This window comes from Carcharodon carcharias, chromosome 20, assembly GCF_017639515.1.
Source record: "Carcharodon carcharias isolate sCarCar2 chromosome 20, sCarCar2.pri, whole genome shotgun sequence".
Classification (NCBI taxonomy): Eukaryota; Metazoa; Chordata; class Chondrichthyes; order Lamniformes; family Lamnidae; genus Carcharodon; species Carcharodon carcharias.
The window spans coordinates 63,936,463-64,008,551 of NC_054486.1; the positions used below are offsets into that span (position 1 = coordinate 63,936,463).

Consider the following 72,089-nt stretch of genomic DNA (forward strand, 5'->3'; position numbering starts at 1 on the left):
CTCTCCTCCCCCCACCCGCACAGGTAGCGCTGAGCACTTCTGGATGTGAGACACGCTGGGCAGGCCTTAATTGGCCCACTCACGTAAAATGGCGGCACGCGGCCGATCACGGGTGGCGATTGGCTGCATGCCCACCCACGCCCGCTCCCATCCAGCCCCCATGACAGGGAGAAAATTCTCCCCCAGGAACCTCTGAGTCGGCTCCTGAAACTGCCTTTCCATGAGAGTTGCCATTCTCTCCATGGAGGAGGCTGTGTGCTCGGTGTTAAGGGTCAACGCAGAACTCATGCTGTGCATGAACTCCTCCATGACAGACATCATGGTATGCAGACCTCATGGGTCTCCACCATATCTCCCCACGCATCCCACTGGACATCCAGCGTCTGCCCCCGATGGACAACTCCAGAGGCTCCTCATCTGCCTCGGATGCAGCATGGCCCTGCTCTCCAGCTGTGCTCCCAGTGTCGGCTCCTCGGGACCTCTCTAACTCTGCCAGTTCCTCATATGAGTATGATGTCCCCTCACCACTGTGCATTACCCACGGAGCCGAATAACTAATGCCCACCGACGTGTGAGTATCTACGCCGGTGCCTGGTTCAGAGAGACAGTGTGATGCTGGTGCAGGTGTGATGTCTTCCTTGGAGCTTGATGGGGGTGGTTTTGGGGTCTCCAACAGTTCCTGCAGATGGGGCATCTGCAGAAGGAAGGCAAAAGATCAGTATATTCAATCATCATAGTCACTATGCATGCTAGGTGGGCTGAGGATACAGTGGAGGCCTGCTGCACGGTGTCATCTGCATTGGAGCTTCAATGGGCCCTCTGGCTACGACAGTTCAGTTTCTGATGAGAGGAGTCCATTATATTTCCGGTACCCACCGCACACGCATCTTCACCTGCACTCTTACCTTCACCGAGACCCCCGCCTCACCGTGGCTGCAGGAGCGAGCTGGCTGGTTGTATTTCAGCTCCAGTGCATCACTTTCGTTCTTTGTGAGGATGCACAGATTTGGCACTCCTCCACCCGTTCTGTGGTGCTTTGCTGCATTATGACTGTTCTTCTCCTGACAGGGAAAGATATTCTCATTATTGCTCCATCTCCCTGAAGGTTCTTTCCTGGTTTCCCACCGCCAGCCCTCCCGCCTCCCCCCTCACCCACCTGGGCATTAGGTGGGCCATGTCACTGTGGCATATCTCACCCTGCAATGCACTGAGGCCAGTCGTGCTGACATCCCAGCCTTGGCAGGGCAGGCTTCAGTGCCAGTTGGCATACACACTGACCCATAAACGCTCCAGGCACCCAACTAAAGCTCTCCGCTCAGGTCCGTGCCATACACTTACCCTTGCTGACCGCAGAAGATCATTGACCCTTTTGCTGTACTGAAGCCACATGTGGTGCACCACGTTGTGCCCACTGACCTGGGTGGTGACTCTATCCAGATCTTCTTGGTCAGGTGGGGCAGCCTTCTCTTGCTGTCCCAGGGCATTAAGATATGCCATCTGGAACTGACCTCCTCGACCAGCACTCCCAAACACTCATCTGAGAAATGGGGGGCAGAGTGCCCACCCGCCTTGCACCTTCCATGACCACCAAGTGTTTATGCCATGACTGCACACCAGGATGCTTCTTGGATTGCTTCAAAAGAGCTCCCTCAGCCTGCCTCACAAGTCCTGACAGCCTTCAGGGAGCTGCCTCTTCCACTTTTAACACCCTCCTGGGCTCCCATTGGACCCGGCTCCCAATGTGTTCCCACCCCCATGCACAGAAAGCACATCCAGCAGTCACACTGGGCAGGCCTTAATTGGCCACCCAACATAAGATCACATTCACAGCACAATCTCAGCCAGGAGACAGTTTTACATCCACTTCTGGCTGCCCTGACTTCAGGCGCACCCTGAGAGTAGAATTCAAGCCTAAGAGACTGTATCACCTTTGGGTATTATGTAATTTGTAGCTCCTTGGAAGTCAAGAGATAAAGCCAGACCTGCACCTGAAGTAGAGTAAATGCTAGATCTATCATCCATGGTGCAGCCTGTGATTGGGAGCTGGTATTCAGTATAAGATAAAAGTTGGAAAGGGGAAAGCCTGACTGGAAGATTTGTTTAATTGGAAGTTAAAGGAAGAAATCTACAGTAATCCTCTTGGTGAAAGGCAACTAACTCTGTTGTAGCTGGAGTTCTGGAAGTAATCAGCTTGGCTGCAGTTTGAAACCATAGCAACGGACAATTGGAAACCAAGGGTTTTTCTGATGTTTTAAGCCACTGTATGGGTATCAGAGGGGGGCCTGTGCTTGAGCTGAATCCAAAGTTGTGAGGTCGGAAAAGAAATTGGAGGGTCCCTTAGCCAAAAGCTAATGGAAGGACCCCCATGAAATCTTGTATCTTGGCATATAGCTGGAACACTGAGGAGAAATCAGAGTGAATTCCAGAGAGCGATGATATGCCTTTTGAGTTGGTCCCAGCAAAAGTGAATGAAGCTTAAAGGGCTGGTTTTTCACTTAGCTGGGATGACTTGGGAGCCCTTTAAAAATGGCAGCCGGGGCCCAATTCCAGGATTCCTGACCTCATTCCCAGGGTTTATGATTTTTGGAAGTGCCTTTTAGGGTGCGGACACCCTGCATTCTCAACCTGGCCAGCTTCATTGCAGGGATAGGCATGGCCTAGTCCTCTGCAATTTTCATGGAGACAGGCCAGGTTTTTAATGAGTCATGATTCACAGCACCTCAGAGTTTTTTTGTAATTAAAACAGAAAATGCTGAAAACAGTTTCCACATCAGCAAAATGGAGGAGCTGGGGAGGGAGGGTGTTGGAGAAGCTGGGTGGTGAGAGAGGAGACGGAGAACCTAGGGGATAGTTGGAGGAATCGGAGGAGCCAAGGCGGGGTAGGGGTGTGTGAAAATTGGAGGAGCTGGGGGTTAGCTGATGGGAGGGGAAGAGGAGCTGGATAGCATTAATGTCTGAGCGACATGCCCCGGCAGACTTTTAAACCTGTTACAAAAGTTCTTAAAGTGGACAACAGTTTTTTAAAAAGTGCCCTAATTGTTTTAAAATGTTAAAAATCATTAACAAAAACTTACTCGTTATTGAACTGAACACAGACGGACGTGTTTCAATTTGTGACATTAAAAGGGACTGTGCCTTCACCAGCAACACACCTCGCTGCCAGACGCCTCAACTAACTTCACCTTTGGACCATGCTGCAGCAGGAGAGCAAGTACCCGCTGCAACCTATGTCCAAGGTAGAGTCATACCTCTTCTCACTGTCAGTGGTGGACACCTCCGTTTCACCGCTGACTGCAAAATCAGGGTTAATACTTCAGTTCTGTGACCTTTTTAGAAAAGGTCACAGATCTGAGACGTTAACTCTGTTCCTGTCTGCTCAGATACTACCTAACCAGCTAAGTATTTCCAGCATTCCCTGCTTTTGTTTCAGATTTCCAGTATCCACAGTGTTTTACTTTTGAGTTTTTTTTAGTTGTCATGGGAAATGTAGCTCTGACAGGGAACAGACAACTCTTAAAGCTGGGACATTCCAGAGTTAAATGGAATTGAAGAAATGTTTGGGATGAACACATTTTCTACTGTGGTTGTCATAAGTAATCTCTGCATCAATAATCAAATCAAACCAAATATATGCTATTGCAAAAGCCTTCATTGGGATTCAAATTAAACAATTGGAAGGCCTATCAATACAAGTTGGTGAAAGGGGATTCCAGGTGTTGACAATGTATTCAGGAACTCCACAGAAAACACATGATCCTGAGGCTCTTCAATGACAGTCAGCACTGAAATAGATGTATTGATTACCAGGAACCAATCCATCACAGGGTCATTAGTTATATTGGCAGCATTATTTCGAGGGTTGATGAACTTTATAACAATGTAGTTATTAAGTTCAGAGAACATTTTTTAAAATTCATTCATGGGATGTGGGTGTCACTGGCTAGGCCAGCATTTATTGCCCATCTTTAATTGCCCTTGTTCAGAAGGCATTTAAGAGTCAACCACATTGCTGTGGTTGTCACATGTAGGCCAGCAGATTTCCTTTCCTAAAGGGACATTAGTGAACCAGGTGGGTTTTTACAACAATTGTTTCGTGGTCATCATTAGACTTTTATTGAATTCAAATTCCACTGTCTGTCATAGCAGGGATTCAAACCCAGGTCCCCAAAGCACTACCCTGGGTTTCTGGATTACTAGTCCAGTGACAATACCACTATGCCATCGCCTCCCCTTCCAGTTCTCATTTACCTAATAGATTTCATCAGGGCCATGAATAAAATCATGTCCAGGCTCAGGGACTCCCATTTCTCTTCAGTGTATCATTTCCGACATTGCACTGTTTAGTTGCATCACTTCCTTGCCATTGCTGAATTTGCAAATTCATTGAAAGTTACCTGGCACATAAACTATAGTTTCAGAGTCGAACAAACTATTTGTGGATGACAATGATGGGAAGAATTTGGCAAAAGTCACCTCTAATGAGTATATCCTTTGTCATTAAAGAACCTGTTCAAGTTCTGGTGAAATACCTTTCATTATGACATGCAGACTTTCATCAACAGCTTCAAAATAAATCCATTAGCCATAGGTGCCCGACACCAAGTAATAAATTTCACAAACATGTTCAATTTTGCTGCATTTCATCAGAATGGAGGATTGTTTGTTGAACTCCAATGTATGAGCAAAGGTTCTGAATTGGGTAGTTTAACCCCAGCCATTAAAGAGCAGCAAATCCTTGGGAGACCACAGCAAGAGCAATTTAACCTTCAGCTGATATGGCAGCAATAAATAATTGATACAGAAAAGTTTTTTCAGCTCCACCAGGAGCATCTACAAAGTTAGGGGTCATAGTCTCAGAATACATGGATGGTCATTTAGGACTGAGATGTAGAGAAATTTCTTCACTCAAACAGTTGTGAACCTTTGGAATTTTCTTTGGAGTTTCCTGCCCCAGGAAGCTGTGGCTGTTTAGTCATTGAGTATATTTTAGAGATTGATTATATTTTTGTCACCACAGCCTGGGGATAGTGTGGCTAAGGTAGAAGATTAGCCATGATCTTATTGAATGATGAAGCAGGCTTAATAGGCTGAATGGCCTACTCCTGCTCCTGTGGGCGGGCACCCACCCGACCCAATTGGGCGTGAAATCACGCAAGATGATCTCGGGTGAGCGTCATCGCGCACTAGCGTGATATTTCACTCAGCGGGCGCGCATAAAGGTTGGACGAGTGCCCGCCAACAATTAGGAAGGCAATTTAGCCCATTAGCAACCCAATTGTCAGCGATTTTTCGCGGCCCGTCCAACCTCACATTTAACGGACAGGCCAACTGGCCAGCCGGGCTTTACGTTTTTGATTAGACCTCATCCCAGGGCGGGATGAAATCTCCATTAGGACTTAAAATAAATAAACACCTGGGGACTGATTTTTTTATGTGATCTGCTTTCAGGTGCTTGATTATGCTGCAAGGACATTTTCTGCAGCATTTTTGGGCTTTCTTTTATTATTTGGAGGTCTGCATCTGCCTGCCTTCAGGAGGCTCACTGGAAATGCTCGCCAGCACCCATGCGATGTTGGTGCCCACCATCTTCCCGTCCCCAACAGCCATGCTGAGCCTTTCTCCAGGCACGTTTCATGCTGGCGTAAGATTGCTGTAAGGGACCGATCACAGGCAGAAGTGCATTTCACATCTGCTTCCTGGCCCATTCATTGTGCGCACCCGATGAGGGAAAAATTCAGGCCCCTGTGTCCTTAAGTGTTAATTCCTATTATTATAAACATCACCAACAGCTTTGTGTATATTATATTGGCAATATCAATGAAATGAACTCCTGCATTCAGCCAATAAATTTAATTCTGTCATATAACAACCCTTCATCAACAGAGCATGACAGATCAAAAATATCTTCCTGATCCTCATTCTTAACAAGTATCTCACTAACATCAGAAAGCATCTACTCTTGACTCTCAAGCTGTTATTCAATATCAAGAAGAGTTTCATTTCATGATCCAAATGAGCAATGGCAGTTAATGGTTGCTTCCAAGCTTTTGAGCTTCAAACAGCAGTTCCTCAAATAGGTTAACTTTTTAATCATCCCATAACTTAGGTGGATCAACAGGTATATGAAACAGAAGAACTATGCCAAACAACACCCTCGCTGACAACCAATTTCTCCACCCATTCTAAGGCAAGCGTCCTATTTATTCTCTTTCAGCAAACCCATTTCTTGAACGATCTGCTTGAAGCTGCCAAATTGAATGTCATTAGCCAGAAGCAAATGTTCAAAACTTGTAGTGCCTGTAATGTGACTTGAAAGCATTTGAAGCTAGTGTCTCTAACCCTTTGATGCATGAATGTGAAAATATACAACATATCATCATGGCCTCTTATGTGGATGTCAGGGCCAGAATTTTATGACCCCGCTGTGGCATGTCTCCCCCACCCCAGCAGATGTGGCAAGCCATTTAAACCTCCTTTCAGTTTGGCGGGACTGTAATATCCCATCGGGCGGGAGGGGCCATAAAATCCTGACCCATATCTTGGAAGCACTCCCAACATAATGTTTTGGTAGTGGGTATAATTTGCTGCAGGATCAACACTATTTCTCTGAAGTACCATGTCAAAATAGTGAAGAACAGGCTCTAAATTTGATTCCTACAGTCAATATTTTTCTAATGTGGCAGTTAGGTGGCAAAACATGTCACATTGGGATATTTGTCATGCACAGGCAAATGAAATAGTCACCAGCAGCTTTCAGTTGCAGTATTGTTACAAACATCAAGATAACAACTTATCTCATTGGTCTCGACAACATTCCCTGAGATTTCTCTAGCATTGTTATGAAACTTGAATAACATACTTGCAGAAATAATTCACAGGTGTGACAGCTGATTTATACATTTATACAAATAGAACTTTGCAGAAATATGGATTAAAAGGAACAAAAAAATTATTATCACTCTTGTACTTTGGCCACCTGTACAGCTTTGGTACAGAGGCTAACTATTCTTCTGTCAAGGAATCTACATGGTTTGCTATCAACAACACAAAATGCAATGGGATTTCCTCAAAGACCATGCATCACATATGTAGTCACTCTCCTATACTAATGATGAAACACCTCAGCAAACATGATTACAACATGATCATCAGGTGACCATACCTTGCCATTTCCCTAAAGGATCAATAAATGAACAGGGGAGCTCTCCCCTTTGGCACTCAGTAACAAACATAAGTTAAAAAAAACATCTATAACCAAGATATTTACAAAATATGCAGCATTTCTTTGAAATACATGCACAAAGACATCAGGTTGATTGGCTGTAAAGTGAGGAAAGTCCAGGTACAATTTCCAGTCATTCAGAGTTACCTGAGCGCATCCGCCCTCACGCCTTCTCCTCCCTCCCAGAAACATGATAGGGTCCCCCTTGTCCTCACTTATCACCCCACCAGCCTCCGCATTCAAAGGATCATCCTCCGCCATTTCCGCCAACTCCAGCATGATGCCACCACCAAACACATCTTCCCTTCACCCCCCCTATTGGCATTCCGTAGGGATCGCTCCCTCCGGGACACCCTGGTCCACTCCTCCATCACCCTCTACTCCTCAACCCCCTCCTATGGCACCACCCCATGCCCACGCAAAAGATGCAACACCTGCCCCTTCACTTCCTCTCTCCTCACCGTCCAAGGGCCCAAACACTCCTTTCAAGTGAAGCAGCATTTCACTTGCATTTCCCCCAACTTAGTCTACTGCATTCGTTGCTCCCAATGCGGTCTCCTCTACATTGGAGAGACCAAACGTAAACTGGGCGACCGCTTTGCAGAACACCTGCGGTCTGTCCGCTAGAATGACCCAAACCTCTCTGTCGCTTGCCATTTTAACCCTCCACCCTGCTCTCTTGCCCACATGTCTGTCCTTGGCTTGCTGCATTGTTCCAGTGAAGCCCAACGCTAACTGGAGGAACAACACCTCATCTTCCGTCTAGGCACTTTACAGCCTTCCGGACTGAATATTGAATTCAACAACTTTAGGTCTTGAACTCCCTCCCCCATCCCCACCCCCTTTCTGCTTCCCCCTTCCTTTTGTTTTTTTTTCCAATAAATTATATAGGTTTTTCTTTTCCCACCTATTTCCATTATTTTTAAATATTTTAAAATATTTTATGCTCTCCCCACCCCCACTAGAGCTATACCTTGAGTGCCCTACCATCCATTCTTAATTAGCACATTCGTTTAGATAATATCACCAACTTTAACACCTATGTGTTCTTTTGTTCTTTTGTTGGTGACATCTTTTGATGATCTGCTTCTATCACTGCTTGTTTGTCCCTACAACCACACCAACCCCCTGCACTTCTCTCTCTCTCTCTCTCTTCCCCCCCACCCCCCCCACCCCCACACACACCTTAAACCAGCTTATATTTCAACTCTTTCTTAGACTCGAACTCAAGTTCTGTCGAAGGGTCAGGAGGACTCGAAACATCAACTCTTTTCTTCTCCGCCGATGCTGCCAGACCTGCTGAGTTTTTCCAGTAATTCTGTTTTTGTTTTGGATTTCCAGCATCCGCAGTTTTTTTGTTTTTATTCAGTTACCTGTTATTACAATGAATAAATTGGGTATCCCCACACAATGCTCACTGAATCTTGACATTGCTAATCCATGGTCACTCCTCCAGAAAAAAGCAATACCAGTATGATGTGATGGCCAACAAATGTGAATTAAGTGTCATCTTCCAGAATAAATCCCCTTTAGACCCTTGCAAAGATTATCCAAAATATCTTTCTGATATATATGAATCCAATTTCAAACTTTGACCCTCTATATGTATCAACAATGTAATGGGGAAATGAAGCTATGTGCACAAACATAATAAAAACAGAGAATGATGGAAAAACTCAGCAGGTCTGGCAGCATCTGTGGAGAGAGAGACAGAGTTAAGGTTTTGAGTCCATAGGGCTCTCCGTCAGATGCTACCAGACTTGCTGAGTTTTTCCAGCATTTTATGTTTTTATTTCAGATTTCCAGCATCTGCAATATTTTGCTTTTATCTTACTGCACAAACATATTTGATTTACAGACCTGCAATTTATATGCAGTTGAGATCTCTTCTAATTTACCCTTAAATTGACACACCAAGTGCAATAGTATGATGACTATCTCTTGATAACTCTTTTTCACAACCTATCGTTCACTCTGTAGCTTTAAGGGGCATGCAAAAATAACCAGCACTGGGTAAATTGGGTTATTGGACATCACTATCATCACTACCGACATAATGACAAAGACATTTTTGCATATTTGATGCTGCAATCATGCATCTGTTCTTCAAAAGGGCCTAATTTGTAGACATCTCTTGAAGTGGTGCTCACTTGAATTACCATGTACAATATCATGAACAATACTCACTAATGCTGCAGCTAAATCGATTACTGATTGTATGATGCGAAAGTTGATCAAAGAACCTTCAAAAATTGACACTTTAAGCAATAAGATATTTAAGCAATTAGCAACCACCACCCACAATATTACAATGACATTCTTGTCACTTCTTCTGCCACAAACTCACAATCTATGGTGCCCAAGCACATCCAGAGTAACTTTAATGGTGGCCATGCCAAGCAACTGGGCATCATGACAAAGACACTAGCCATTTTGCTGACATAATCAAACATCCATTCTATGTTTCCACATGTTACTATCCCCATGGGGAAACTGTAAACCAACATAACCAAATTCATTGAATGACCCCCAATAAAGAAATTACCAACAAGATTGCACTTTATGTAACTTTTACTTTAACATGAATCAGAATCAACACAAATTACACATGAATTAAGGGACAAACGATATTTCAAATAAAAAGGTAAATTTCACTTTAAATAGTCAGTACACTAAAGATATGTCTAATGCAACCATAAGCAAACATATCATTCCCTTCACAAATGTGGCACTATGTAGCTACACAGTTCCACTATATGCTGTTCTTTATTCATGCAGGGTAGGCCAGGAGTCCTATCTAACAAATACAAGTATATCCTTCCTTAAATATGGCGACCAAAACTGCACACAGCATTCCAGGTGTGGTCTCACCAAAGCCCTGTACAAGTGTAGCAAGACTTCTATATTCTTGCACTCAAATTCCCTTGCAATAAAGGCCATCATGCTATTTACCTTCTTGATTGCTTGCTGTATCTGCACGCTAACTTCCTGTGTTCAACCAAGTCCCTCTGCTCATCAACATTAGCATGTTTCATGCCTTTTAAAAATATTCTACTTTCCATTCTTACTAAGAAAGTGAATAACCTCACACTTCCCCACATTATTCTCTATTTGCCACCTTGTTGCTCACTCACTTAACCTATCTTTTCTCAAGAATGTGGGCATCACTGGCAAGGCCAGCGTTCATTATCCATCCATAATTGCCCTTGAACTGAATGGCTTGTTACAGCATTTAAGAGTCAATTGTAAGCCAGATCAAGTAAGGATGGCATATTTCTTTCCCTAAAGGACATTAATGAACCTGATGGGCTTTTACAACATTCAATGATGGTTTCACCATTACTAAGATTAGCTTTATATTCCAGATTTTTCAATTGAATTTAGATTCACCAGCTGCCATGGTAGGATTTAAACCCGTTTCCCCAAAGCATTAACCCTTGGTCTCTAAATTACTAACCCAGTAACATTAACACTACAGCACCATCTCCCCTTAGCTAGATCCCTTCACAGCCTCATTGTCTCCTCCTCAAAGCTTGCATTCTCACCTAGCTTTGTTTAATCAACAAACTTAGATACATGAGATAAAAACAAAAAAACTGCGGATGCTGGAAATCCAAAACAAAAACTAGACTAGTTCTGTTGAAGGGTCATGAGGACCCGAAACGTCAACTCTTCTCTTCTCCGTCGATGCTGCCAGACCTGCTGAGTTTTTCCAAGTAATTCTGTTTTTGTTTTAGATACATGAGTCTCTGACTTTTCACCTAAGTCATTAATATAGATTGTAAATAGCTAAGGCATCAGCATTGATCCTTGTGGCACTCCACTTGTTATAGCCTGTCCCATTATCCCTATCCTTTGTTTCCTGTCAGTTAACTAATCCTCTATCCGTGCTAATGTATTATCCCCAACTCCACGAGTTGCATATTTTGTGTGGCACCTTATCGAATGCCTTTTGGAAATCCAAGTATACTACACCTACTGGTTCCCCTTTATACACCCTTCTCTTGCATCCTCAAGAAACTCTAGAAAATTTTTCAAACACGGTTTCCTTTTCGTAAAACCATGGTGACTTTGTCTGATCATGCTATGATTTCTAAGTGCATTGTTAAGGCTTTTTTAAACCTTTAATAAATTCCTGCAATTTCCTGACAACTAATGACAGGCTAACTGGCCTGTAGCTCCCTGGTTTCCCTGTCCCTCTTTTCTTAAATAGTGATGTCACCTTTGCTAACTTTCATTCTGTTGGGAACCATTCTGGAGTCTAGGGAATTTTTGAAAATCACAACCAATGCATCCACTGTCTCTGTAACTATCTCTTTTAGAACTCTATGATGCAGGCCATCAGGTCCTGGGGATTTGTTGGATTTTAGTCCCTTATGTGTCTCCAGTATTTTTTCTCTGCTGATATTAATTACCCTAATTTCCTCACTTTTATTAGCCCCTAAGTTACCCTTCATTTCTGGTAAGTAATTTGTGTCTTCTACTGTGAAGACGGATGTGAAATATTTGGGCAATAGCTCTGCCATTCCCTCATTTCCCATGATAATTTCTTCTATCTCCACCTCTAAAGGGACCAATTTTTACTTCAGCTACTCTCTTCCTTTTTATATACTTGTAAAAGCTGTTACAATTTGTTTTTATATTCCTGGCTAGTTGATTCTCAAATTCTATTTTTTCAATTTTCTGGTGGCCCTTTGCTGGTCTCTAAAGCACTCCCAATCTTTGGATTTACCACTATCTTTTGGAATATTATAAACCTCTTCTTTTAATCTAATATTATTCAGAGCTTCTAAAGTAAGCCATGCGTGGATCTTGTTGAGTTTTTGTTTTGTTTTTCTAATGGAATGTTTCTCTTTTACTATGAGATTAGATGAAATCTTTTACTATGAGATTACTAATTAACCCCATCTCATTGCACAATACTAAATCTAAAATAGTTTTATCCCTAGTTGGTTTCACAATGTGCTGTTCCAGGAAACTGTTATGACAACATTCTACTGAGTCATCTTCCAGACCATCTTTGCCAAACTTATTGGTCCAGTCTATATGAAGATTAAATTCCCCCACATTTATTACTTTGTCTGTGCTACAAGCTGCAAACGTTTTTGTTTAATGTTCTGTCCAATGGTAAAGCTACTGTTAGTGGGCATGTAAAATACTCCCATCAGAGTTTTCTGACCCTTGCTATTGATAATCTCCACCCATAGTGTTTCTGCTTCCTGATCTTCTGAGCCAAGATCCTTTCTCACTAATTCCCTTATGTCATCCTCTACTATCTTGGCTACTCTTCCTCCTTTTCCATTCTGTCTGTCTTTTTGAAATGTTGTTTACTTTGGAATGTTTAATTCCCAACATTGGTCATCTTGTAACTATATCTCTGTAATGGCGATAAGATCTAAACCATTTATCTCTATTTGTACCACTAATGCATCGACCTTTTTTTTCATTCATTCATGGGATGTGGGCATCACTGGTTAGGCCAGAATTTATTTCCCCTCCCTAACTGTCCTTGAGAAGGTGGTTGTAAGCTGTTTTCTTGAACTGCTGCAGCCCATGTGATGTAGGTACATCAATAGTGCTGTTAGGGAGGGAGTTCCAAGATTTTGACCCAGTGACAGTGAAGGAATGGCAATAAATTTCCAAGTCAGGATGGTGTGTGGCTTGGTGGGGAACTTCCAGGTGATGGTGTTGCCATGCATCTGCTGCCCTTGTCCGTCTAGATGCTAGTGGTTGTGGGTTCGTAAGGCACTGTCTAAAGAGCCTAGGTGAGTTCCTACAGTGCAAGTTGTAGATGGTACTCACTGCTGCCACTCTGTGTCAGTGGTGGAGGGAGTGAATGTTTGTGGATGGTGAGCCAATCAAGTGGTCTGCTTTGTTCTGGATGGTGTTGGACTTCTTGAGTGTTGTTGGAGCTGTGTTCATCCAGGCAAGTGGGGAGTATTCCATCACACTCCTAACTTGTGCCTTGTAGATGGTGGACAGACTTTGAGGAGTCTGAAGGTGAGTTACCTGCTGCAGAATTCCTAGCCTCTGACCTGCTCTTGTGGCCACAGTATTTATATGGCAAGTCCAGTTCAGTTTCTGGTCAATGGTAACCCCCAGGATATTGATAGTGGGGGATTCAACTACGATAATGCCATTGAATGTCAAGGGGAGATGGTTAGATTCTCTATTGTTGGAGATGATCATTGCCTGGCACTTGTGTGGTGTGAATGTTACTTGCCACTTGTCAGCCCAAGCCAGGATATTGTCCAAGTCTTGCTGCATTTGGACTGCTTCAGTATCTGAGGAGTTACAAATGGTGCTGAACATTGTGCAATCATCAGGGAACATCCCCGCTTCTGACCTTATGATGCAAAGAAGGTTATTGATGAAGCAGCTAAATATGGTTGGGCTGAGGACACTACCCTGAGGAACTCCTGCAGTGATGTCCTGGAACTGAGATCATTGACCTCCAACAACCACAACCATCTTCCTTTGTGCTAGGTATGGCTCCAACCAGCGGAGAGTTTCCCCCCAATTCCCATTGACTCCAGTTTTGCTAAGACTTCTAGATGCCACACAAGGTCAAATGCTGCCTTTATGTCAAGGGCAGTTACTCTCAGCTCATCTCCAGAGCTCAGCTCTTTTGCCCATGTTTCAGCCAAGACTGTAATGAGATCAGGAGCTGAATGGCCCGGGCAGAACCCAAACTTCAGTTAGCAGGTTATTGCTAAGAAATGCCGCATGATAGCACTGTTGATGACCCCTTCCATCATTTTACTGATGATTAAGAGTAGATTGATGGGGTGGTAATTGGTCAGGTTGGACTTGTCCTGCTTTTCGTGGGCAGGACATACCTGGGCAATATTCCACATTGACGGGTAGATGCCAGTGTTGTAATGGAACAACTTGGCTAGGGGCACAGCTGGTTCTGGAGCACAGGTCTTCAGTACAATTGCCAGAATATTGTTAGGGCCCATAGCCTTCGCAACCTTCAGTGCCCTCAGCCATTTCTTGATATCATGTGGAGTGAATCGAATTGGCTGAAGACTGGCATCTGTGATGCTGGGGACCTCTGGAGGAGACCAAGATGGATCATCTGCTTGGCACTTCTGGCTGAAGATTGTTGCAAATGCTTCAGCCTTATCTTTTGCACTGATGTGCTGGGCTCCCCCATCATTGAGGATGGGGATATTTGTGGATCCTCCTCCTCCAGTGAATTGTTTAATTGTCCACCACCGTTCACAAGTGGATGTGGCAGCACTGCAGAGCTTAAATCTGATCCATTGATTGTGAGATCACTTAGCTCTGTCTGTTGAATGCTGCTTACGCTGTTTGGCACACAAGTAGTCCTGTGTTGTAGCTTCACTAGGTTAACAGATCATTTTTAGGTATGCCTGGTGCTGCACCTGGCACGCCCTTCTACACTCTTCATTGAAGCAGTGTTGACCCCCTGCCTTGGTGATGATGATAGAGTGGGGGATATGCCGGGCCATGATGTTACAAATTGTGGTTGAGTACGGTTCTGCTGCTGCCGATGGCCCGTAAGCCTCATGGATGTACAGTCTTGAGTTGCTAGATCTATTCAAAATCTATCCCACTTATCACAATGGTAGTGCTAGGCAATGCGATGGAGGGTATCCTCTATGTGAAGACAGGACTTCATCTCCACAAAGGCTGTGCAATGGTCACCCCTACCAATACTGTCATGGGCAGGTGCATCTGCGGCAGGCAGTTTGGTGAGGTAATGAGCAGGAGGTTTCCTTGCCCATGTTTGACCTGATGCTATGAGGCTTCATAGGGTCTGGAGTCGATGTTGAGGACTCCCAGGGCAACTCCATCCCAACTGTATACCACTGTGCTGGGTCTGTCCTATCGGTGGGATGATGATGGTGGTGTCTGGGACATTAGCTATAAGGTATGATTCCATGAGTATGACTATGTCAGGCTATTGCTTGACTAGTCTGCGAGACAGCCCTCCCACTTTTGGCACAAGCCCCCAGATGCTAGTAAGGAGGGCTTTGCAGGGTTGACAGGGCTGAGTTTGCTGTTGTCCTTTACAATGCCTAAGTCGATGCCAAATGGTCCATCTGGTTTCATTCCTAATGGTTTTGACACAACTGAGTGGCTTGCTGGGCCATTTCAGGGGGTAGTTAACAGTCACATTGTTGTAGGTTTAGAGTCACATAAAAGCCAGACCAGGTAAAGACAACAGATTTCTCTCCCCTAAAGAGGAAATAGTGAACTAGATGGGTATTTATACTTTTGACTTTTAATTCTAGATTTTTATTGAATTTAAATTCCACCATCTGCCATGGTGGGATTTGGACCTGGGTCCCCAGAGTGTTACCCTGGGTCTCTGGATAACTAGTCCAGCGACAATATCACTACACCACCGCGCCCACCCCCCCCCCACCCCCCCACCCCCTCCCCCATTGTTGGTGCTTTGCGCATTCACATAAAAATCCTTTAATTTTACTTTCTACCCATTGCTCTTTGTATGGAACTTACTCGCTGATGCACTATTACTGTTAAACTCTCTTCCCTTTCCTGTCTCATTAGGCTTACCTTTAACCACATTGCTGCACTGGTCTATTGTCTCAGCTTCTCGCTTTGGGTTTCTAAATCTCCCTTCACCTGAACACCCCACCACCATCTCACCACCCCCCACGCCCCCGTTGGTTTAAAACCTGATCCATGGCCCTAAGTGGATGTACAGTCACATACAAATATTTTCTTCTTAGGCAGTTCCTTGGGATTGAGGGTGACTTGCTTCCACACTGGTCCAGTAGGTTCCAAGATGTCTAATAAGCCCAATGCGCAATCTGCAGACTCTGATACATGTGAGGCAGGTGGTACTTGAATGGTCAGATCGAATAGTTGTTTGGAGGCTTGTGTGCTCTCCAACAACTCGAATTCACCTCCTTGTGCTCCCGACAGTCTCCCAATATGATCGGTGCCTTCCTGAATAAACCTTCTCCGTTTTGGTCAGTCACTTGCCAGGGACTCCAATGAGTTGGCGGGGATCATTGATCTCTTCAGCGATGCCTTAAGGACATCTCCAGAACTTTCTACTGTTCTCCTGGGAGTCTCCTGTCTTGACCTTGTTCTGAGTAAAATAATTACTTTTGGAGCCTGGTGTCAGGCATATGAGTGACATGTCCCACCCAGCAGAACTGGTTTTCATGATTAGTATCTTGATGCTGGGCATGTGGATGCCCAAATATACATATTAAATGGAATACCAAGGCATTCACAAACCAATGTTGTACACCAATATAAATTATATAACTAAACCCACTAAAAGTTATAAATTCATATAAATAATAATTCATACGAAAATAATAAAAGGACAAAACTGAAGGCTCTGTATCTGAATGCACGTGGCATTTAAACCAAAACAGATGAACTGATATTGCATATGGAAATAAATAAGTATGATCTGAGAGCCATTGCAGAGATATGGCTGCAAGATGACATAGACTGGAACTTGAATACTGAAAGGCACATACCATTTAGGAAGGACAGGAAACTAGGAAAAGGTGGAGGGGTAGCTCTGTTAATTAATGATGGCATTAGCACAATAGGGAAGGATGACCTAAGTTCAGGAAACCAGGACGTAGAAGCAGTTTGGGTAGAGATGAGAAGTGATAAAGGCAAGAAGTCACTTATGGGAGTTGTGTACAGGTCCCCTAAAAATAACCAAATGGTAGGATTGGGTATAAAGGAAGAACTAACAGGAGCTTGTCAGAAGAGTATGCCGATTATCATGGGGGGGCATATTATCATGCATTTAGACTGGAAAAATCAGATGAGCAAAGGTAGCCTAGTTGAGGAATTCATAGAATGTTTTCAGTATGGTTTCTTAGAATAGCACATTCTAGAGCCAACCAGACAGCAGGCTATACTAGACCTGGTATTATGCAATGAGGCAGGATTAATTGATAACCTCATAGTGAAGGTGCCCCTTGGCAGCAGCGATCATAATATGATTGAATTTTACATTCAGTTTGAGGGAGAAGACAGTGGGTCTAAGACTAATATTTTATCCTTAAAGATGGGCAATATGAAAGCATAAAAGTAGAGCAAGCTAAAGTGAACTGGAAAATTAGGTTAAGGGATAGGTCAAGAGAGATGCAGTGGTAGGCATTTAAAGGGATATTTCAGAATACACAGAATAGATATATTCCAATGAGAAAGAAAAATTCCAAGCAGAAGACCCACCATCCGTGGTTAACTAAAAAAGTTAAAGATAGCATCAAACTTAAAGAAAAAGCATATAATTGTGCAAAGATGGGTGGCAGGTCAGAAGATTGGACAGAATATAAAAAACAACAAAGAGTGACTAAAAGATTAATAAGGAAGGAAAAATAGAGTATCAGAGAAAGCTAACTAGAAATATAAAGACTGATAGTAAGAGTTTCCATAGCTATATAAAAAGGGAAAAGTTATCAAAGCGAGCATTGGTCCTATAGAAAGTGACTCTGGGGAATCAATAATGGAAAATAAGGAGATGGCAGATGAACTGAACAGGTATTTTGCATCAGTCTTCACTATAGAGGATACAAGTAACATCCCAGAAATAGCTGTTGCTAAATTTCCTGACAACACAAAGATAGGTAGGAACATAAGTTGTGAGGAGGACATAAGGAGGCTGCAAAGGGATATAGATAGGTTAAGTGGGCGAACATTTGGCAAATGGTGTATAATGTGGGAAAATATGAAATTGTCCATTTTGGTAGGAAGAATAAAAAAGAAGCATATTATCTAAATGGTGAGACATTTCAGAGCTCAGGGATGTAGAGGGATCTGGGTGTCCTAGTGCATGAATCGTAAAAGATTAGTGTGCATGTACAGCAAGCAATTAAGAAAGCTTATAGAATGTTACTGTTTATTGCGAGGGGAATTGAATTCAAAAATAGGGAGGTTGGGCTTCAGTTATACAGGGCATTGGTGAGACCACAAATGCAGTACTCTGTACAGTATTGGTCTCCAGATTTAAGGATGGATGTAAATGTGTTAGAAATAGTTCAGAAAAGGTTAATATCTGGAATGGGTGGATTGTCTTATGAGGAAAGGTTGGACAGGCTAGACTTGTATCCATTGGAGTTTAAAAGAGTAAAAGTTGACTTGATTGAAACATATAAGATCCTGAGCTGCCTTGACAGGATGGATGTGGATGTTTCCTCTTGTGGGAGAATCTGCAACTAAGGGTCACTGTTTAAAAATAGGCGTCACCCATTGAAGACAGAGATGAGGAGAAATATTTTTCCCTCAGAGGGTTGTGAGCTTTTGGAACTCTTTTCCTCAAAAGGTGGTGGAAACAGTGTCTTTGAATATTTTTAAGACAGGGAGATAGATTCTTGATAAGCAAGGGGGTGAAAGGTTATCAGGGGTAGGCAGGAATGTGGAGTTGAAGTTACAATCAATCAGCCATGATCTTATTGAATGGTGGAGCAGGCTCGAGGGGCTGAGTGGCCTACTCCTGCTCCTAATTCGTATGTTCATATGATTATATAATGTCAAATTTGGCTTTCAATTTCAGCTGAATACTCAGCATGGCAATACCATGATGATTCACATCTTTCATCCACAAGTGTTCTTTCCAGCAGGGGTCACTGCATAGAAACAAGAGTGGCTGTTTCTTCCCTCCTCAGCAAGCATGCTGAGAGGAATGAGATTATCTAATTCAGCGCTGACATAAATCAAACTTGGAACCTTCTACTCTATACAGCTTAAACCATTTGTGGAAGCTATTAGCACTCTTTTTTGTGATAATATGTGTATTAAGATATATAAAGAGCACTTATCAGGGAACTTTGTGGTTTTTTGAATATTTACTTTGTTATGAAAAACATTGAATATGAACTTCGTATTCATGAAATTAAGGTGAATCAATGCAACTTCTGAATTTATTTACAAAACTAGAAAACACTTGTTGAACAATAAGTATTTTCTCATTAAAAATGCCAAAGGGATATGTGATGTAACTGCTTTTGTAACATTCAGAGAGAGGCATTTTTACTCTGATAAAGATATATTTCCTGTGAACCTTACACAACTGGTTGAAGTAGCCATTAAACCCTCAACGAGCTGGGGAATTATCTCTGCTTCAAAAGATAATCTTTAAAATCAGGAATCCAACCTCTGATAGCTTGGCTCACAGTAACAATAAAACCCCTTGAATGAGAAGCATAAAGTGAAGAGAAGGAAGTTTTAAGTAGACAGCACGAGTTCAGCTTGTTTACTTTAACAAGATGTTTCAACACTTGTTATCATGTTTTTTTAAAAAATGAGTGCTTTGTACCAAATTCTGTCATTCTGTTTAGGCATTTAAATTCCTGCTGTATCTAATATCAAGAGCTGCAATTAACTTCTAATTAGGGGCTAAACTAGTTCTCCTGCATAGAGGCTTGTCCATCATACACACACTTTGATGGCTCTGAATTACTCCTCGTGCTACAATGCACCCTTCAGACATCTTGTGCCCTGGGGAAATCAGGAGTTTTTGATGGGACTGGGTGGAGTAGGACTTTCTGTGTTTAAATAAAGCTAGTTGAGGAATTTGACATCTTCTGTCTACAGGGTGCATCATATTTGTGTTTACACAAGAAATTGAAAGCTCACAGTGGCTTTCAAAGTTTATTGTGTAGCCCTGAACTTTTGTATCATGTATTTTTCTAGTTGTTTTGGCCTTATGGATACAGGGAAATCTGTGCAAGACTGAGGCATCCTTATCATGCCATGAACAGAGATGTTTAACCCTTCTCCAGAGTAGCATTGGTTAGATCTGGAGAGTACCGAGGCACCAAAGCTTTTGGAAATTCTCAATTCATTAAAGGACTAAAACTAAGAGATGACTGGGAAACAGAGCAGAGTAGGTTAAACTACTGTGGGACCATCACCCTGTTTCACTTTAAGGTAGGGGTATTTGTAGAACTGGTGACAAGCTATGTTGTCCCAAAACGGCCTATTGGTTTATTAGAATTCCACACGACCACTGCAAAGCAACTTCACTATAGTGTGCCATTCAGCAAACAAGTGTTTGCAGTGAAGTATTGGGTGGAATTATGCATCATTTGAAGTATGTGTTAATGATTTCACATAGCAGACAAATAATGGTATTTATCCTCTATTTATATCCATAACCACAATAGAGTCACAGAGTCATTAAAACGGGACAGAAGGAGGTCATCCTTCCCGTAGTGTGGAGCACAATACCACACACAATGCTCTGAATTTTATTAATGTTTTACGTAGGCTGTTCAATATATCTTAGCATATATGTTTTGCACCACATGATCAAATCTTGAATTCAATTAGCTTTTTAATTCCTTATCAACCAGAGGTGTTATTATAATCTACTGCAAGACCATACACTAAATACCATATTTCTTGCAGACTGTTGAGCCTACTTGGTATTGTAACTGTTAGTTTTTTTATATATCACTCCGCACTTACCAGTATTAAATTGAACTTCCCACTCCATTTGTGGTGTTGCAATTTTCACATTTTGTACCAGAATTCAGGAGATGAACAAAACACTCAAAATCCTTAATTATGTGTATGTTACAGTATAACACTTATACAACACCAATCATATCTAAAAGATGTCTGAAAATGCTTCGCAGCCAATTAATCACTTTTGATTCTGTTCATTTTTGTTATGTAGGCAAACACAGCAGTCAACTTGTTCACAAGCAACAATGACAAATGAGCAATTTATCTATTGTAATGTTGTTGGTAAAAGGATAAACATTGGTCAGGATACTGGGTGAACTCTCCCGTTATTCTTTAAACAATGCCATTGGGCTTTTTACATTCATCTGAAAAAGCAGACATCTGAAAGATAAAAACCTCTGACAATGCTGCCCTCCCTCAGCATTGTGCTGAAGTGCCTGTCTAGTTAATTTGCTTCAATTCATGTGGTGGGAATTGAGCGCACAAACTTTTAGTTCAGGTAAGTGTGCTACCACTCAGCCAACTGGCATAATATTTTACTTTCATTAGTCTTCAATTTTGAATTACTTCTATCTGTGAGGTTTTTTCCTCCTACCAATGTCTTTCCCTTCACTAATATCAAGCTAGCTGTTCTGCACAAATTAATTTAAACTGTTTAACTGAAAAACATTCAGATAGTGTCCTATGGAATATATGATATAGGAAGTCAGATCAAAACAAAATTCTAAAGTGACAGTTTTAATAACCGCCTATAATTGTTAAAAAAATATTATTGAAATGAAATGTCTTTACCTTGTGATGTATTTATTCTGGTATGTGCATTTTTGCATAAATATTAATTAATTGAAACTGAGAGCAAAATAGGTGCAGCCAATTAGGAAAAGGCATGGAAATCTATAGTACCAGAATTATTTAACAAACCATTTGCATTGGATAGGAATTTGATAGTTCTAGAAAGTGTTCACTAGCTGAGATTCTCTTCAGCCATCTCACCCCACTGTCTTAACATCTCCAATGTTCATTTGACGTATTCCTTTGGAGATAATCTAAACCTTTCTCCTCTACACAACCTACTCACCAAATGTTCTTTTACTCTACCAATAAGTCTGCGTTCACTTTTTTCCTCCAATTCCACCCATCAAATGAATGACCAAACACCCTTCCATTCTGCAACAGCTTGCAAAATATTTGCTCACTTGTGAACACACCCTCCCTGTCCATATCCTTATCCTGGAGGAGTAAATTGGCATTATGTGAATTGACTGAAATCTGGCACACTGCTGCTGATTTTTTCTCCTTGCTGAGAATAATTCTCTGGGTTCACATTCCACCATGTCCTATGCCTAATCTTATTGTGCAAATGCGACTATGACTATACCCCTATTCCTCTGACTCCTTCACCATGTCACCCCAGACAGCACCTTCTTCTCTCCTTTGCCACTTTTCACTATTGGAAAAAGCAACTTCATCTTACGCCCAAATTCTCTCAAATTCTGATCCGTTCTTGTGGCCTGCCTTGACAACATTGACACTTCTGTTGGCCTTTTCAACAACTGTCTCACCTCTATCATTGACACCTTTACTCTGAATGGACCACTTCTTGTCTTGCTTTAGTTAAACTATGATGGTTCTACAAAATCTGACAACTTTGAATTAACACTTTTTTACTGCCCTCAAGAAATAGACAACATTATTTCATATGCTGATGTTTGGGGCTTCCCTAAACACCAGCATATTAAATAATGTTTTCTATGGCAATGTTTGTATAACAAGGGGCAGGGGGGTGAGGCTCTCTTTAACTGGATAAATCAATAGTGTTCATCATCAGAATCTGAACCTTTAGAGAAAGTCGAGAGGTGTTAGAACTGACAGAGGATGTATTGACAGCTTTGCATGTTAGAAATTGTTAACTTACACCTGAGGAATTGAGACAGTCTTTGAATTTGAAGTAAAATTTAAGAAGTGCAAACTTAATTGTTACCTGGTGAGCATTTGAATATTATGTCAATTGAATGGGGCAACTTTGTTAACACTGTTGCTAACACTAATTCTTTGACATAAGCAAAAACTGTGAATTCAATAACATTGGCAAGTGGTCTATGTGGAATTTACCTGACTGCCCTCTAAACTGGAGAATCCTTGTGTTCCAATATTTATTGCCTTATCTTAGAACTCACATTAATATTGAGCATTTGATATCTGCAATTGGTAATTTATTTTGGTAACAGGACTGAGAATGTAATTTCATGGTGGAGTAATTGCTGATATAAAGGCTACAAAAATAGTATAATAGTTGGCACATCAGCTGCGCTGCTCTGCAGTTTTTGTTTTGAATTATAGTTTAAAAATTAATTTGGTGAGGCAGTTGCAATCAATGACACCATTACATTATCAAGTCACTAAACACAGCCTTGTCTATGCCTCTGTTTACAAATCTGGTGAATTGCTGGGGAGCCCTGTGCGACAATATATTTGATGTGTACAAAGAAGCAAACTTGTATATAATCCATCATTCTTAATTTGGCAAGGCCTGAATTTCTTTAAGAGAAAAAATATATAAATTTAGTAATGGGAGGGATTTGGAGCATAGGAGGAGTTAATCTGCCCACCCTTCCAGCAGAGGAATGCCTTCCCCATGGGAATGTAAAGCGAAAATAATTTAAAGAATCTATTCATAGCCCTTCTCCATCCTACCTCTGCAATATTCTTTTGCCCAATGTTCCAGCTCTTGCCATCTGAGTCCAGACTTCTCTATATCCCTTCTCCAGCCAATTCATCACCTCAGGTAGAATCTTCAACTCTATTGGCTCTACACTCCTGAAATTCTCTTTCTAAAATCCTCCCAGATTGTCAATTTTCTCCTCATCATTAGAAGCCTACTCAAAATCTACTTTTTTAACTGTTACCTGAGCAGGGTGCTTTCTCTTATTTCTCACTCTGAGCTGATTGCCCTGCCCCACTATTTTAAAGGTAGTACCTAAGTGTAAGTTGTTGCACTGAACATTTGGTATGTCAAACCATTTCATGTATTCAACTCATTTGGATTCTACAGAATTTACTTAACTTCCTGATGAAAGATCCTGTAATGTTTCTCTCTGTCCGCACATCCCAAGGCAAATCAACTAAAGCACATCCAACTCACCATCTAGATTTTCTCTCGTTGATTAGTTGGCTTCATTTCCACAAACTCAGTGTCTGAAGAATGATCATGTTCTACACAATATTCCATTCTAGCTATTTATACATCCTTATTTTTAATTTCACTCCTAACCCAATATTTATGCAGCAAAGATGGTAACACAGCATTAATTGTTTTAGCTTGGAGTTTATTCTGCATGTCTAATCTCCAAATTTTGTAGCCTAGAGTTTGGCATTGGCAGTCTAGTTCAAATAATCGTCCTGATAAGAACATCGCTTAGCATTTTGAAGGTCTGTGTCCCATTCATTTCATTTTTCTCCAATGAAAACAAATTCATTTCTAAGTGTGAATAATATGAGAAAAAATTACTGATTTGGAGTTCTATCACCTAGATTCCTCCGAGCTTTACATTTCTGAACCCTCTCAATGCACCAGTATAATGCAGCATAATATTGGGCATAAGATGTCAAAATTACATGAAGTATTTCCAGCGTTTGATTAATGACATAAAACAATTTCAATAACGATAGTAAAATATATTTAGGATTCAGCACAGCAAAAAATGTGAAGTGCATTTAAGGAATACTGTTGAAACTTTATGTCCCTCAAGATGATTTCTACTTTACTCTCACGCCCTGGCTTCCACTCCGAACCTTAACAATTTTGAAAAAAGGGATTCAGCACTGTCTCCCGTGACTAGCGCTAGAATGACAGCGTCAACGTGGCTATATTTAAAAGTGCAAAGATGTTGGTGGAATAATTGACAACTATTTGTCTACGCTCTGTAGTTTTTTTTATAACTAAAACTAATGTATATATTCTGCAAACTTATCTTGCAGATCCAAAGCTTCCATTGCAAACTTTACCGTGTCCTATTGTTCGGGGCATTAAAAAAACTTTCATCTCGTCTAAAGCCTTACTTTCACCTTCCTTAATTATACAGCGATTCCCGGTACCGAATAACACTATCTTTCATACACTTCCACCATACTCTTTTTTTTAACTTTGTTTCTTCTTCCATCGCTATGAATTGTCTTTGTGGCTGCCTTTTCCGCTCTCTTTTTTCTTCAATGTACTTTTCTTTTGCTCACGGGAACTTTCTGTCGCTCCGGAAGAACTCAATCACATCTATGCGGATTCTGAATAAAATACACATCTTCCCAAGCCATGAGTTACCGCGTTGTTCACAACAAAGCTAGTAAAAGCGCCACTGAGTCTAAACGAAAACTGTAAGTGGGAAATAGGCTACTTGATATGTATGTATATACGGTATTCACACGCTAATCTCCGGTGGTTTGTTGGATGTATAACTATTACCCACTTCAGCAGGAAGGAAGTGAAATATTATGGAGATCGCATAAGTGAGGCTTTATGAACTCCGGTTAAAATACCACAATGACGTACATACTTTCCAACAAATTGCATGAACTGGGCGGCCACATATTAGTCGGATTGACTGGTCGCTCCAGCTTGGCTTGTTAAAATGGATCTAATATGGGGTTTTGTGTGTCCGCGCCTTTCCTTATAGCGCCTTAACCAGTCCATTCCCGATAAATTGAATTCATTGGACCAAATATGCTGACAAGTTATACCTAGCGATAGTCATGCAGATAAATTAGCTGCAATTATTTTGGAGTATCTGCGTGCGGTAAATCTATGGTGAGTTGTCTTTAACTATAATTAGGGCATTATTGTTGATCGTACACATGGTAATAGTGAGATTGTTGAAGTTTATAATTCTGAGAGTTAATCAATATCGATTAACATTGGTTATTTCAGCTATATATTGGCTCCTTATTATTGTATTCACACGTGCTCCACTTAAAAAAAATGCGAGGGCGCTAATGTTACACTGTTTGCAGAATTCACTTTAGACTGGGCACAAAGTGGATGTGTTTATCAAAGTTGACGGTGTTTCCAGAATCGATTGACCGATGTTCTACTGGAGATGCTGTGCTCAATTAATATTGCGGTTTTGGGGATAAGAGACAAATTTGTGTTAAGATCTTGTGTAGAACGTTCACGGCAACTTCAACAGGGTTTGATGTGATACGTTATTAAAATCGTTGTTTAAATTTTTAGTGAGTCAGTCCGTAGTGTTATTGAGTTAATGAGTCTGCAATACAAAGTTGATAAGGACTACAGTTCGGCGATCGCTGGCAAGTTGTGTCTTCACGTCTGAGGTGAGATGCCTGCTGTAAACATCGATAAACCAATGAGTCATTTTCATGCCTTACCTGGAAGTAGAAATGCGCTGAGCTATTACCTATGGTGTCTATGAAACGTTTGTGTAATATTTATTGCCTTTCTTATGGATGAACTTGGGGAATTGTTTTATAAATTGTGCGTGGATTTTAGAAGCGCTTTCATACCGCATATAGTGAAAATGGGTTTCAGCGGTCATTTCGTAGATAATTAGGATTTCTCTATTTCGCTGTGGAGTTGTAGAAATAATGTGTGCAATTTAGTACAATGCACGATTGTAGTAGGGTCTTGCACCGATGGTACCGGAGTTCGTACTTTTAATATGCCGATTAAAGAAGTTAACAGTTTCCTCGTGGGAGATGCGACTGTTGACTGGATTTGTGTACGAAACTTCCTGGTGAGAGGCTGTTTTCAGGAAATAAACTAAATGCTTTGCTGCAGTTTGTAAACCTAAGGTTGTGAAATTCGCTGTTGTCGGTTTCATGAGTGTTGAGCTTGTTAAGAATGTGTGCACGTTGATAGCAAATTCTGCGGTTGTGCCATCGATTAGCCTTGTGTAATAAATGCATTAAAATGTACACGATCCTTCACTGAGTGTTGTCTGGTGTGAGGCTCAGTAATTCTGTGTCGGAACGGGGAGCATTATGACCCACTGAGTATTTCCAGCATTTTCTGTTTTTATTATAGCATTACTGTGGGCTCAAGTTCCGTGGAATTTCACGCGGCATCTTATGCTACTCTGTAATCGCGGCGTGTACCCGCCTGCAGCACTGGAAATCATTGTGTGTGTGGGAGAGCACCATTCGTATTCGCCGCTATCCCCTATGCTGCTCGAGCCCTGGGCTCCATGCCCTACATTGATTGACAGGTAATCGGGCTCCTCTCCCCTCTGGCACAGCAGCTTGTGAGGGGGGGCGGGACTTTGCATTATGATATCGAGGGGGACGGTTTGTTGCCTGGTGAAAGACAGGAGGGTGGAAGAATTTCGGAACGCAGGCGGAGCCGGAGAGGAGGACTGTCGGAAGAGGTGGGGTGAGCGAGGGTGATTGGCAGTGAAAGCGGGGCCGTGCCAAAGGCTCGCATGGGGATTGGGCTAAATAGAATGAGTGACAGTGGGGGCGGGGCCGGCGAGGCGGTGTGTCCGCGGGGGCGGTGCCCGTGGGGAGGGGTGACAGTGGGGGCGGGGGCGGTGAGGATGATTGGCAGATGAGGCGGGCCCATGAGGGTGATTGGATGGGTCGGGGGCAGTGAAGATAATTGTTAAATGGGGCGGAGCCAGTCAGGATTATTAGCAGATTGGGCGGAGCTGGTCAGGATGGCCGGCAGATGGGGCGGAGCTGGTGAAGATCATTGGGAGTTGGGGCGCGGCCGTTGAGGATGATTGGCAGGGTCTGGGCAGGAGGAGTGACATTCGGGGGGCGGACCGGTGAAGATGATTGGCAGATAGGGCGGGGCTGGTGTAGATGATTAGGATTATGGGGAGGGGTTGATGAGGATGATTGGCAGATGGGGCGGGGCTAGTGAAGATTAGATGGGCGGGGCTGATGAGGATGATTGGCAGATGGGGCGGGGTTGGCAGATGGGGCGTGGCTGGGGAGGATGATTAGTAAATAGGGCGGGTCCGGTAAGGTTGAGGGACCGAGGGCGGGGCTGGCAGGGTGATTGGCAGGTGGGGCGGGGTTGTGAGGATGATTGGCAGATGGGGCGTGGCTGTGAGGATGATTAGTAAATAGGGGGGGTCCGGTGAGGTTGAGTGACTGGGGGCGGGGCTGTGAGGGTGATTGGCAGATGGGGCGGGGCTGGCTGACGTCGCGGAGAGGAAACGGAGACTGTGCTCATTATATTCAAATGTTGTTCCAGGAGGGATTCGATAATACGTAGCCGAGCAGCCAAGCTCTAGAGTCCCTGAGCTTTTCAAGAACTTGTCCAAGATCGGCTGTCAAGAATCATGGACTGTTTTCATCTGCCTTGTTTTCTGTCAGTGAGTAGACCTTTTTATACTTTTCTAATAGATTGGGAGGGATTTTATATTCTTGTTTGCATGCTGTAGCGCTGTGTCTGTGTGTCTGTGTTTTAACCATTTATTTGATTCCTCTCTTAACATGTACTTGCGATCCCTTCCCTACATCATAGCTCAGGGTTGGGTGAGAGTATGGTTCGGGGGGGGGGGGGGATTTTACACTTGTGCTTTGCTTGTCAAGAAGCAATTAACGAAGTGTTGCACCGTCAAATCCCAGGCTTTGAAAGTAGTCAATGTGGAAATGTGAAGACATTTAAAATGAAAAAATCTCTTTGCCCGAATTATTTGTGTTCTTTGCTCTCCATTTCTCAAAGATCATGAGGCGTTTGGGGAGATGCCCGATACAGGATTTTAAACTTGTTGCTTCCAAAGAAACCAGTCTAAGATAATTACTAAGATAGTGAAAACACAAAGAGTAACAGGATGGTGCTATCTGCCTGATTATGGGCTATTTAACTGTAACCGAGTGAGACCAAGTAATTATACCTCTTCTCTCACTCTCTTTCTCTGTGTCGTGCGCTCTCTCTGGGGCGTTGATTGAAGATTACTCGTAATTCTCATTCCGTTTTTTTGTTGTTCCTTGTTTGCTCCACAGAGACACCATGATTCCTGGTAACCGAATGCTGATGGTAATTTTATTATGCCAAGTCTTACTGGGAGGTAATGCTAGTCTGATACCAGAGGAAGGGAGGAAAAAGTTCGCTGAGCAAAACCAGGCGGGTGGACGTCGCTCTCCGCAAAACCATGAACTGCTACGCGAATTCGAGGCCACTTTACTCAACATGTTCGGACTGCAACGGCGTCCACAGCCCAGCAAATCAGCCGTCGTCCCCCAGTACATGCTGGATCTTTACAGGCTGCAGTCCGGAGACGAGGTCACCCACGACATTAACTTCGAATACCCTGAGAGATCTACGAGCCGGGCCAACACCGTGAGGAGCTTTCACCATGAAGGTACTGGACCTGCAGATACATTGAGATGATTGTATTGATTAGAGGCAGTTTATGATAGCGGGAACAATACTAACAGAACATGGCGGGAGATGAATGTAAAATGTGTGCATAAGCAATTTACTTCCATTTGGGAAAATTCCTTTAGAGCGACGGGAGCCAATGTTTGTCGCTCTATTGTTTGGGACACCATACAAAGATATGCAATTTTAAAACGTGGATTGTATGTATTCAAGTGTTTAAATTAAAAGCTTGTTTAACATCAATTGGTTGCTGCAGGATATCTACCGAGTCTAGACTGCTCCGACTTGTACCGTTTATAATTCAGTGTAAATATCTGAGGGGGAGGAAGGGACTGTTTGGCAGGTGACAAAAATATTTTCTGAACTTTAAGCCGCCATTCGCAGTTAGTGTATAGCTTGTGTAGGGAGCTGTAGGTTGCATTAATTACCCTAATACACAAGTTTTTAGTCGAGCGCCAGGTTTGTTAAGTAGGCGTAATCTTTGTTGGTCTCGTCTCAGTCTGGTTTTTTTTCAAGCTGCGGGTATTTTATTTTGGTCCAGAGGCATTTTTATTTTCCGTGGGCGAATCAATTTAAGGGTTGTCTTTAATTTCTGTTGCGTAACAGAACACTTGGAGCTGATGCCAGGGCAGAGGGAAGACTCGCAACTCCGTTTTGTGTTTAATATCAGCGTGGTGCCCGAGAACGAGGTTCTCTCTTCTGCAGAACTAAGGCTGTACCGAGAGCAGATCGACAGCGTTTGGAACTGGAAGGACGGATTCCATCGCATCAACGTTTATGAGATTATGAGAGCCCCCAGCGAGAAGGGCGACCTCATCACCAGGCTCTTAGATACCAGGCTGGTTCACCAGAACAGGACACGGTGGGAGAGCTTTGACGTGAGCCCGGCCGTGCTGAGATGGACCATGCAAAAGCAACCCAACCACGGTCTGGTGGTCGAGGTGATCCACCTGAACGAGACGAAAAGCCGGCAAAGCACGCACGTAAGGATTAGCAGGTCGCTGCACCAAAGGCACGGCGATTGGTCCCAGCTCAGACCCTTGCTTGTAACTTTCAGCCACGATGGCAAAGGACACGCTCTAACCCGGAGGGTGAAACGGAGCAGCAAAGGCCAGAGGCGCAAGAAAAACAAATCGCACTGCAGGAGGCACTCTCTCTACGTGGATTTCAGCGATGTGGGCTGGAATGACTGGATAGTGGCACCGCCTGGTTACCAAGCTTTTTACTGTCACGGGGACTGCCCCTTCCCACTGGCAGATCATCTAAACTCAACGAATCACGCCATCGTGCAAACGCTTGTCAACTCTGTAAATTCCAACATCCCCAAAGCTTGCTGTGTCCCGACAGAACTCAGTCCCATCTCAATGCTTTACTTGGACGAGTATGACAAAGTTGTTCTGAAAAACTATCAGGAGATGGTTGTGGAGGGATGTGGGTGTCGCTGAGAAATACAATGAGAATTGACTTTTTTTTTATATATATGATGTCTGGACACTATCCGTAACAGGCGTTCACCATTACATTATTTATGACTTATGTGCAAATGTTGACCATATGATCATATATTTTGACAAAATATATTTATAACTACATATAAAAGGAAAATAAAAATGAGTCATATTTTAAACGTAAAATAAATTTCTGTACAACGTCTTTGTTAACTGTATATTAGAATGTATATGTTTAAATTGGAATATAGAAAAAATGTTCATAAATGTTCATTAAGTGTATTATTTATTATTTTTCACCTTTTTCAGAGTTGAATTCAGTGTGTAAGTGTATGCAGATTTAGAAATCTAAGCTGAAGTACTTAATGAGTCCCCCCTTTTTCTCTTAAAGGAAGCGCTTTAAGCGTTTGTCGTTCTTTTGTTGAGAAGCTGATTTGTAAAAGGTGTGAACGGAGGTTTAACATACATGAAAAAATGTCAACAGATCCAGTTCTTGTGCTAATAGATGTAAATAGGTGACTTCTGTTCACTGGGAAGCTGTTGAACAGTGAATAACTCGAGAGAGGAGGATGGCCTTGAAAAAGGACGTGGATAAATATCACCTCCAAACGACTTGATCTGCTTTACTGTTTTCATACCTGTTTGTCATTCATTTCATTGGCAGTTTGGACCCTGTGGCAGGAATACTTTAAAACAGATCAGAAAGCGCAACGCCACACCATACATCAGAATCCTGTTAAAAGTGACCGCTCTTGTACCTAAACTAACATTAAACCGAATTTCCCCCGTGATTAGACGTTAATTTGCTGAAATCCATTTTCAGTGATAGTATACTTGTCACCAGGGGTTACTGTATTACGATTTTTATCCTTTCATCTGTCCTCCCCTTCCCCACCCCCACCACCCTCCAACTGTAAGAGGTTTTGCCTCCGAGCAAATCATTGTCAAACGAATATTAGGAAGGTAGCGAGAGGGTTAGCAGATGTTAATCAAGGCTGCATGTAGCCTTAATTTTTTGGAGATGTTGAAATGCAGACTGCTTAGGCCCAAAAGGGACCTAGCAGCCTTTAAAACTCAAAAAAGAGAACTCCAAGAGTTGCCTAAGCCTGCGCTCCCTGGAGTGTGCAGGTGGAGAGAGCAGATCAGACCCTCAGGCAAAGGCATCCATGCTCCGCAATTTACTCACGGCCCTGTTAGTTTTCAACTGTGGCCAACTTGAATACATCTTTAAAAAGGATTTGATGATTGCATTCCCTCAGGAAACATTTGTTTTCGTTCCACATCATATCTCCTAAACTGTATACCATGGCGGAGGGGGGGGGGGGGGCGGTGTGGAATCGACTTTCAAGTTTGAAATGTTTCGGAACTTATTTTAGCCGTTAACTAGTCTGCTTCTGCCTTGGGTCTCTACACAAGTGACTTTGTTCGGTTTTTTTCTAATGAAGTAGTCTATAATTGTACGTCAAGTTTATTCCTTTACACTGTTTTGTTACGTGGCACCAGAATTATACGTGGACTTTAAAAAAAATGTAATTTTAACATTTGCGATTCTTATACATTTTACCGTAGCTTTTAAAAGGAATTCAAATGTTAGCCTTTGTTTGATTTAAATGCCGAGTTGGTTTGGTCAAGTAGACGCTTGCAGTCTGAGATTGGTGCTGTATAAAAATACCATTCGGCGGAAAGACGCCTTCTCTTATGTTGAAATGTTGCCTGGTTTTTACCTTCAAAGTTTGTGTGTGGTCTGGCCGTGCTTTTAAATATGAATTATAAATATTTAATAACAGCTAGTGAACAGGCTAATCATTTATGGTTGCGGATGAACGGTTCTGGAATGTCTGCTTCCAAGGACAGTGCCCTACTTAAATGCCAGGTTGCAAATTTTCAATTTAAATCCAAAAACGTGATTTAAGTCATTTTGCAGGCCTGCTACTGTTGCAGGTCTAGCCCCGTGATGCTGGAGAGTACATTTTACTTCCTAACGTTTCTGTCGAGAGTAAAATTCCAGCAGCGAAATTATTTTCTCTGGATTTGGAAAACGAATGGAGGTGGGAGTTAATTCCTACGTCAAACTCAGTTGCAATTGGATTTGATAGAAGCGTTTTCAACTTTTTTCTTTCACTTGTGATGACGACCTCCAGACATGGCCCCATTCCTTTGGTGCCCCCGCTCCATATTTATATGTGTATATACAAATGATATACACATCATCATCTCGAAAACAATCCAGAAGGTGCCGCTTCACTGACTAAGAGCAGCGAGAACACCCATCCTGTCACAGCTGCTGCAGCTGCAAAGTCAGGAACGCCTCTCCCAAGATGTGAGCCTCCTGTTATAGTCCCAGTACCGGAGCGCCACTCAAACAAACTGAAATCCATATTGCCCATCATCTCTAACTGCCCGCGTCTGATGCCGGCGCACAGCTTACAGTGGCTGTACTTCAAAACCGGCCGGAAAGGAAATCACTCCTACGAATTCTCCCTTCTGCCCAACAATCGTTTTACTATCTCTTCCAAAGGCCCGAGGCGGCGACCTGCTGCTTTCTCTTTGACGCCTGCATATCAGGCATAGCCATGCCGAGGAAAGAATTTCATTTTGAAGTGGCAATAAGCTGAAGGGGAGTGCTTTTCAGCCGTTTGACAGTGCAATTACACACATTTCAACTGATACGCTTCATTCAGATAACATCGCCCTGCCATTACAAAATCTGGAATGGTAATTGTCTGGTAGCTCATTACCCCAACACTCAATTCTCCGAGCTACATGAAAAACAAGCACACATTTATTAAAACGCTTCAGGAAATGAAGCGACAGCCTTCCTGCATATGTGCATACCTCTCTAGACTTCTTAGCGCCATAAGCAAACGTTTGAAGCTATTAACTGATTGTAACATTACACTTTTGGTATTTCAGCTTTAGCCTTCGTTAAAATATATCTGCACGAGTCTCATTCTCTTCAAGTCTTGCCTACAGAGCCATGTACACCAAAATCAAATCATTATTTTGTTAATCATTTCAGTTTCAAAATCGTTCCTTTGTTCCAATTTGATTCCATTCAACAGGCTCCAACATGTAGAAAGCTGGTTCTTTTCAAACCTGCTATAAACCGGCACAGTAGACTTTTGCAGAAAATATTTGTTTTATAGCATGTTAAATGCACAATTTTGTATTGCAAGGACGCATTGAAATTAAGCTTATTTTTCCTGTGACTTCCATCACGTATAATTTAATTTGCATAATTAATGAACAATAAACAACAAATCGCTTTCGTGTAATTTAATGTGGAAGCAATTCCGAAATTGGAACTTCATTTAAACACAAACAAGAGCACCCTTGTTAAACTGCTACACTTCCAATAAAGAATTCATGAGCTGCATTGAAGCAGAGAAACTCCTAACTCACTTGTATTCCCTTCTGTGCTGTCGGTGTAGCTCAAGGGAAGAATTCAATCAAATGATTTAATCTGCACTATTCTTTATTTCATCTTAATACAAATAGACATGAGTTGGGTTTGAGTTTAGATCGAGAGGTGGTGATAATGAAGGTGAAAGAAACGGCGCAGTAGAATTCTGCACATGAAATTAAAGATACGTTTTATATAAATGTTAAAGATGAGAAGTCTGGTTAATGAATGCATTCAAATATCACCAATTCTGTTTAATTCATCCTTTGTAAAATTATATTCCCACTATAAATTTGTCTTCTGTTTCCTTTGCTTAGCATCAGGTCTTAAGGTTTTATTTTTAAGGTTTGCAGGGTGCATTAGTGCAACTTTAGAGTCAGCACTAGATGTCACCAGGTCATGTTAGGTCTGGTATTTAACTCCAATGTGATATCAAGCCAGGAGTAAAAACTGTCCCAGTGGTACCATGAATCTCCAGGACACATTTCAAATCTACCTGCAGTAATTTAAATGACTGGGTGATACTGACACCTCAACTTTCCCCTTCTAACTGCTTTATGTTTTAATTATCAGGGACGAGCCCTGCACATGCTTATAACCACACATTTACCAGATTTCTCATGGGCTGAATGATTGGAGTTCTAGCCACGTGGTATACTACAACTTGTACAGATTTGAGACTGACAGTTGCATTGAGATGGCAGTGTAAGATGCAAAAGTAATCATAATTATTCATGAACATATTATTCTCATTATCTGGAGGCAGCTGTATGGACAGAGCATCGTTCAACTCAGTTTTCATCAGCCTTCAGTGTAGTACATCCTCTGTCATGATTTGATCAAATTCTATACCGTATTAATTTGTTAGCACTTTGCTTTTGTGACAACTTACAAAATGTTAAGATAATTTCCAGTGATATCTCATGAAGCACCAATGATACAAACATTATAGACCAAAAATGAATAACACAGTGCCTATAAAATGTTTACCTTTGTTAGTTGTTATTTAAAAATCTCTAGTTTGCTGAATCCAAATCCACATGATTGATTATAAATGCCTGCAATTATTCATTTTGGTAAAAAATGGATTAGGCAAGTATGTGTGAGTTGATGACATGCATATTTATGAGTCAGTAAATAAATGAGCCATTTTAAAGAAAATAAGCACCGTTTGTCTTTCGACGCTTCTTTCCTGTTAAGAATTTTTTTAGAATAATAGTGGATGGTTGGAGGTGAACTCCAAACATAGCAGATTTTTGCTGTCAGCCAGTAGACCAAAAGCAATGCTTGTATACATCCTCAGATAATTTGGTCTTTTGTGTAAATACGTATAAGTACATTTCTCTCACTTCCTTTTGTGATAAATAGCTGCTCTTCCATCATGGCAATGAAAAATTGGTTAGTACTGGAGAATGATGGGCTTGTGATGCCAAAAGGACTATTCAAAATAACTGCTTGACATTTTAGATGAAAAAAATTACTAGGAAATAATACAATGCCTTATTTAACCTCCAGACTTGACTATTCTAATCCACCATTGGCTAGCCTTCCACATTCTACCCTTCATAAACCTGAGGTCACCCAAAACTCTGCTGCCGTGTCCTAACTCACACCAAATCCCATTTTGCAATCACCCCTGTGTTCACTGAGCTACATTGGCACCTGGTTAAGCAATGCCTCAATTCTAAAATTCTCATCTTTGTTTTCAAATCCTTCCATGGTTTCACCCCTCCATATCTTTGTCCAGTCCTTCAACCTTCAAGATATTTGCACTCGTCTAATTCTGATCTCTTAAGCACCCCCGATATTAATTGTCACACAACTGGTGGCCATGCCTTCAGCTGCCTGGCCCCAAAGCTCTGGAATTCCCTCCCTAAACTCCTCCATCTGTCTATCTGACTTTTCTTTTAGACACACCTAAAGCCTTTGACCAAGCTTTTGGTCATTTCCCCTAATATCCCCTTATGTGGCCTAGTGTCACAATTTGTTTTTTCATGTCTCTGTGAAGTGCCTTGGGGTGTTTTATTACATTAAAGGCAATATATAAATACAATTTGTCGATGCAAATGTGTGCAGACTATAAAATGCATTGTAACAATGTATGGATGATACAACCTATGTAAGCAATATAATATTATAGAGAGTATTAGATACTCGAGTTATTTCAAAATAGAAATGCAATTAGGAGGGTCAAAAGACATCACAATTTTGCTCATTTAATTTCTAATTGAACTGAAAGGTTAGATCACTGCCTTGCAATCACTCTGAACGAGTGTTACTGTGGTATTCAGCTTTTTACCAGCAAGAATTGTTGGTATGGGCTGACAGCACACTTCTTTATTGATGCATAATGATGTTCACGCTGAAGTGTTACAATTTTTGAGATTTTTACTGCAGTTATTTTGAAAAATATAATTGACAGGCAGTTCCTTAGAAATTATCTAGCTGGATATATCTTGTAATATTCTTTTTAAATGATTGCCTCCTTCATATGCATGACATTTGAGTAAAAATAATAGTATTCCTTTTTAAAGAGGACAATTTTATGACAATGGAATTGTTATTGGACAAATAACTAAAAGCTGTTGAGATAATACTATCAAATATCATTGCATCACAGATAGAAACACCTCTATTCACAATATAGTTTAGTGTAGTGCCATGTAATCCAGAAGGTGTGACCCCTAATCTGTACTGAGTTAGCTAGTTTCAACCAATATGATATTGGCCTATCACTGTCAGCTTTGGTCATGTGGATTAGAGCAGGAAAAATTGGTCAGGCTCTTGATGGCTTTCTGATGAACCTTGGTGGAAAATGACTTTGGGTACAATCAGGATCAGGCTCAGCTGTGATGCCCACCCATCCACAATCAGATAGTATGCCAACACTCATTTTTTCAAGCACACCATGAAAGATACTGAATGACTGCCAGTAACTGTCGGGCTAGACCCAAGCATTAGTCACTCCTTTCACAAGAAGGAGAATAAGGGGATAAAATGGAAGTTTTATCCTCATGCTACTTGGTGCAGTTAGGAAAACAAACTGATGAGTTCATAGATTGCTTTAGAAAAGCTCCATTCTATTTAGATGTTAAGTTTTTGCCCAATTGGCAAAAATAAAGTCCATCAAACTAATTTAAGAAAAACAGCCTTTGAAAGAATGAAGCTTTGTAGAAAGTATAAAGCCTAGACTGCATGATTTTGTTATAGACTGCTGTATGAGCTGGTTTCCCTGCCAGAGATACAGAAACTGACCTTGATCATTTAAGGGTGAACTATATTACTCTATAACAATAATAAAATACATGAACATTAAAGAGAAATTTTACCATGGATATAAATGTAGCAGATGGAATGGTGGTAGGTAAGATTTTAATTTTGAGAAAGGAGCTTATTTAAGGAAAAGTTATACACAATCTAATCATGGTCATGAACTTAGAATCAACTATCTGAAGCCCCCCTTGAACATTGCTGGCAAAGTGTTTAAAAATATTACAAACTGTCTTTTTTTTAGTATTAAAGGCCATAGGAAAAAATTAACTGTTAGCAGCTAGCATCTTAGCAATAATTTTCTCTATTTGTGGGGTAAAAAAACGTCTCCATTTTCTAATTCTAATTTTGGTTGTGTTTGCATCTTCAAGTCAGGTAGGTTGGATGTTTAGGTTATTGATAACACGATAGCAAATAATGCAGTTCCATATCATTTAACAGGCAGGGTGTTTAGGTTGAGAATACCTCAACTCTTTTCCCCTCCGCTCGAAATCAAATGATCCAAGATTTCAAAAAACAACCTTTCTTCAGGAGTGTGGCCAACAAATTTAGAGATTTGCCTATTGGATTAGCTGAAATGGATAGTTAGATTAGGTTGCATTTGAAGTTGAGTCCCAACACAATACTCATCAAATCATAACTGAAAGTGGTTTTTGGTGTATTGAAGATTAAACACAATTTATTGGATTGTTGCCTTCCCCTTTTTGCAATTCTTAAATTAACATTTTATTCCTCCATTTTCTGACTGGATATTTAATCCTTCACCTCATGTAAGTGCTGAAGTTCAATTCTACAGGCATCTAGTGTTTCACCCAAATGACCATTCCGTTTGTGTGAAAATAAATTGTAAACTGCAGTAACAGGGAGTATCAGAGTTGAGCTGGATCCTGTTTTTATTTGACGTTCATACAAGAAAAATGGAGTGCAGCTGACTAACTGAGTGAAGACTTAGAGTTTGGCGAGAGGGAGTTTTAAGTGATAATTTTGTTCTTAAATTTTGCTCTTAAAATCTGATCTAGTCTGTAATTAGCAGTAAATGGAAAATACTTTGAAAGCAGCTAAGTTCTTACTTTCTTGCAGTTTAGACAGGGTAAACTCACTCTCAGCTGGAGGAGCTGAGTAGTTACTTAGATAACTGGTTGAATCTGGTTGCTGTAGCCCCAATTCAGTTTACTATGAATTCAGGGCTCTTTAGTGCAACCTTGGCAAATGGCATGCAGCTGACTGAGTGAAGACTTGGAATTTGGTTAGAGGGGAATTCGGTGAAGGGGAGAAGGAATTGCTCATTTCCTCTTTCTATCTTTCTCATCCCATAGTAATTGGTTCCTGCTCTACTGCAGGGAAAGGAGCTAGCTGCTTGGTGAGTATCTGGTAAGTGGTAAGTTCTATTCTATCCCTGAGGTTTAAAATAGTACACAATTTGGCAGTAAAGTTAATAAAATATACATGAAAGCAACATAAGTAAGTGATTAATATAATTAAGTAATTATGTAAAACATATTAAGGATGGCAGGACAGGTGATGTGTCAAGGCTAGAGCATGTGGGAGCTCCTGGATAACATTGTGATCCAGGGCAAATATGTTTGCAGTAAGTGTTTGTGTCTTGAGGATCTTCGGCTCAGAGTCATTGAGCTGGAGGCTGAGCTGCAGATTTTGCAACACATCAGAACGTCAGAGGGCAGGAGTGCAGGAATGTGAGTCTCTGCAATTGTCCAATAGGTTTGAGGTTCTCTTAGCTTGTTTGGATGAGAGTGGGAGGCGGGGGGGTGCTGCAGGGTGGATGAGCAAACTGACCATCGTGGTACAGGAAGCCATACAATTCAGGGAGCAAAAAGGAATGTAGTGGTAATAGGGGATAATATAGTAAGGGGGATTGACACTGTTCTCTGTAGCAAAGAGCGAGAGTCCAGACGACTATGTTGCCTGCCCGGTGCCAAGGTTTGGGACATCTGCTCAGGGCTGGAGAGGAACTTGCAGTGAAAGGGGGAGGATCCAGTGGTTGTGGTCCATGTAGGTACCAACGACATAAGCAGGATGAGGAAGGAGGTTCTGTATAGTCAATATGACAAGCTGTGCACTTAATTAAGAAGCAGAACCTTACAGGTAATAATTTGTGGATTATTACCTAAGCCACGTGCAAATTGACATAGGACAAATAAGACTAGAGAAATGAATGCATGCCTGAAAGACGTGTGGGAGAAGTGGGTTTCGGTTTGTGAGGCATTGGCATTGGTACTGGGATCTGTACCATTGGAACGGTTTACACCTGAACCGTGCTGGGGCTGGTGTCCTCGCAAGCTGCCTAATTAGGGAAGTAGAGAGGGTTTTAAACTGTATAGTGAGGGAAAGGGATCAAATTTGGGAAGATGTGGTATACCAAAGAGTACAGACAAGGCAAGAGAGACAGGTATTAATATGGGAAATGATAGACAGACTGTGACAGGCAGGGACAGAGAGTACAAATCTAAGAGTAAATCAGCAGATAAGGCTAGGCACTACAAAAATAATAAAAGAGCAAAACTAAAGGCCCTATATCTAAACATATGGAGCATTCGAAACTAAACAGATTAACTGATAGTGCAAATAGAAATAAATAAGTACGATATCATAGCCATTACAGAGACATGGCTACAGGGTGACATAGATTGGGACCTGAATATTGAAGGGGATGGGACACTTAAGAAGGACAGGAAGTTAGGAAAAGGTGGAGGAGTGGCTCTGTTAATTAATGATGGCATTAACACATGAGAGAGCGATGACTTCACTTCAGGAAACCAGGATGTAGAAGCAGTTTGGGTTGAGATGAGGAATAATAAAAGCAAGAAGTCACTTGTGGGAGTGGTGTACAGGCCCCCTAATTGTAACTACATGGTAGGACAGAGTATAAAGGGAGAGATAATGGGAGCTTGTCAGAAAGGTACAGCAACAATCATGGGGATTTTAATCTACATATAGTCTGGAAAAATCAGATGGGCAAAAATAGTGTAGATGAGGAGTTCATAGAATGCTTTTGGAATAGTTTCTTAGAACAGCATATTCTAGAGCCAACCAGAGAGCAGGCTATACTAGACTTGATATTGAGCAATGAGGTAGGATTAATTGATAACTTCCTAGTGAAGACACCCCTAGGTAGTAGCAATCATAATATTGAATTTTACATTCATTTTGAGGGAGAATTGAGTGCGGCTATGACTAGTATTTTAAACTTAAATAAGGGCAATTATGAGGGCATGAAAGCAGGGCTAGCTATAGTGAACTGGCAAATGAGGTTAAGGGATATGAACATAGAGGTTCATTGGCAGATATTTAAAGGGATATTTCACAATACACAGAGTATATACATTCCAATGAGAAAGAGAAATTCCAAGGGGCGAGCCCACCATCCATGGTTAACTAAAAAAGTTAAAGACAGCATCAAACTTAAAGAGAAAGCATATATTTATGCAACAATGGGTGGTAGGTCAGAAGATTGGAAAGAATATAAAGAACAGCAAAGAATGACAAAAAGATTAATAAGGAGGGAAAAATTAGAGTATGAGAGAAAGCTAGCTAGTAATACAAAAATGGATAGTAATAGTTTCTATAGATATTTAAATAAGAAAAAGTTAACAAAGTGAGCATTGGTCCTATAGTGAGTGTGCCTGGGGAATTGCTAATGGAAAGTAGGGAGATGGCAGATGGATTAAACAGGTATTTGCTTCAGTCTTCACTTTAGAGGACACAAGTAACATCCCAGAAATAGCTGCAAATCTGGAAATGGAAGGGAGGGAGGAATTCTGGAAAATTACAATCACCAGGGAAGTGATAATGAGCAAATTGCAGGAGCTGCGGGCTGACAAATCCCCAGGTGTGGATGGGCTTCACCCTAAGGTCTTGAAAGAAGTGGCTCGTGAGATAGTTGACACACTGGTTTTAATTTTCCAAAATTCCCTAGATTCAGGGAATGTTCCATTAGATTGGAAAATAGCAAATAACTCTTTTATTCAAAAAGGGAGGGAGACAGAAAGCAGGAAACTGTAGGCCAGTTAGCCTAACATCTGTCATAGGGAAAATGTTAGAAGCTATTATTAAAGATACTACAGCAGGGCACTTAGAAAAATTCAAGGCAATCAGACAGAATCAACAACCAAGTTATTGGAGTTCTTTGAACACGTGCAGTGAATAAAGGGGAACCGGTGGATGTACTATACTTAGATTTCCAGAAGACATTTGATAAAATGCCCCATCGAAGGTTACTGCAGAAAATAAAAGCTCATGGTGTAGGAGGTAACATATTGGCATGGATGGAAGATTGGTTAGCTAACAAGAAGTAGAGAGATGGCAAAAATGGGTCTTTTTCTGGTTGGCAGAATATGGAAGTGCTGTGCCACAGGGATCAGTGCTGGGGCCTCAACCTATTACAATTTATATAATGACTTGGATGAAGGGACCAAAGGAATGGTTGCTAAATTTGCTGACAACAAAAGATAGGTGGGAAAGTAAATTCTGAAGTGGACGTAAGGAGGCTACAAAGGGACATAGATAGGTTAAGTGAGTGGGAAAAGATCTGACAAATAGAGTATAGTGTGGGCAGGGCAACTATGAAATGGTTCATTTTGACAGGAGGAATAAAAAAGAAGCTTCTTTTCCATATGGTGAGAGATTTCAGAGCTCTGAGGTTCAGAGGGATCTGAGAGTCCTAGTGCATGAATCACAGAAGGTTAGTATGCAGGTACAGCAAGGAATTAGGAAAGCTAATAGAATGTTATCATTTATTTTCAGAGGAATTGATTATAAAAGTAGGGAGGTTATGCTTCAGTTGTACAGGGCATTGGTGAGACCACATCTAGAGTACTGTGTACAGTACTGGTCTCCTTATTTAAAGGAAGATGTAAATGTGTTAGAAGCAGTTCAGAGAGGATTTGCTAGACTAGAACCAGGAACGGACAACTTGTCTTATGAGGAAAGGCTTGCCAGATTGGGCTTGTATCTACTGAAATTTAGAAGAGTAAGAGGCAACTTAATTGAAACGTATAAGATCCTGAGGGGTCTTGACAGGGTGGATGTAGAGAGGATGTTTCTTCTTGTGGGAGAATCTAGAACTAGGGGCCACGGTTTAAAAATAAGGGATTGCTCATTTAAGACAGAGATGAGGAGAAATTTTTTCTCTCAGAGGGCTGTTTGTCTTTGGAACTCTTCCTCGAAAGGCAGTGGAAGCAGAGTCTTTGAATATTTTTAAGGTGGAGCTAGATAGATTCTTGATTAACAAGGAGGTGAAAGGTTATCGGGGGTAGGCAGGAATGTAGGGTTAAGGTGGGATCAGCCATGATCTTATTGAATGGCAGGGCAGGCTCCAGGGGCCGAGTGGCCTACTCCTGTTCCTAATTTGTATGTTTGTATGTATGTATGTTCGTATGTGGATTTTTAAGCCTGGATTGCAGTCAGGAATTGGGATCTTTGTTGATTTCTCTCTTTCCAAAGTCAAGGATGCTACAGCCAACTGTAGCTGTAGTTTAGATCCCATAATTCACCATAAATTGGATGTCAAACATTCGATTCGAATAGAATGTATAGTTCACGGCCACAACCGATTTTACATGTACTCAAAACTATTGGAGGAGCTCAGAATAGTACCTCTCCTACTTCCATGTCATTCAAGATCTTATTGTACAAAGACAAATAAGATGTAAACTAAAAGTTTCTACAATCTAAAGGCATCTAAATATTCAATTGAACAGAGTTAAATAAAGAAAATGTAAAGGACAGAGCAAAGAAAACTAAGGTGCTTTTAAGGAAGTTAAAGGGATAATGGAAAAGTGGATTGCAGACAATCATGGAAATAATGGGTAAAGCTTTTACAATTACGTGAAAAATCAGGATGTCAAAGATGTATGATGTATGAAAAACAAAAACAGAATTACCTGGAAAAACTCAGCAGGTCTGGCAGCATCGGCGGAGAAGAAAAGAGTTGACGTTTCGAGTCCTCATGACCCTTCGACAGAACTTGAGACAGATTACGAAGAGTCAACGAGCAAGATGGAAATATTAAATGAGAACTTTCCACTAGCCTTCACTTTTGGAAGATAATCTCAACTGTTAGAAATTAATGATGATAATAAAACTGCTGATGTTAAATAGATGAACATTGTTTAGATAGAGTTAAGAACCTGAAAATAGATAGAGGCACAGGGTTGGATGATATTCACCAAAAGGCCCTAAGAGGGATGAGACAGTCACCTTGCAAGCCCATTGCCTGTACTTTTAATAGCTCCCTGCACTCTAGGATGGTTTTCCATAGATCGGAAGACAAGAAGGTGGAAACAGATAACTGTTTGGTCTGCCAATTAGTTTAAAATTATCAATGGGAAAGGTGCTCAAAGGAATCATTAAGGCCGAAATATATGCTTACTTAGAAAGAAAGGGACATTTTAGGGACACCCAATATGGCTTCAAAAAAAGTCAAGACTTAAACTTTGTGAAGAAGCCACTAAGATAGTGGATGAAGAAAGTCCAGTAGACAATGACTTTCAAAAGCCTATTGACAAAGTACCATGCAATAGGCTTCCCTGCTAGATCAAAGTCTCTGGTTTTGAAGGTAATATATTGAACTTGCAAGCAGTAGGCAGAAAGTAGCTATAGATGCATTTGGATCTGTTGGAATGGTGTTTCCTCTGGATTCATTTTGGGAAGGTTTCTTTTTACTATTTTTATTAATGATCTGGATGTAAGTGGTGGGGCATGACCTGTAAATTTTCAGATAAGATTAAGATTTGTGTAAATGGAGCCAATGCCCAATTGCTTCAGGCAAATCTTGATGTTAGGGTGGATTTTGCTTGGGACTGGCAAATTATGGTTTACTTGGAAAAGTGCAGTGTCATACATGTCAGCCAAGTTAATTCTGAAAATGCACCCAGCCTTCAGGAATAAGCATTAAAGAAGGTCGAGAAAGAGATGTTCTGTAGGGTCTAGTGAATATATCTCTAAAGGTTCATGAATAATGCTGTGAAGTGACAACTATAACAAATAGGGTGTTGGGGTACATTTATAGGAGAATTGATTAATTTAAAAATTCATTTATGGGACATAGGTGTCGCTGGCTCAGCCAGCATTTATTGCCCATCTCGAATTGCCCTTGAGAAGGTGGGGATGAGCTGCCTTCTTGAACCGCTGCAGTCCATGTGGTGTAGGTACACCCACAGTGCTGATAGGGAGGGAATTTCAGGATTTTGACCCAGCAACAGTGAAGGAAGGGCGATAAATCTCCAAATCAGGATAGTGAGTGGCTTGGAGGGGAACTTCCAGATGGTGCTGTTTGGATGTGTCTGCTGCCCTTGTTCTTCTAAATGGTAGCGGTTGTGGGTTTGGAAGGTGCTGCTGAAGGAGCCTTGGTGAGTTTCTGCAGTGCACCTTGTAGATGGTACACACTGCTGCCACTGTGTGTAGGTAGTGGAGGGAGTGAATGTTTGTGGAAGGGTTGCCAATCATGGGGACTGCTTTGTCCTGGATGGTGTCAAGCTTCTTGAGTGTTGTTGGAGCTGCATTCATCCAGATAAATGGAGAGTATTCCATCACACTCCTGACTTGTGCCTTGTAGATGGTGGACAGGCTTTGGGGAGTCAGAAGGTGAGTTACCCGCCATAGGATTCCTGGCCTCTGACCTGCTCTTGTAGCCACAATAGGTGGGAAATCCAGTTTAGTTCCTGATCAATAGTAATCCCCAGGATGTTGATAGTGAGGGATTCAGCGATGGTAATGCCAGTGAATGTCAAGGGGCAATGGTTCGATTCTCTCTTGTTGGAGATGGTCATTGCCTGGCACTTGTGTGTGGTGTGAATGTTACTTACCACTTGTCAGCCCAAGCCTGGGTATTGTCCAAGTCTTGCTGCATTTGGACATGGAACTGCTTCAGTATCTGAGGAGCTGCGAATGGTGCTGAACATTGTGCAATCATTAGCAAATAGAATAAAGGTCATTGATGAAGCAGCTGAAGATGACTGGACACTACCCTGAGGAGCTTCTATAGTGATGTCCTGGAACTGAAATGATTGACCTCCAACAACCACAACCATCTTCCATTGTGTTAGGTTTGATGCCAACCAGCGGAGTGTTTTCCTCCTGGTTCCCATTGACTCCAGTTTTGCTAGGGCCACACTTTGTCAAGTGCTGCCTTGATGTCAAGGGTAGTCACTCTCACCTCATCTCTGGCCTTCAGCCGTTTCTTGATGTCACAAGGAGTGAATTGAATTGGCTGATTTGATTGGCACCCCATTCAGCACCTTAAACATTCACTCCCTCCACCACCAAGGCACAGTGTGTAGCATCTACAAGATGCACTGCAGCAACTCACCAAGGTTCCTTCGACAGCACCTTCCAAACCTGTGACCTCTACCACCTAGAAGGACAAGGGCAACAGACACTTTGGAACATCACCACTTGCATGTTCCCCTCCAAGCCACTCACCATCCTGAGTTGGAAATCGCCGTTCTTTCACTGGGTCAAGTGAACGAATAAAAAATAAATATTGCCTTCTCCATTTCCATTACAGTATGAAGAGGTGTCAGTTTCAAATTGACTGTCTTGATGTCAGGCTATTGTGTTTATGTTATAATTTCTCAAGAACTGAAACATTGAGGCTGGAGAATATACAAATCGCTTTTTTAAATGTTGCTATTATCCATAATATTATTATTTCACTGCAATGCATGGAGTGCTGCACTGTTGATGTGATGTCTTTTGGATGAGTTGTTAAACTGCGGCCCTGTCTGCCCTCATTGGTGGACTTAAAAGGTCCTACAGCATTATTTTGAAGAAGAGAAGCAAAGTACTGGACTCAAACTACATCACCAAAAAATATTAAAACTACAGCAAACTACTGTGGATGCTGGAAAGCTGAAATCAAACAGAAATACTCAGCAGGTGAAGCAGCATCCATGTAGAGGGAAACATAGTTAACATACTGAATTTTCTGGTGGGTGTTAGGATCCTGATACTGACCCCATTTGAGTATCAGCATGCTCATCAGTGCAATTTCCTGGAAGCTGGCCTCCTAATTGGCTGCTTCCATACTTACTGTCCCATAAAGGATGGCTGGTGGGGGCCCCTAGCAATGCAAGGTGGGCAATCCCACTTGGAGAGGGAAGCATTACTGAGGCAGGCAGGTGAAAGTGAGGGCACCTCACCATGACTTCATCCTCAGTTGCCTGTAGAGAAGTCATCAAATAAAGAGGTCTGAAGCCAGTTGGGTGGAAGGGAAAGCTCTCTGTGGAGGCAGTGACGGATGCAGTTGCAGCATTTGATCCCCATAGCTTCATCATTAGAGCACAGGATCTCCAGTTCCAAAAGCTATTTAGCCTGCTGCCAGGAGCCTGTCTCTAATGAACTGGTGGCATCTGCACTCAGCGGGAGAGGCCACTCCAATGGCAGGAAAATACTGGCACCATCACAAAATGACCCTTTGCCTTAACTGGCTCCTTGCCTCTGTGGAGTGAGCAGCTGACCCTGGTCCCATCTGCCCCTGAGAAAGTCCCCCAGAGGCAAGAATGCACCAGGAAACTGTCCAATGTGGCTTCCTCTATTTTCCTGGCCCATGCCCCCCACCTGCAATACCATCTCCATGGGGTCAGGAACATTCTATTTCTCTCTCCACTAATGCTCCCTGGCCTGCTGACTATTTACAGCATTTTCTGTTTTCATTTACCTGAAAAACATTATCTGATCATTATTACATTGTTGTTTGTGGGATCTTGCTGTGTGCAAATTGGCTGCCATGTTCCCTACATTACAACATTGCCTACACCTCAACATACTTCATTAGCTGTAAAGTGCTTTGGGATGTTCCAAGTTTGTGATAGCATTTAGTCATATAAATACTGTGACTACAAGAGGCTAGGAATCCTGTGGTGAGTAATTCAACTCCTGTTCACCATCTACAAGGTACAAGTCAGGACTATGATGGAATACTCTCCAATTGCTTGGATGAGTGCAGCTCCAACAACACTCAAGAAGCTTGTCACCATCCAGGACAAAGTGGCCCACTTGAAAGGCAACCCTTCCACAAATACTACCAACAAACAGTAGCAGCAATGTGTACCATTTACAAGGTGCACTGCAGAAACCCACCAAGACTCCTTAGGCAGCACCTTCCAAACACACAACCATTACTATCTAGAAGGACAAGGACAGCAGATACATGGGAACATCACTACCTGTAAGTTCTCCTCCACGCGACTCACCATCTTGACTTGGAAAGATATCATTGTTCCTTCACTGCTGCTGAGTCAAAATCCTGGAACTCCCTCCCTAAGAGCACTGTAGGTGCACCTACACCACAGGGACTGCAGTGGTTCGAGAAGGCAGCTCACCACCACCTTCTCAAGGGTAATGAGGGATGGGTGATAAATGCTGGCCTAGCCTGCGCCACCCACATCCCATAAATGAATTTTAAAAAGTTTGTGATAGGTACTATATAAATGCAAGTCTTTCTTTTCATATTTCATTAATGCAGTGCAAATTGATGAAATAGATATACTCCATAAATAGATATTAATGGTATATTATTCCATCTAGACATGCCACAATCTAAGTGACAGTGATCCAAAACTTATTAGTCTTTTTGTAACTTACAACCAAATGATGGTAACAAGCCTTGGCTTTGAAACAACAATACACATATCGGGACGGATTTTCCTGTGGGCCTCGGAAACCAGATCTGTGCTCTTTTGCACCTTCCAAAATACACACCCAACCCATGTGTAACTTTACCCGGGCTTTTTATCTTTTCATACAGAGGTTGGGATAGCAGTGTACTTTGTGAGCTGTGATGGATTGCACTAGGAGTGTGGGTGCAGAGCCAGGCCAGTTAGAATGCTCATCTCAGTCGTCCAACACAGCATCCAGCTCTCAAAATCATTTAAAGGCCTGCTAAACCTCACCCGTTGCCCATGCCTCATAAGACACCATGCCCTCTCAAATCACCCATGCCACCCCATTCCCCCTGAATCCTCTATAGCCACTCACTGATTATCCAGTATATACAGTCTTTGGGAGCCATGTAATAGCAATGGGGATTATTTTAAAATCATTGGGGAAAGGTTAAACCTCTAACAATCGAAAAAAACCCTGAATTCAAATACACTATAATTGATACTGGGGAAAAAACCTACCGCAATGCAAAGAAATGTAATCTTTTAAGTGCCTATTAGATTTGTAAACAAACAAGAAACCACATTAAAGGCATTGTCTGTTATTACAGCCTGACCATCTGCTGAGCTGAAGCCAAAACTTTTGAAACTAAGCCAAGCATTCATAATGGCTACAGCTGTCATAATGAAAGCTTCCAGGTACATTGTGTATAACTGACAGAACAGAATAGTGTTCCATTTCCTTTTCAAAGTAAAGTGCCTGTCACTTAATAGAGGGTAGTGGGTGCAGAGTTTTTTTCAACTTTCAAAAATAAGTTTTTTTCTTTAAACCACTGGAGCTGTCAGTCAATTTAAATCTCAACAGAAAACATGACAGCAAAGGCTGACAAGACATTATTTTAAAATTTAAAAAAAAAATGTATCATGGCACTTTTGAGTTTTGGAAAAGCACTGTAATACGTGACAACATTTAATGCTAGTCAATGCAGGGGTCAACTTGCCTTTGCAGGACAGATTCCTATGATGAATCACTGCATTAAAAACACATCTACATTACAATACAGTATCTAATAGCAATATTTGAAGGTTTCAAAACATTTTACATTAAGCTTCAGAATGTTGCCAGTGCCTCAGCAGGTTTCCCCCAGTGGTCACAAACTCTCCAAACAATTGTTTTTTTTTAAGGCTTCCAAAGCTCATACCAACACATGAAATACAAATTTCTTGTGGCCCTCACAATGAGGACTCCAACCTCCGAAGAGAGGCACGTGCGTCTTCCACCCAGGGCTTTCTCGACCTGCCAAAAGGCCAGATGAAAATGGTATTGGTTCAGGGACGCAGAGGAGAATTATTTTCCCACCAAAAAACACAGTTCCATGTTTTGCGACCTGATTCACTCCTCAAATGGGAGATGAAAATCCAGTGCATCATATTTGGTCTTGCACATACCTACTTTCAAATTTTTCCTTTCATGGAAAAAGACAATACAATTAGCATTTCTCAATGGATGTGTTAAAATTGGTTAAAGTAGAGAATGGAAGCTTGTTTCCTTTCAACATGTAAAATTCAGTAACTTAATGTCCTCTAGAATTGGATTAGATTTTCAATTTAAAATCAGTGGAATTGAAAATTGGATGGTTCCAGCAATGTACGTGGCTCCAATGCAATGCCAGTTTTATATCTGAGTGGCAAGTTGGAAATGCACTCAATAGTCTTATTAAAAATATCCTGGGTTGTTTCAAGTTCCTTGTGCTGGTCATAGATACATTTGAAACTTTCTTCTATTCCTTCAAACCTGGAGATCAGCTTGCTATTATAGCTTAGTTAATAAATGTACCATCAAATGGGGGTACTGAGTCACATAGGGCAAAACAGGTCCTTGATTTGATGCTTTGTCTTTGCTAAGCTAACAGATCTCAGACAGGGAGATATAATTGGCCTGTATTTCCCCAAGCTATGGGTGAGAAGAATGATTTGGTGCCTAATCATGATTCAGTGACTTCTATTCCAAAGTGCACACAGGTGAACATAGGTGAGGACAGAATCAAACTTGGTTTGATGCCCAGCTAGTGAACAATGATTGACTGATGTTGGTGGGAGATATTGGAGGGATGCTGACATCCACAAAACTGTCTCCTCGCATGCTTTATTGCCTTTAGGAAGTAACATGGTGAGGGCGAGAAAGCATAATGAGGGTGGCGAATCATCCTGCAGTGCGGTTCTTCAAGCAGCAGTGTCCCTCCAGTATCTCGCACAACTCAATATCCTTTTCCAACCCCTGACAATGATTTAATCATGAAAGGCTGCACAGCTGAGTTTGATACTCTCCCTATCCAGCGTTCCCACATTCCAAATTCTTTGCAGGAGAAGGAACACAAGTATGGGGCATCATTAATCCTGCACAGCTGAGATTGGTTAGACTAGCACAGACCATAGCAACTTTTACATTAGGGCTCCTTTAGCTCAGATTCCATGAGACTGCCCTCTGTGCTGTATTGCTAAGCTATTAGCTGAGCTGGTTTTATTTTTGTTCTGCAGATATGGCTTCACTGACTGAGTAACCAAAAATAGGCAAACTGCTAATCAGACTGGCACAATCTGCACATACTGTAATTTTGCAATTCAGAAAGAAATGTAACCATCAGTAATTTGTCTTTACCAAAGATTGTATAGACAATAAGGACTTATATATTGAAAATTATAGCAGGATTTTCTACATCTGCCCGCTGTCGGGATCTTCTGGTCACACCGCAAGTCAGTGGGCTTCTGGCTGGGGCACCGCCTCGCCCGTGGCGGGTCCCGCCTGCGATGGAGCTGGAAAATCCCAGCCCTAGCCTTTTGGAGAGAAACATAATTGTACATGGGTCACCTGTATTTTCATAGAATGGTTATAGCACAGAAGAAAGCTATTCGGCCATTATGTCTGTGCTGGCCCTGAACATGAGCAATTCAGCTAGTCCCACTCCGCTGCCCCTTCCCAACTGCCCTGCATCGTTTTTCTCTTCAGGTACTTCCATAATTCCCTTTTGAAAGCCAAGATTGATCTGCCTCCATTACACTCTCAGGCAGTGCATTCTGTAGCATAAAGGGTTAACAGAAGAGATGTGCTAATATATGGCATAGATGATGATGTATCACTGGCATCAGTCATGTGTTAGACTTGAGAGAGCGAGATTGGAACACCATGTTCAGAAGCAACATACCTATTCTGTAAACCATTTGGATGTACTACTAATAAACAAGTGTTAAGCAAATGCCAGAGTATGACTACAGTCTGTCTAGTAACCAAGTACCACACCTAGAGTCTACAGATAAGAAGGGCCAACTCAGAACACATTCCAGATTCTAAAAACCACTTGCTGCTTAAAAAGGGTTTTTCCTCATGTTTCCATTGGTTCTTTTGCCAATTATCTTAACTCAATGTCCTCTGGTTCTCGATTTTTCCACCAATGGCAACAATTTCTCTCTATCTACTCTGTTTTGACCCCTCATGATTTTGAACATCTCTATCAAATCTCTCCTCAACCTCCAGTTTCCCAAGGAGAACACCTCAGCTTTAACAATGCAACTGAAATTCCTCATCCCTGGAACCATTCTTGTCAATCTTTACTGCATCCTTTCTTAATGCTTTCAGTTTCTTCTTAAAGTCTGGTGCCCAGAGTTGGACACAACAGCTGGAATCTTCTCAGCCACATAGAGGCAGCTCGAGGCAGTGGGGAGTTTTGGAAAGGTGTGTGTTCATTAATATACCCAACACAATCCTGGATCTGGGTAATGTTGCTGGAGGAAAACTCAGGACAGCAATTAGTGGCAATAAGGTTCCCAATTGGGGGCAGAATTCCAACACCACCAGGAAGATCCCGGCAGCTAACAGGCTCCCTGCTGAGGTCAAAGCCTATCTGATGTCTGGGGGCCAGCCATTAATTCTTTAATTCCCTTTAATTCCCAAACCCTGCACCCAGAGCCGCCATTGTCAGAGGGCCGCAGCTGTGGCTGCAGACCATCTTGTAGATACTTTACCATCCACAATAATGGCCTGGTAGTGGTGGCCACAGTTTATTGTTATGCATTCAGAATTCTTCAGAGGGCACTTCCTGAAGTGCCTTCATTGATCCCTACCTACAGCAGCAGTGCTCCATTCTCTTAGTGGGGCTGCTAACTGCCCAGAACCTCAAGCGCTCCGATTGACCCATTCGTCTGCGCAGCTAACCCACTATCCTTAATTGGACAGGGTTCCTGGAGGCAGTCTGCTAATTGGCCAATGCTGAGAAGGTTGCACAGGCGAGTGGAACTAATAAACCCCAAGGGTTGGAACATGGAAATGTTTCTGGCCCACTTTTAAAAATGAAAGATTCTGCCCAGGACTCCAGTTGAGACTGAATTAGTGTTTTATAAAGTTTCATCATAATTTTCTAGCTTTTGAACTCCATGACTCTATTTATAGAGCCCAAGAGCTCTTATGACTTTTCAACTGCGTTCTCAACCTGCCTCATCATCTTCAACAATTTGTGCACATACTGACAATTCACCCTTGAGAATTGTCTCTCCTTGTTCTTCCTACCACACATCTTTGCATTAAATTTCATCTGTCACGTGTCTGCCTATTCCACCAGATTGTTATGCCCTCTTGAAGTTTATCACTATTCTCCTCATAGTTCACTAGACTTCCAGGTTTTGGGTCATCTTCAAATTTTGAAATTGTGCCTGTACACCCAAGCCTAGGTCATTAATATCTATCAAGAAAAGCAGTGGTCCCTATGCTGATCCCTGGGGAACCCCACTCTATTCCTTCCTGTAGTCTGTAAAACAATAATTCACCTCTACTGTCTGTTTCCTGAAACTCAGCCAACTTTGCATCCATGCTGCCACTGTCCCTTTTATTCCATGGGCTTCAATTTTGCTGGCAAGCCTGTTATGTGACACTTTATTAAATGCCTTTTGAAAGTCCACGTACACTACAACATTCACATTACCTTAATCAACCCTCTCTGTTACCTTATCATAAAATTCAGTCGAGTTAAACACAATTTGCCTTTAACAGATCTATGCTTGATTTCCTTAATTAATCCACATTTGGTCAATAACTGTTATTTTTTGCCCGGATTATTATATCTAAAATCTTTCCCACTACTGAGGTTAAACTGACTGGCTGTAGTTGCTGGGTTTACCCTTGCACCCCTTTTTTGAACAGGGTGTAACATTTATAATTATCCAGTCCTCTGATACCACTCTGATGTCCAAGGAGGATTGGAATAATACGGCCAATGCTTCCAAAATTTCCAGCTTTACTTCCCTCAGTACCTTGAATGCATTTCATCTGGTCCTGGTGACTTATCATCATTGGTCTATTTTTATCAATTTTTAGCACACCCTCTCAACTACTTCCTCTTTCGCTATGACTGTGGCAGCATCTTCTTCCTTGGGAAAGACAGATGCAATGTATTCATTTAGTATCTCAGCCAAACCCTCTACCTCCCTGTTTAAATCCCCTTTTTGGTCCCCAAAAGGCTCCACTCCTCCTCCTACTACCGCTTTACTATTTATATACCTGTAGAAGACTTTTGGATTCTCTTTTATGTTAGCTGATGGTCTCTTCTCATACTCCCTCTCTTACTTCCTTATCCACTTCCCCTCTGAACGTTTAAGTTCATCTGGTTCTCACTTGTATTATCAATCTGACATCTGCTATATGCACCCTTTTACTACTTCATCTTATTCAATACCTCTTTTGTCATCCAGGGAACTCTGGCATTGGTCGTCCTACCTTTTCTCCTCATGGAAAGTATTTCAACTGTGCCTGAACCACCACATCTTTAAAGGCAGCCCATTTTTCGATTACAGTTTTCCCTGTCATCTTTGATTCTAATTTACCTGGGTCAGATCTGTTCTCAGCCACTGAATTAAGTATTTTTATTCTGGATTGCTCCTTGTCCTTTTCCACAGCTAACCTAAACCTTATGGTACCATGATCAGTGATCTCTAAAATATTCCCCTACTGACACTTGATACACTTGACCCACCTAATTCCCCTAACCAGATCCAGCAGTGCCTCCTTCCTCATTGTGCTGGAAACACACTGATCAAGAAAATGCTCCTTAGCACACTTAAGAAAATGTTTCCCCTCTCTTCCCTTTACACTATAACTATACCAGTCTATATTAGGATAATTAAAGTCCACTATTATCATTACTTTGTAATTTTTGTAACACTCTGTATAATTTCCCTGCAAATTTGTTCCTCTATATCTTTCCCACTCGTTGGCGCTCTATAGAATACACCCAGTAATGTGATGGTACCTGTATTGTTTTTTAATTCTAACCAAATAGATTCACCCATTGACCCTTGAGGACATCCTCTGTCTCCAGCACTGTAATATTCTCCTTAATCAATACTGCCATCCCTCTTCCTTTCTTTCCCTCCCAAGCTCCTTGTATCCAGGAGTATTTAGTACCCCATCTTTCCCTTTTCTGAGCCAGATCTCCGTTATCACCACATGTGACTATCTGCACCTGCAGCCTACCAACCTTATTTACCACACTTCATGTGCTCACATACAAGCATAGTGAACCTAATTTAGATGTTACTGCATTCCCTTTTACTCTGAGTTCATTTAATACTTTAATTCTTGCTTTGGTGCTATCTGTCTCTCACAATCATTTGTGCGCCTTGTTTCCTCTTTCTAATGCTACGCCCTGGTTCCTATCCCTCTGCTGAGTTAATTTAAACACTCCCCAATGGCAAACTGCCCCACCAAGACATTGGTCCCAGTTCTGTTACCCCAACTCCCTCAGAGCTGGTCCCAATATCCCAGGAACCTAAAAGCCTCCCTCCTGCACCATCTCTCAGCCACGCATCCATCTGCTTTATCCTCCTATTTCTATTCTTAGTAGTGGGTGGCACTATTAGTAGTCTGGAGATTACTACATTTGAGGTCCTGTTTGTTAGGTTCTTTCCTAGTTCCCTAAAATCTGGCCACAGGTCTTCATTCCTCCTTCTACCTATGTCATTGGTTACAATATGGACCACAATCTCTGGCTTTTCATCTCCCTGCTCTGCTGCTGCTCAGTTACACTCTTAAGTCTGACATCAGGGAGGGAACATGCCATCCAGGAATTACATCTGTAGCTGCAGAAACACCTGTCTATTCCCCTAACTATTGAATCTCGTATCATTCTTCCCTCCCCAGTCTTCCTCCTCAACCCAAGCGGTTAAGCCAGCCATGGTGCTGTGAGCTTGGCTCTGGTTTCATTCCTCAGAGAAACCATCACTCTCATCAGTATTCAGAACCGAATACCAGCTGGAGAGCAAGTTACACACAAGGGACTCCTACACTGCCTGTCTGATCCACTTTGTCCGCCTAGCAGTCACCCATTCCCTCTCTGCATGCATACCCTTAACCTGCACGGTGGCCACATTTAGAAACATGCTATCCACATAGTTCTCAAGCCTTGCAGATGTACCGTAGTGACACCAGCTGCTGCTTAAGCTCCGAAACCCAGAGCTTGAGCTCCTCCAGTTGATGACATTTCCTGCACATGTGGTTGTCCAGGTGATAAGAAGCATTTTGAAGTTTCCACATGAAACAGAATGCACACTGTATGGAACTGAGGTGCCTTGCCATGCTTTTATTTATTAGACTATTAACTAAATCAAGAGAAATAATTTTAAAGCTTAAAAATTAACACTCACCAATTAATTCTTTCCCTCATGCTAACAGATATTTTTATTACTTGTCTCCCTACTATCTATACTCCCCTACCTCAACAACAACAACAGCAAAAACTTATATAGTGGCATCACAGAAGTATATTAAAAAAAACTTGACACTGAGCCACTTAAGGAGATGTTAGACGATATGACCAAAAGCTTGAACATAGAGGGATATTTTGAGGAGCGCCATATAGGAGGAAAGCGAGGTAGAGAGGAGTAGTGAGGGAATTCGAGACCTTGGAGCCCAGGCAACTGAAGGCATGGCCATCAATTATAGAGCAATTAAAACTGGGGATGCACAAGAAGCTAGAATGCTGAGATCTTGGAGGGTTGTTGGGCTAGAGGAGATTGCAGAGATTGGGGTCAGGTAGGGTGAAGGAAGGAGTTAATGTAGGTCAGCAAGTACAGGGGTGATAGGTGAATGGGGCCTGCTGTGAGTTAAGGCTTGGGGCAGCAGAGTTTTGGATGACCTCAAGGCCAGAATTCATCGCTCACATGCCTGACCTTACTGAATGTAAAATGACGTGCAATGACGTCATCACACACTAGTGGTCAGCAGGCGCACAAGGGAGTCAGCAGCACGCTCGCCGACAATTAAAAGGCCTATTAAGGCCATTAAAAAGTTAACTGAATTTAATTTTTCGCTGCCCATCCAACCTTACAGTTGGTGGGCAGGTGAAAAGGCCAAGCGTTTTTAGGATGAGATAAGGTTTCCAACAGCAATTAAAAATAAAATTAGAACTTTAACTTTTCATTATTAACGTGTCCCTGCTCAGAGGGGACATGTTTTTGAACATTTGAAAAATCTTTATTTTTATTTTTCACAGCTCTGTGCCTCAGGGTGCTTTTCCAGCATGAACCATGCGCATGCACAAAGTTGCGCTGCTCCTCCCCCCTCCCCCCCACCAAAGGCAGTGCTGAGTGCTGCCGTGCACGTTTCATGCTGGGTGGGCCTTAACTGGCCCACCAGCGTGAAATCGTGGTTGTGGCCCGATCGCAGGCGGCGGTCGGCTTCCTGACCACTCCCACTTGCACCCGCCCAGCCCGCCTAATGAGAAAAAAACCTTGGCCCAAGTTTACAGAGAGTACAGTGTGGGAGACCAGCCAAGAGTGCTTTGGAATAGTCAAATCTAGAGGTAATGAAGGCACAAATGAGGGCTTCAGCAGCAGATGAGCTGAGACAGGGTGAAGTTGGGTGAAGTAGTTCAATAGAGTGCAGGGAAAATATATTCCGCTAAAACAAAAGAATAAACTAAACACTAGTAGAATTCCATGGATCATAAGAAAAAGGGGCAGGAGTAGGCTATTCGGCCCAATGAGCCTGCTCTGCCATTCAATAAGATCATGGATGATCTGATCTAGTCCTAACTCTACCTTCCTACTGGTACCCCATAACCCCTGACTCCCCAATCAATCAAAAATTTAGCTCAGCCTTGAATATATTCTGTGATCCAGCCTCCATTGCGCTCTGTGGAAGAGAATTCCAAATAGTACCAACCCTTTGAGAGAGGAAATACCTCCTCATCTCCATCTTAAATAGGAGAGCCTTTATCTTTAAACTGTGTCCCCCGAGTTCTAGATTCCCCAACAAGAGGAAACGTCCTCCCAGCATCCATGTTGTCAAGACCCCTTGGAATCTTAAACGTTTCAATAAAATCACTCATTTTTCTAAACTCAAATAAGTACAGGCCTAACCTGCTCAATCATTAGTCATAAGGAAACCCCTCCATCCCAGGAATCAGCCTAGTGAACTTTCTATGAACTGTTTACAATGTAAGTATATTCTTCTTTAAGTAAGGAGACCAACACTATGCACAATACTCCAAATGTGGTCTCACCAATGCCCTGTACAGCTGCAGCAAGACCCCCCACTTTTATATCCCTTTCCCCTTGAAATAAAGGTCAACATTCCATTTGCCTTCCTAATTACTTGCTGTACCTGCATACTAACTAAAGACATAAGGGAACTATTGAGGCATACATTAAGTACATGGCCATAAGTTGGGTGGATGATAAGAGAAAATATGAAGAGATTAGGAAAAAAGTCAAAATATAATTAGGAAGACAAAGAGGAACCATAAAATTAACTTACCAAGCAGCATAAGACAAAAGAGTGAAATATTTCACAGCCACATCAACAAAAAAAAAGGCTGTGATTGGACCAGAAGTATTAAGGGATGGACAGGATAATAACACAGGTAACAACAGAGAGAAGGAAGAAATATTAAATCATTATTTTGCTTTGGTATTTACCAGGGAGATAGAACAAGTAGACATGACATTGAACGATGGGATGAGTAATGAGATAAATGCATTTGAAATAAAAAAGGGGGTGTCTCAAACAAACTCAAAGAGGGCAAAGCTCCTGATCCAGTTGGATTGCGTTCATGTATTTTAAAATAATTTAGAGAAGAGAAAGCAGAGATTTAATAATTTGGCAGAGATAGGCAGATAGCTAATGTAATTCCTATATTTAAGAAGGGGGACACAACATCTCTAGGGAAATATAAGCCAGTCAGCTTAACACTGGTGGTAGGAAAATATTGGAATCCCTACCAAAAGAGAGAATAGAAGAATATCTAGAAATGAAAAATATAATAATGAATAGCCAGTGTGGATTTCAAAAGGGAAAATCTTGCTTGACCAATCTTATTGAATTTTTTGAGAAGGTAACAGAGAGAGTAGATATTGGTAATGCAGTAGATGTAATTTATCTGGGTTTTCAATAGGCCGTCAACAAGGTGCCCCATAATAGGCTAAAGAACAGAGAATAGAAAAACTAGTGTAAGGGGACGTGGCAGAATGGATTCCTAGCTGACTTCAAGACAGAAAGCAGAGAGTAGGAATAAAGGATAGTTATTCAGAGTGACAGAAGGTGGGAAACAGTATTCCACAAGAATCAGTGCTGGGATATCTGCTGTTCATTATTTACATTAATGATTTGGACCTTGGAATCAAAAATACAATTTCTAAATTTGCAGATGACACTAAATTGGAAGAGATAGTCAATGCTGAGGAGAACTGCAACAAATTATGGTGGTGTGGTGTTACAGTTCACTCACGGAATCCGAGTTGCTGTGGCAACATGCACTTTTACATGCATGTTGTAGTTAGTACCTATGGATAGTGATAGTAGAGGCTCCAATGTTCTTTTCATCACATAACTGACCAGGAATCACTCCTACTCTTACTACTTGCTGTTGGCATGTGCTGAAAGGATTTGCACATTGATACACAACCTTTTTGGCCATGTTATGAATGCACCTGCAACAAATTATTGGGGAACATTAATAAACTTGCAGAATGGGCAAATAATTGGCAAATGAAGTTCATCACAGATAAATGTGTGGTAGTACGCTTTGGTAGGAAGAACAGGAAAGTCATTTATTACTTGAAAGGTGCAAGATTAGGTGGGGTAGAGGAACAAAGGGTTCTTGGTGTACAAATACACAAATCACTAGAAGTTGCACCACAGGTTAGCAAGGCCATAAAAAAAATAAACCAAGCCCTAAACTTTATTTTTAGAGGGATAGAATTGAAAAGTTGGAAATGTATACTAAACCTGTATCGAACCTTGGTTAGACTACAGTTGGAGTAATGTAAGCAGTTCTGTTTGCCATATTATAACAAGGATATAGAGGCACTAGAGAGGGTACAGAAAAGAATTACAAGGATGATACCAGAAATGGTTCAGCATGATTATTTATCTACCCCACCTAATCTTGCACCTTTCAGGTACTAAATGACTTTCCTGTTCTGCTGACTGCATGAGATCTAGTAGCCAGTGGCATCAGGGCAAATAATAAAAGCAATTGAAAGGATTTAAGAGTGTTAATTAAATGTGTGAATACAACAATAGATTGTAGATGATCAATAGTGACTACAACACACATGTATAATAAAGCTGTGGTATTTGTCATGTATCAGTTGTTGTCTACTTGTCACCTAATTGGTTAATTAGTTAGCTATATAAAATGGAGTGAAAATAGACTCATTTTAATGGACTTCTAAATCATTAAACTAGAGTGTTGTAAAGTTATCCCATTCACATGTCACTATCAAGATACTTGAAACCTACTTATGAATTCCCAGGAATGTTCTGGGAAGACTTCTTAGATGTGAGAGGATGTTGGAAAGAAGTACAGATCGTTCACAGCTTGGGGGTGGGGGTGGGGGTGATTTCTCTCATTCTATCTTCTACTGTATAAGTAAGAAGGTAGAGAAAATAAACTTACTGCATTTGGATATATGCACACCTGGGTCCACTTGGACCCAGTTCAATTACAGATTGATTTCAAATAATTTTGTGCACATTTGGAAACTAAGCTCTCAAAAACAAATCTGGTGGGAACTTCTAGCGGTTTAGTCTCCCATCTGTTTAATAGAACATCTGGAAGTAGGAGATCTAAAGATATATTTCCATTATTATTTTGGATTGGATATGTACTATAGCACCTTCTAGCTCCCACTAAACTGTCTAATTTTCTGGTGATATTTCATATGTGAACATACATTTATTTACACATCAGTGAAGCTAAATAGAATCAGTTCTTTGGCTCTGTTGCCTTGGTTGCTAATACTCCAGAATCCTGCCTTTTTTGCAGTGTAGAATGGGATTTCACATTAGCAGCATTGATTCAAAAATAACCACACTTAAGAAAATTGTAACTTCCATTTTCTGAAATAGACTTAACAGAAGTTTTAGGTTTGGCTGATATGGACCAAGGATACAGTTTCAAGTTTTGACGCAGCACGTAAACTTGAAATGTGCATCTGTCTTTTCTCTTTTTAAATGCTTAGAAGATTTCTATCTATTTCAAAGCATTTTTGTTTTGAATGCAGCTTTCAATGTGTTCACCCTGCCTATGGTGCTCAGCAGTGTCTGGTGCCGCAGGTAGCAGCGATTTATATTATGCTGGGGAACTGCAAACATTGAATTGTTGATTAGAAAGGGAGGAAGGAATAGACTGAGTAATTACAGGCCTGTCTGTCTAACCTTGGTAAGGGTGGTCGGCAAATTGCTGAAAAAAGTTTTGGGGGCTAACTTTGTTTTAGAAAGGCACTGTTTAATCAGGGACAGTCAGCAAGGATTTATTAAGGGAGAACTGAGTCTGACTAACTTGATTGAATTTTTTGAGAAGGTAACAAGCAGAATTGATGAGAGTAGCGTATTTGATATAGTCTATATGGATTTTAGCAAGGATTTTGATAAGATCCCACATGGCATTTTGGTCAGAAATGTGAAAGCTCAAAGGGTCCGATGGAAAATGACAAGTTAGATCTGAAGTTGGTTCTGTGTCGGGAAGCAAAAGGTTATGGTTGATGGGTGCTTTTGTGACTGGAAGACTGTTTCTGGTGGGGTTCCGCAGGACTCAGTGCTAGGTCCATTGCTTTTCATGGTATTTATCAATAATTTAGACTTAAATGCAAAGGACACAATTAAGAATTTTTCAGATAATACCAAAAATTGTCATGTGGCTGATAGTGAGGATGGAAGGTGTAGGAATATATCAGTGGACTGGTCAGGTGGGCAGAAAAGTAGCAAGTGGAATTCAATCCAGAGAATTATGAGGTAATGTATTTGGAGTGGACAAACCAGACAAGGGAATACACAATAAATAGTAGGATACAGAGAAGTGTAGAAGAACAGAAGGATCTTGGAGTGTATGTCCACAGATCCCTGAAGTTAGAAAGACAGGCAGATAAGTTAGTTAAGAAGGCATGGGGGAATACTTTCCTTTATTAGCTGAGGCCTAGAGTATACGAGGAAGGAGGGTTTGCAATAACTATATAAACACTTGTCAGGTCGCATCTAGAGTACTACATACAGTTCTGTTACTGCATTAAAGGGAGGATGTGACTGCACTATAGAGGAAATTTACAATGATATTGCCCAGGATGTAAAATTTTAGGTAGGAGGAAAGATTGGATAGGCTGAACAGAGGAGGCTGAGAGGAGATTTAACTGATGTTTTAAAATAATGAGGGTCCTGGATAGCATGGATAGAAAGGACTCACTTCCCTCAGCAAAGAGGTCAATAATTGAGATTTAAGGTAATTGGCAGAAGAATTAGAGGAGGTTGAGGAGAGTTTTTTACTCAGAAGGTGGTATGGATCTGCAATTCACTGCCTGAAAGGGTAGTGGAAGCAGAACCCCTCATCACATTTTGAAAAGACTTGGAAATGCACTTAAAGTGCTGTAATGTACAGGGCTATGGACCAAGTGGAAAGTGGGATTGTGCTGGATCGCTCTTTTACAAGCAACATGGACCAAATGGCCTCCTTCTGTGCACAAACTTTCAATGTTATGTCTGGCAGTTAATTATGTACCACTGGTAGCATGAAGAAAACAACTTGAGGCGGATTCTGTGCTGCTAGAGGCAGTAGTCAGCCTCAGTTATCAATCATGTATTGTCAATTCATCATGACATAAAAATTCTAAACCACTTTGAAAGAAATATTTGCATTTATATAACACCTCACTTGACCTCAGGATGCCCCAAAGCGTTTTACAGCCATAATTGATTTTTGAAGTGTTGTAATATAGGACATGTGTAAGCCAATTCGTGCACAATGAGGTCCCACAAATGGCAATGTGACAATGACCTGATAATCTGTTTTTATTGATGAAGGTTGATGGATAATTATTGGCCAGGACACTGGGGAAAACTCCGCTTGCTCTTCTTCAAAATAGGTACCCTTAATGTCCTCTGAGGGGACAGATGTCTCACTTGAAAGATGGCATCCTCTGACAGCACCACACTCCCTAAGTACTGCACGGCAGCCTCAGCCTAGATTCTGGAGTGTGACTTGAAACCACAACCTTCTGACTCGGAGGTGACAGTACTTCCCATTGAGTCATGGTTGACATCTAATTAGACCCATTACAGTTCAAATCAAATATACTTCAGACTAATTACTTGTCCTTCTATAAATTTGGTTTCTTTCACCCCTTGCATTTCACCTGAATGTAATTCTGACTTTGATGCACCATTCTACATGCAGATTTTAGATGTATGCAATGGCATTATGTATGATTTATTTGTCATCACTGGTTATTGTCTGCTTATATGCAAGTTAAATGGTTTCAATGAACTGTAAAAGCTAGGTCAGGAAAAAACTTTAAATGTAACAACACCAAATTGCAATGCAATACTCCCCACTTCTCCTTCCAGTTATAAAACAATTCTTTGGAACCAGCCCAACAGTAAAGTATAAAGAGGGAGCTTTATAACCAAAGGTGTGGGCGGGAGGAAGAGAGCAGCTGTTTTTTTTAAAAGCAGTCTATTTTGGACTGAAATTCTGTAGTGACCTATTTTGTAATTAGTTCCACAGTGAAGTACCTGAATTGTAATGAAGGATATTTCCAGCAGTAGACAAGTGCCTTCTGAATTCTTTCTTTCTTGTCTGTTAGTGAGAATTAGAACATTCTTCTAAACTGTACTTTATACTTATATCAACATTGTTATTTTTTTCAAAATCCACATTTAATTTGGATGACTATTTAGTTAGAACATTACCTCCATGATCAGTACAAGCTGAAGAGATGAAAAAACTTAAGGTTCCACACTGAAAATGTTTCCCTAACTTCCTTTTACAACATTTTTTCTTAGATTTCAAATTGTTTTAAATTGTATTTCTTTCTTTTTCTTTTTTATGGATGGGCTGTAAGCCTCTCCTTGCTACCGGATATAAAGACCCTCAGAGAAATCAGAGATGCTTCATCACTAGACGGTGTTCCTCTGAATCAAAGGCAGTAGAGACTGCCATGCCAGAATGCTGCAGCTGAGCTGCACCAGGCGATGTTTAATACAGGGTTGACCACCATGGTGCAAACTATTGTTTCATGAGATGGAAAGCTGCCAAGGGAGTGGCCCACATGGAAATTGAAGTAAAGTGACAGCAATTTTCCGGTTCCTGGGGGAGAACTTTCTCCCTGTTGGGGGGCGTTGTGCGAGGACAGGCGCGGGTGGGCGCGTAGCCGGTCAGCGCCCCGATCGTCTGGGCACCGCCATTTTATGTGGGCAGGCCAGTTAAGACCCGTCCAGCGGTCACGCGCCCAGAAGTGCTGAGTACTCCATGTGTGGGCGGGGGGGTGATGGTTGCCTGAGTCGGGGAGTGCGCTCTTTCGCAGAGATTTCCCTGAGGCACAGAGATGCCTCAGGAAGATTATTTTCACTTATAAAACATTGACTAAAGGTAAAAAAAAATTTAAGGACATGTCCCCTAATGTGATACTGTCACATGAGCTGGGACACATCCATTAATTTTATTTAAAATTTTTCAAGCACTTTAAAAACGTTCATGAGACCTCAACCCGCCTGCAGATAAAGTTACATGAGAAATGCGAAGGTCGCCTGGGCTCTTCGCCTGCCGCCAACCTTAAGGCTGAGTGCTTTATTGGCTTTTTAAATGACATTAATAGGCCTTTGACAGTTCGGTGGGCGCACAGCTGACTCCGCTGCACGCCCGTTGAACAGAAAATCTAAATGACATGCGGTGACATCAGGACACACGCCCGATGTCACCGCGCATCATTTTACACCTCGGCAAGCGGGCCCCACCCCTGCTCACTGAGCGAAAGATTCTACCCCTGGAAAAAATATGGCTGTTTGAATTAAGGAGCTGGTACTCTTGTGCTGCTATTACTACATTCAAAGCAGTCAGTAGCAATGTTCCCTCTAATTTTGTTTTTGATGTGCAAGGCCCCTTTAACTTTTCTTGCATGATGCGCATGCGTGGTATCTTAAAGGACTCTACTTGTGTGTGTCCTGCATGAGGACTTTTGGATTGCTATGCAGCCAGTCAGCCTACAGGGAACATTGATCAGTAGCGATGTTCCCTCTAAACAGCGTGCCTGTGCAGTGCCCCAACTCTCCCTCAAGTGCCAAGCATTTAATTATTACAGTGGCACACATGGTTAAATGTGGTTTGCTGCCACTTTAGCCCCTGAGCAAAGAACTGGTAGACTCCCATACTACAGGAAATTGATGGAGGAGAGTCGCAATCCTGACATGATTAATCAGATGAAATTGACAGCTGAAATTCACTTGTGTTAGTTTCTGGAGCCCAAACCTAGATTAGCACTTTTCATTCCTGCGGCCGACTCAAAGACCCTTCTGCTTGTTGACCTTCCACTCGCCAATCTTTCCACTTGCCGCTTCCCGACCCATTTGCTTCCTAATCCTCCTGCTCCATGACCCTTCCACTCGCCAACCCTCCAGCTCGTTACTTCCCTCCCCAACCCTCCTGGTGGCCATTTCCCTCCCTGACCGTCCCACTTGTTGCTTCCGTCCCTGACCCTCCAGCTCATTGCTTCTCTCCTGCTCTCTGCTTCCCTCACTGACCCTCCCACTTGTAACTCTTCTTGCTGCCTCATTCTCTTCGTTCACCACCCTTCTCCAGAGACCTCACTCACAGCGAGGGTTCGGGAGAAGAAAGCAGTGAGTGGGAGGGAAGCGGCAAGTGGGAGAGGCAGCGAGCGGGAGGGTGGGGGAAGGAAGCAGTGAGCGGGAGGATCAGGAAGTGAAGCGGCAAGTGGGAGGGACAGGGAGGGAAGTGGTGAACAGGAGGGAGGTGAGGGAGAGAGGCAGCAAGTGGGAGGGAAGCAGTGAGTGGGAGGGTTGGGGACCGAGGTAGCGAGTCAAGAAAGGTGGTGAGCTGGAGATGGGATGTGGTGAGCAGGAGGTAAGTAGAAAGAGTTAATAAATTATTCAATGTTGGTAAATTAAGAGTTGCAAGTTATTAAGAGTTAGTAAGAGGATTTATGGGCCAGTTATGCTGCAGCTGGTTTTGTAGAATTATTAAAGGAGGATTGATTCCAAAGACATTCAACACATTAAAAATACAAGGACAATATTAGGGAGTTAGTAAAAAGTTTTGGATTCCTAGCCCAGATCTCCAAATAATAATGCAAAGATTCGTTGTGAGATTATCACATTGGACATTATAAACTACATACTTCCACATATTATCTCTCCCCAATTCACTTCTCTATGCATTGTGGAAGACAGTTTACTTTAAAAATGGGGAACTGGGTTATTAGCTCACAAATCACAAATTTTTCATCTAAAACAACACTGCAGATAGAATAAATTCCACTATTTCCTCAAAAACTACTGCAGCAATCATTCTCCCTTTTGGGATTTCCCTTCTCTCTTCCTCACAACACCCTTTTCCCCAGTTCCCAGATGTAGTTTCCTTCTTCAATACTCACTTAATTTACAAGGCCACTGTGGCCTGAATTTTCATGCAGATTGAGAGGCTCCAGAGAGGCTCATTATGTATTCTTGCTGAGAGCCCAGAAATCCATTAAAATGTTGAAACAACTGAGCCCCTGGGAAAACATTACTTAACTGACAGCTCTGGGTCTCTGATCTCTTCTGTCAATTGTACAATGTTTATTTACCCAAGATAAAGAGGTTTCAAGTGCTTGCAGTTTCTGCTATTAATATTTTAAAGGGTCTGGATGATTCTACTTTTATTGGCCTGTAGGGAAAGGAGTTTTTTTTATTTAAGCAAGTGGAAAGTTACCAAAGAATGACTGTTTTGTTTTACACATCTTATTGTCACTATAAGCTTCATTGGTTCTAAACAGTGCCTAGAGGGTGAATGGGCATGGAAGTGCCATAATTTGGCATGGGGGGCAGCATGAGGGGCCTTTGGGTGTGGATGGCATTGAATATCTTGGTATGTGGGGATATGAGGAGGATCTTGTGAACTTAACTTTCATAGGCTCCCTAATGTAGACTATGGTTCATGGCACCTCTAAGGTGCTGTGAACCATGGCGCTTTGAAACACTGGTCCATGAAAATTGTGGATGACTAGGATGGAGCTGTCCAGGTCGGGTGCACAAAGTGCAGGCTCATGAGCCCACACCATTAAAAGACTCTACTGAAAATCAGAAACCCTGGGAATGGGGGTCGGGAATCCTGGAATCGGGACCCAGCTGCCATTTTCACCCCTCCATGGAATTTCCCTGATTCCATGAAAATCCAGCCCCAAATCTCCTTTCATTTTTCCCCTCTCAGCTAGTCTGCCCTCCCAAATCCTAGCCTAACCCTTCAGCACTCCTTTATCTTCTTGCTCTCCTAACACCATCCCAAGTTCTTAGACAGTAGAACATCTATTGCAGTCAGGCATTATTTCCTCTTTCAAATCCTTCTTTAACTTGTGTGAGTGATGTTACCAATTGGTGCTGAATTCACAGTAATTTTGTACCACGGTTACTCTCCTACTTTTCAAGAATCTGTCTATCTCAGCCTTGAATATATTCTATGACTCAGCCTCCTGGCTCCCTGGAGTAGAGAATTCCAAAGGCTCGTGCCTCTCTGAAAATAAATTCCTCCTCATCTCCATTTTAAATGGACAATTCCTCATTCTAAAACTGTGCTCCCAGTTCTAGATTTCCACAGAAATCTCTCAGCACCTAGCCTGTCAAGCCTCCTTAGAATCTTATATATTTTATGTAAGATTAACCTCATTCCTCTAATTCTAAAGGGTGTAGGCCTAACCTGCCCAACCTTTCCTCATAAGACAACAGGCTTAACTTCCATGGAGTAGCAATCAGGGTCGGATTGCCACTCTGCTCCTGCTTTCTTACCTTCAAATTGTTTTGATTCTATCTTGCCTGATCTTCCAACTCAGGCTGGGTGAGAACTGTGCAGGGCAGTGTGCTCCTGAGGTTTTCAGCCAAGAGCTACTGAATCAGAAGGAGGGAGGCCACGCCCCTTTTTTTACAGCGCTGGCTGCTGTAAAGCAGGTAAGTTTAAAGGTCCAGCCAGGTTTAAAGGTCTTTGATGAGCCAGGGGAAAGCTAAGCGTGGGATTTTCCCCCTGTCAGGGGCGAAGTTGAAGGGCGGGTGTGTACGGGCACACTTCCGATCAGTGCCCCCAATTGGGGGCGTGGTGCCGTTTTACGTGGGCGAGCCAATTAAGGCCCACCCAGTGTGACATCTGCACAGAAGCGCTATGTGCTCCCAGTGCGGGCAAGGGGGAATCCCAAAATCGGGAATGTGCTCTTTTACACATGCGCATGAAGGAGCGCACTCATCTCCCTGAGGCTAAGTGCTGCCCCAGGGAGATTGGCTCTAAATGTAAAAAACTAAATAGAATAATAAACTTTCTCTAATATGCCCCCTCTGATGACACTGTCACATGAGTTGGGACATGTCCATAATTTTTACAAAAACTTTATTAAAGTTTTTTAAAACCTGCCCGTGGATGAGGTTTCATGCTTTTTCTAATACCCACCAGGGCTCCTGGCCTGCCCACCAACCTTAAGGTTGGACGGGCCGGTCCCCTAATTAGTTTAATTGACTCTATCAATGGCCTCAGTGGACAGGTCGGTGGACGCACAGCTGATTTTGCTGAACCCCTGCCTACTGGAAAATTTAAATGAGTTCCGCCCGATGTCACTACGTGTCATTTTATGTGTCGGTGAGCAGGGCGAGCTGGCCCCGTCCCCCTGCTCGCCAACGGGAAAATCCTGCCCTAAGTGTTTGAGGTAAGTCGGGGGGGGGGGGTGGTGGTGTGAGGATCAGGTCAGGCCTTGGTGGAGGTTGGGGGGATCCAGGTCAGGCCTTGGCAGGAGGTTCAGGTCAGGCCTTGGTGGAGGTTGGGGGGATCCAGGTCAGGCCTTGGCAGGAGGTTCAGGTCAGGCCTTGGTGGAGGTTTGGGGGGTCCCAGTCAGGCCTTGGCAGGAGGTTCATGTCAGGCCTTGGGGGCGGGGAGGTTTCAGGTTGAGCGTTGGCGTGGTGGGATGGGGTGGGACTGGGGGTTTGGAGTTTGGCACAAGCCTTAGCGGGAGGGGTTAGTTCAGGTCAGGCCTGGGTCGAATCGGGCCTTGGCAGGATGTGGGGTATTCCCATGGGGATTAGTTGGGCAGTGCGGGGAATCTCGTGGGGTGGGATAGTCCCATAAGGGTGAGGAAGTCCCATAGGGGGTGGTGGGAGTTCCCCGGGGGTTCACGGGTTTTGGGGGAGTCCTGTGGGGGGTAGTTGTGGGTCTATGCAATAGTTACCTAGAAGTTAGAAGTGGTTTTAATTCTTCTAACATTTTCTAGGTAACCATTGATGTAACACAGTCAGAGCCATCTGGAATTTGTGATTTAATTCGCATTTTTTGATGGTTCCCAGTGCAAGGTAATTGCCCACTGGAAGTATGCACTTCCCAGCCAATTGCCATGCAAACCTTACCTGGGAAATTCCAGGGGTGGTGTATTCCCCATTGCATCTCTGGGATATCCCCAAGTAACACTGCCCTGGAGCTTGGAAGTTACAGCCCAACCCCTTCATCCCATGAATCAGCCTAGTGAACCTTCCCTGAAATGTCTCCAATGCAAGTTTCTCCCTCCTTAAGTAAGGGGGCCAAAACTGTCCACAGTACTCCAGGTGCTGACTCACCAATGCCCTGTACAGTTGTAGCAAGACTTCCCTACTTTTACACTCAATAAAGGTCAACATTCAATTTGTCTTCTTAACTAATTGCTATACTTGCATGCTAATATTTTGTATTGCCTGTATGAGGACACTCAGGTCTCTCTGTACCACAGCATTCTGTAGTATACCTCAATTTAAATTTTTCTTTTTCTTTTGTACAAAAGTGGATAACTGCAAGCTGTACCACATTATACTCCATCTGCCAAATTTTTGCCCATTCACTTAACCTGTCTCCCCTTTGTAGACTCTTTGTGTCCTCATTACTTGCTTTCCTACCTAACTTTGTATTGTCAGCAAAATTTGGCTACAATACTCTCAGTCCCTTCAACCAAGTCATGGACAGCAGCAGGTCAAGAAGGCAGCCTACCACCACCTTCTGAAGAGCAGTAAATTCTGGTATTACCAGCGGTGCCCATATCCCATGAATGAATCAGAAACATAGGGTTTCTTGTTGAGGCACTGGGGGTCTTGCCTGCCTTCTTAAAAGCCAGTGAGAGACACGCACAGTTTCTTTTTGGGAAGGCCTGCCGAATTACAAGCCAATCAAGCAGGTGGGCCTTACCCTGGAACCAAGACCCTGGGGTGGAAGTCTCACCTACTAAGTGTTTCCAGCCAGTCAGAGGCTGGCAGCTCTTGTGCTCAGCAGCGCCACTGGAAGGCTGTGGCTGCAGCTGGAAAGATAGGCACCGGAACCCCAGGATTGCAGAGTGACCCAGGCCACAGGTAATTTATGTGAGGCATTGGTTTCGGGGGATGGGGGTGTCACAGGAAGGTCATAAGCAAGGGCAGGGGGCATGGCTCTCAGCAGGCCCCCCTTCCTGGTGTCCCTCAGTCAGGCACTGAGTAATTTTGATCGAAGGAACTTCCTAGGAGGTGACAAGCTGGCCACACGGTTTTAGCTGCCGTGCATGCCGCATGGCGATAGGCCTGCCTGCAGCTGGGTTAATACCAGCGTTGGTATTTAATTGTGGTTATTAATTGGCCTCTTAAGGGTGTTAATTGGCATGGCAGAAGGTCATCCATGGGCCTCCCTGCTCAGAACTTAATTCTGGCAGAGACGAGGAGGCAGTGGTACACCACCATCCTGCCTAAATAAATGTCCTACCTGCCTCCAAGCTCACCACCAGGGACAGCAGAAGATTTCCGCCTACATTCATCCCATAAATTACTTATTGAAATATTGTGTAAGCCCTGCTTTGTAGTTTTGTTGTTGATGAATAATCCGATAACCCAGGGAGTCGATCAAGTACTGAAACTGACTGCAGACTAATGAATATTAGATTGATGAAATTTGTTTCAATTATGAATTTGTTTGAATAATAATCATTATGGCCACTGGCCTAGGTGTGTGTGCAACAGAATGCATAACCCCTGCATTATCAAATGATATATGACACCAAGCCACATAAGGAAGTTTTAGGATAGGTAAGCAAGAGCTTGGTCCAAACCCCATACCAGATATTACCCCCTAAGTCTTGGGACAGAGTCATTTGCATAACTGACTTGGGCCTCTGGCATCTTCAAGGTGCACATCAGTGGTCCCCAGCCCAGCCCAGCCCAGCCTAAACCAATTCACTATAAGTTGACACAGTGCTTTGGCCAAAGCCTAACTAGGAGGATTTTTTTTAAGCCTCCATCTTCCACAGGATTTATTTTGGAATTCTAGTAAGTTAGGACCTTCTGATGCCCTCAAAATGCTTGACGCCAGGTCTTAACGGGTGTGAGTCCTGCTCAGGGATTTCAAGGGCTTAAACGCTGGTATATAAAGTGCTCTGCCTAAGATCAGGTCTTCTGCTCATTTCTCCCACCTTACAGTCTTGTGCTTTCCTCATCAGTTGCTCATAGAAGCCTCCCATTTTTAATTTCTAGTTGCCTAACATCATCGTCCTCTTCCTGCCTCTTGGTCTTTATCCCTCTAATCTTCCTTCAAGTTCTCATGCCTTAGAACATGGCCAGTCCAACCTTGTTGTTTTTACTTGAAGATATTCTCAGACGACCTTTCCTCCTCACCATCCTGAGAACTACTTCACTACTCTTGTGTTTTCTCCAACTGACCTGCTCCATCCTTCTCCAGAATCACATTTCACAACTTTCTAGGCTTTGAATCTCTGCTTTTCTCAAGACCCACATTTCAGCCCTGCAAATCACAGGGCGGAATCGTCCCAAATTTGCACTAATTGCGGCAGAGGGTGGGAAAAACAACGTTTTACCCGCTGGCCGTAATGGTGGCTTTTCAAGCCGTATCATGCCAAACCAGCTGCATTAATTATGCGTTCCTGGGATATACGCCATTTCGATGGTGGGCAGGCTCCAATTTGCTTGCCACGCTATCACCTCGCTACTTCATCACATGAGGTACCACATTTAAAGTACAGCCGCACTCAGTGCTCCGAGCCCAGGACTGCAGCAAAGAAGAAAGGCAAGAAGACTGCAGCTCTTGAGTGCCTTTTAGATGCTGTGGAGGCCCGCTGTAATGTATCGCTTTGGCCGCAGGAAGGGCAGCAACATTACCACTCTAGCTTGGTAGACGCTGGCAATAGTGATCAGTGCCAATGCTGCGTAGAAGAGGTTGGCCATCCAATGCAAATAGAGGATGAATGATCTCATCTGTGCTGCCAGGGTAAAGCAACCATCTCATCACTCTAAACACTCACACTCAAGCCCATCACACATTCACTGGCATCTCACTCACTGCCAGCTCAAGGGACATTACCACCCATTCTCACACACATACCCTCACATCCCCATCTGGCCTCATCTCCTCTGGAGACTGCCTCCTCAGCCCTCACCATCTCGAGGCCACTTGCACAAATTAACATGAGCCCCCATACGCACCCTTGGATAACCCCCTTCCCGAGTACAGCCCTCGTCCTGCAGCCTTGACCTTTGCCTGAGGCCAGTTCTCCCCTTTCCCCAAGCAAGCCCTGGCCCTGCAGCCATTGAAAAGCCACCCACATATAGCTGATCTGGTAGGTATGGAGCTACCTGTGAGCCCCTCTAAAAGTGATGTGGTGCTCTCTGTGAAGCCTGGCGCTGATAACTGCGAGTGCTGCCTGAAGTAAAGGAGGCAAACAAACCTTGAAGTCCCGAGTGAAGTGCAGCCCACCAAGTGCACTCCTTATATAAGCTGTTGTGAAATACGTTGGTGTGTTTTCCCGCCGACGTGTGCGGACGATCCTGTGGGGAGGCGGGGGATGA

At 42.3% G+C, this 72,089-nt stretch overlaps 1 protein-coding gene across 3 annotated transcripts; it reads left to right on the forward strand.

Annotated features, from left to right (window-relative positions):
• The first annotated feature begins 25,274 nt into the window (after positions 1-25,274).
• bmp4 (bone morphogenetic protein 4) lies at positions 25,275-35,018 on the forward strand. Of its 3 annotated transcripts, none has more exons than XM_041214345.1 (5): positions 25,275-25,463; positions 26,697-26,877; positions 27,870-27,986; positions 28,625-28,983; positions 29,610-35,018. In XM_041214345.1, exons 3-5 carry the CDS (start codon positions 27,958-27,960, stop codon positions 30,446-30,448), a joined length of 1,227 nt encoding a protein of 408 aa, XP_041070279.1. In that variant the 5' UTR covers positions 25,275-25,463; positions 26,697-26,877; positions 27,870-27,957; the 3' UTR covers positions 30,449-35,018. The 3 variants fall into 3 exon arrangements, with proteins under 3 accessions (XP_041070279.1, XP_041070280.1, XP_041070281.1); XM_041214346.1 differs by lacking the exon at positions 25,275-25,463 and adding an exon at positions 25,969-25,987; XM_041214347.1 differs by lacking the exons at positions 25,275-25,463; positions 26,697-26,877 and having other exon boundaries at positions 27,870-27,990.
• The last annotated feature ends 37,071 nt before the right edge of the window (positions 35,019-72,089 follow it).

Coding starts and splice junctions, on each gene's coding strand:
- bmp4 (XM_041214345.1), top strand. CDS start 27,958: ATGGACTGTTTTCATCTGCCTTGTTTTCT. Junction 27,987..28,624: donor TTTCATCTGCCTTGTTTTCT/GTCAGTGAGTAG, acceptor TTTGCTCCACAG/AGACACCATGATTCCTGGTA. Junction 28,984..29,609: donor GAGGAGCTTTCACCATGAAG/GTACTGGACCTG, acceptor GTTGCGTAACAG/AACACTTGGAGCTGATGCCA.